At 46.4% G+C, this 72,089-nt stretch overlaps 2 protein-coding genes across 2 annotated transcripts; both read left to right on the top strand.

The window, feature by feature from the left end:
- Positions 1 to 23,372: 23,372 nt before the first annotated feature.
- Positions 23,373 to 26,863, top strand: LOC125506574 (replication factor C subunit 3-like). The gene is made up of 10 exons (XM_048671364.1): positions 23,373 to 24,197; positions 24,345 to 24,455; positions 24,540 to 24,735; positions 24,872 to 25,050; positions 25,144 to 25,280; positions 25,708 to 25,803; positions 25,907 to 25,976; positions 26,093 to 26,173; positions 26,285 to 26,423; positions 26,495 to 26,863. The coding sequence occupies exons 1-10, from the start codon at positions 23,580 to 23,582 to the stop codon at positions 26,554 to 26,556; spliced, it is 1,689 nt and encodes a 562-aa protein (XP_048527321.1). The 5' UTR covers positions 23,373 to 23,579; the 3' UTR covers positions 26,557 to 26,863.
- Positions 26,864 to 28,181: 1,318 nt separating this feature from the next.
- LOC125507674 lies at positions 28,182 to 48,050 on the top strand. Its single transcript, XM_048672174.1, has 2 exons — positions 28,182 to 29,178; positions 47,797 to 48,050. Exons 1-2 carry the CDS (start codon positions 28,182 to 28,184, stop codon positions 48,048 to 48,050), a joined length of 1,251 nt encoding a protein of 416 aa, XP_048528131.1.
- Positions 48,051 to 72,089: the final 24,039 nt, after the last annotated feature.

The raw sequence follows: 72,089 nt of genomic DNA, 5'->3' as shown, positions 1-72,089 counted from the left end.
TACCTCTACATCTACCTTCGGGATTAGTATTAGACCTAAATAATTGTTATTTGGTGCCAGCGTTGAACATGAACATTATATCTGGATCTTGTTTGATGCGAGATGGTTATTCATTTAAATCAGAGAATAATGGTTGTTCTATTTATATGAGTAATATCTTTTATGGTCATGCACCCTTGAAGAGTGGTCTATTCTTATTAAATCCCGATAGTAGTGACACACATATTCATAATGTTGAAACCAAAAGATGCAGAGTTGATAATGATAGTGCAACTTATTTGTGACACTGCCATTTAGGTCATATCGGTGTAAAGCGCATGAAGAAACTCCATACTGATGGGCTTTTGGAACCACTTGATTATGAATCACTTGGTACTTGCGAACCGTGCCTTATGGGCAAGATGACCAAAACACCGTTCTCCGGTACTATGGAGAGAGCAACAGATTTTTTGGAAATCATACATACAGATGTATGTGGTCCGATGAATGCTGAGGCTCGTGGCGGATATCGTTATTTTCTCACCTTCACAGATGACTTAAGCAGATATGGGTATATCTACTTAATGAAACATAAGTCTGAAACATTTGAAAAGTTCAAAGAATTTCAGAGTGAAGTTGAAAATCATCGTAACAAGAAAATAAAGTTTCTACGATCTGATCGTAATATTTGAGTTACGAGTTTGGTGTACATTTGAAATAATGCGGAATAGTTTTGCAACTCACGCCACCCGGAACACCACAACGTAATGGTGTGTCCGAACATCGTAATCGTACTTTACTAGATATGGTGCGATCTATGATGTCTCTTACTAATTTACCACTATCATTTTGGGGTTATGCTTTAGAGACGGCCGCATTCACGTTAAATAGGGCACCATCGAAATCCGTTGAGACGACGCCTTATGAATTGTGGTTTGGCAAGAAACCAAAGTTGTCGTTTCTGAAAGTTTGGGGCTGCGATGCTTATGTGAAAAAGCTTCAACCCGATAAGCTCGAACCCAAATCGGAGAAGTGTGTTTTCATAGGATATCCAAAGGAAAGTATTGGATACACCTTCTATCACAGATCCGAAGGCAAGACTTTTGTTGCTAAATTCGAAAACTTTCTAGAGAAGGAGTTTCTCTCGAAAGAAGTGAGTGGGAGGAAAGTAGAGATTGATGAGGTAACTATACCTGCTCCCTTATTGGAAAGTAGTACATCACAGAAACCGGTTTCTGTGACACCTACACTAATTAGTGAGGAAGCTAATGATGATGATCATGAAACTTCAGAACAAGTTACTACTGAACCTCGTAGATCAACCAGAGTAAGATCCGCACCAGAGTGGTACGGTAATCCTGTTCTGGAAGTCATGCTACTAGATCATGATGAACCTGCGAACTATGAAGAAGCGATGGTGACCCCAGATTTCGCAAAATGGCTTGAAGCCATGAAATCTGAGATGGGATCCATGTATGAGAACAAAGTGTGGACTTTGGTTGACTTGCCCAATGATCGGCAAGCAATTGAGAATAAATGGATCTTCAAGAAGAAGACTGACGCTGACGGTAATGTTACTGTCTACAAAGCTCGACTTGTCGCAAAAAGTTTTCGACAAGTTCAAGGGATTGACTACGATGAGACCTTCTCACCCGTAGCGATGCTTAAGTCTGTCCGAATCATGTTAGCAATTGCCGCATTTTATGATTATGAAATTTGGCAGATGGATGTCAAAACTGCATTCCTGAATGGATTTCTGGAAGAAGAGTTGTATATGATGCAGCCAGAAGTTGTTGTGTACCCTTATTGTTGTGCATAAAACGGACAAAAGTCTGTTTACGCCCGCACGCTGCGCCATCTGGTATATTCGTTTTGCCCCAAACAGACGCACCCGGGCAGGATGATGTCGCGCGCTGGAGTTGGCCTAACACAAGATGAAGGCCAGATGATGAAAGTGACGCATCACACACATCCGTTGACAATGCGAAGTTGGCCAACAGTGGAACGCGCCATGCGAGGAGCGAGCAAACGATCGACAAGGTGAGACTGTCCACGTCAACAAGTCGAGGTCGGACGTACGTCCATGCACGCAGCAACGACACAAGGAAGACGACGATCAATGGACACACGTACTTGTCGGCCCTGTGCATGTGCGGCACCACCCATGCAACATGCATGGAACACGGCGGCGACCAAGCCCGTCGTGAACGGAAGGATAAGAGCATCTTTAGTCATTGGCCTCCCAGGAGGCTTAAAAATCGCCGCCTGGGGGCGTGCCGGCGCTAAAATCGACGCTGGGGGCGATTGGGTTCCCAGGCGCCGCCCCCAGGCAACGATATCGGATCATTTTTGGTGCAAATGTGCCCGCTTTTCGGCCCACTTTCGACGAAAAATCAGCCTGATATCGGCGCAAACCGGCTCATATTCGCCGCGGTTCGACGCAAATTCAGAAAAAGTAATTTTTTCTCACATAGTTCATCACAGAAAACCAATAGAAATCAAATAGTTCAACAACAAATAATTCAATACAAATTATATAGTTCAACAAATAGAAACTCATATTTCATCACACGTCGAGCTAGGCGTTGCCTTTGAGCCTTCATAGGTGCTCCACCAGATCCTGCTGTAGTTGTTGATGCATCTGTGGGCCTCGGATCTCCTGACGCATATTGAGGAAGGCAGTCCAGGTTGCCGGTATGTGACTCTCCCGATTCAATTGTACACTAATCATACACGCAAATGTGTACGATCAAGATCAGGGACTCACGGAAAGATATCAAAACACAACTCTAGACACAAATTAAAATAACAAAAGCTTTATATTACAAGTCAGGGGCCTCGGGGACTCGAATACATCAGCTCGAATACAAACAAGTCAGCGGAAGTAATCATATCAGAGTACAGACATAAGTTAAACTAGTATGCCTTAAGAAGGCTAGCATAAAAGCAACATAGATCGAAAAGGCAAAGCCTCCTGCCTGGGAGCCTCCTAACTACTCCTGGTCATCGGCGTCCGTCACGTAGTAGTAGGCATCCTTAGTGTAGTAGCAGTCGTCGTCGAAGGTGGCGTCTGGATCCTAGGCTCCACCATCTGGTTGCAGCATCCGAAAAGAATGGAAAGAGCTGGAAAATGGGAAGCAAAGCAACCGTGAGTACTCATCCAAAGTACTCGCAAGCAAGGATCTACACTACATATGGATCGGTATCAATGAAATGGAGAGTATCTGTAGACTGGACTGCAGAATGCCAGAAGAGAAGAGGAAAGCCTAGCCTATCGAAGACTAGCATCTTCAGGCAGCTCCAAGCATCTTGCAGCAATCAGAAGAGTATAGAATAGCAGTTTATATTTAGAGGTAAATATACCACAAGTCACAGAACTTGCACACGACGGTCAGTTTAGTGCGTAAACTTGTAAAATACGTGTTTCTAGTCATCTAACTTGTCCTCTTGTTTATATACGGTGCTTTCTACCGTATCCTATCCGGCTGTATCATTACGGGTGCCAACGTGATGGGGCCTACAGTCAGTGGCTGAGGTGGTGGTAATCCACACCCACTGTTTTTTTTCTCAAATAGCACCCTTGCATTTTATTTATTTATATTTAGAGGTAAATATACCACAAGTCACAGAACTTGCACACGATGGTCAGTTTAGTGCGTAAACTTGTAAAATACGTGTTTCTAGTCATCTAACTTGTCCTCTTGTTTATATACGGTGCTTTCTACCGTATCCGGCTGTATCATTACGGGTGCCAACGTGATGGGGCCTACAGTCAGTGGCTGAGGGGGTGGTAATCCACACCCACTGTTTTTTTCTCAAATAGCACCCTTGCATTTTATTTATTTATATTTAGAGGTAAATATACCACAAGTCATAGAACTTGCACACGTGTCAGTTTAGTGCATAAACTTGTAAAATACGTGTTTCTGGTCATCTAACTTGTCTTGTTTATATACGGTGCTTTCTACAAAATTATCTTTATATAACTAGACCATGCGAATTAAAGTAAAATCAAAACGGAGACAAGGTAATCCCCGCTTCGAGCTTGAGGGCGCAGTCCAAAAGAAACCTATATGCATTCATTCTGAAGTATATTTTCTTTTATGTACATAATTCACATTCAGACAAAAATTTCGTTCATTTGTCCTAAAAAACTATGTACATTCATTTTGACCTATATTTTCGTATATCTAAATTTTCAAATTTTAAATTATTCAAACTCAAAAAAAATGATGTTGATTTGTCCAAAGAAATTTATGTACATTCATGCTGCACTATATTTTCTTTTATCTAGATTTTAAAATTAGAAATATTCTAATTGAAAAAAATAGTTGATTTGTCCCAAAAATTTACTTACATTCATTTTACACTATATTTCCTTTCATCTAGATTTTTAATATTTAATTATTCGAAATCGAACAAAAATTATTTGATTTGTCCATAAGAATTTACATACATTCATTTTGAACTATATTTTCTTTTACCTGGATTTTTCAGTTTACATGTATTCGAATTCAAACAAAAGTTGAGTTGATTTGTCTGAAAAACATACATACATTCATTCCGCACTATATTTCCTTTTATATAAATATAAAAAATTTAAATTATTCATATTCAAACAAAAGTTTTGTTGATTTGTCCAAAAGAATTTACATACATTCATTCTATATTGTATTTCCTTTTGATCTAGATTTTAAAATTTAAAATTATTGAAATTTGGAAAAAAAATTTGTTGGTTTGTCCAAAATAATTTACGCTCATTCATCCCGCACTATTTTTTTCAGGAATATATATTTAAAGTTAGGTACTATGTGCAAAAAATATTGTCTATGCAGAAAGAAAATTATACATAGTTTGCCAGCACTGGGATACATAAATTTCAAACTATATAATACATAGCACTCTTATCTCTATTTATCACTAATAAACTAAAATCAAATCTATCTTACATAGAAAACAAAGAAAGAACAATACAGAAGATAAATTTTGTTTATGTTGTCAAGTGTCACTGTGGACTGATGGTCGGCACTTATACACAAGGCGAGCTTTTAAGAAGGTCATATTTCAAACCGGGCCTTCTCCTTTTCAGCACACAATTTTGTCATTTTGATTTCTATTTTAATTAGTGCGGTACGTGTTCAATAAATAGCACTAACTGTATATTTGACACATCAAACGTTAGTTGGTCTAGTGGTTTTCTATGCGAGGCCAAGGGCAGCAGGTCATTGGTTCAAATCCTATCCCGTTCTCCATTACTTTTTCATTTTATTTGAGGATTTTTTGCATAAATTAATAGAATGTAAGGGTCCTTTCTGACAAAAAACCGGCCTCAGCCACTGACAGTGGCCCTGCCACGTTGGCGCGCGTATGCATATGACTGGGTATAATGGGAAGCGCCGTATATAAACGAGGCGACAAGTTAGATGACCAGAAATACGTATTTTACAAGTTTATGCACCAAATTGACCGTCGCATGTAAGTTCTATGACTTCTAGTGTATTTACCTCTTATATTTATCAAACATGTTGTAGAAAAGCCAAGATCATGGGCCACTACCTCCGGATCATTATCGATACCGGAAAACACGTTGAGCGGAGGGCACGACTGGTTTTTCTGTTATGCGAGCTGAGGAGTTGTTTACCCCCTTGCACTACTATTTCCCGACCGCTGCACATGTTCTTTATGTGACTTAATAATAGAGCGGTCATAGTTTGATGGCAGCGAAGCCGATGGTCGCATAAGGTTTTTCAGTAAGCGCTTCACTTTTGTCGGATCTATTTTCTCCTTTGGCTCGGGCCGTTTCGGTGCAAGCTAGTGTTCCACATCGGCATCCACGGCCTTCTTGAGTTCCTCATCAGTCAGTTCATATGGTAGCTTGGCAGGAGCCTCCTTGATGCTTTGTAGTACTAGCCGCCGGAGCGGCGGTTCTCTTCCGCTTATCCACCCGTGGTGGAGGCGGCGGAGTCTGCTGACACGACGGAGATGACTGAGGCGACTGAGTCTGCTAACGCGGCGAAGACGCCTGAGGCGGCGGAGGCGGTGGAGTCTGCTGACAGGCGGAGATAGAGTTGGATTGCTACTCTGAGGAGTCGATAGCCTTGGCGTCCAATGTGGAAGCACGATGTGTTCCTTTTCTCCATAGAATGGTACTTTTTTTGGCATCTCCCAGTTCGGTCTCCCCTTCACCTGTAGGGAAGTCAAACTCCAACTGCTCAAATCCCTATATAACTTCATCCACCTCGACAACAGCATAGCCATCTATATTGGAGAGCAATGGAAGTTCCATCACGTACAAGAGGTAAGGCAAAGCCGACCGCTGCCTTCACGAATATGTTCATGCATTTCACATGTAGCTCACAATTTTCCCTCTGCGCGATATCATCCACGGGGTAGCGAGGAGCCGTGATATCATCCATGGCCCGAACGAGCTCCGTGGAAGCCAGGCTGCTTTTCCGCTGAGATGGTGGGCCGGCAGTATCGAATGCAGGATCTTCGTGCCGCTGAGATGGGCCGGTAGCTTGCTGGCTGGTAAGTGACTCTATTTGCTTCTACTGCAACGCTAATTTTTCATCTATCCGTTGCAGCCGGTTTGCCTCTTGTTTCTTTTTTCTCCTCGGCTTCTATAAATGACACTGCAGTTGGGAAACCCAATCTTTCACGAAACGGAGCCTGATGAGCCTCGTGTCCGTCCACTGTGTTTAGCATTCCAGAGGGCGCGTGTCAACTCGTCGTTCTCTCTATCGGGATTGAACTTCCCGTTCTGCACATCCTTGATTGCAGCTTTAAGGGTTTTAAGGGTTGTTGCAAGTTGATCTTTTGTATAAATACACTTCCCTTTTCTGGGTCCAACTTTCCCCATTCCCGTAGAACCAAGTCTTTGCCTGTTCAGACATTTCATCAAGCACCACTTGTGCATAGGAAGGGAGAACAAACTAGCACACACCTCCCACCTTTTATGAGGAAAAGCAAAGAAAAGGACGGGCAGGGGCGAGGATATATATAGGTAAATTTTTAGTCCCGGTTGGGGTCTAAAACCTGGACTGAAGACAGACCTTTAGTCCTGCTTGGAGACACCAACCAGGACTAAAGGGTATCGTGCCTGCTGCAATCCCTTTAGTCCCGGTTGGTGTCTAGAAACCGGGACTAAAGGTCCTATCGAATCCGGATATGGCCGGCGTCCTAGCCGCTCGAACCAGGACTGATGCTCATATTAGTCCCGGTTCGTAACGCGACCGGGACTATTGCTCCGATTCGGCTAGAACGAAAGCCCTGTTTTCTACTAGTGTACCGCTCGCAAGATTCTGGACCTGGCGCAAGTTGATATAGATAGAAATCTCTTTAGTTTAGACAGTTAAACTGTACTCTAAAAAAATATAGTGATCCAAACGATCTGATATTTCTTTACATAGAGCGAGTGATATGGATAGACTCTTTCTACAAAAAACAATAAATAATATCAGTACCAAGTACTATGATTTAACCTCTAGTTCTCTTGCCGGCAGTAAAACTGAATCTATCCCTGACGAGAAAAACCTAGCTAGATCGATCAAACAACCGACTGCCACGACCCAGCAAAGTACAGGTCAATTGGCACCGTCGACCTTGGCGCTGGGTCTGGGCAGCGTCACGATAGTGTCCACGTCCGAAGCGGCGCACGTAGCTCCCAACGAGGCCGTGTCCCCGACGCACAGGCCCCTGCACGACACCATCGTCCCATGGTGGTTGCTCCAGTGGGTCCCCGGCATGGTGACCGCCACATCGAACACCGGCGTCCCTCGCCGGGCGTCCGCCGCGAGGCCGTCGAGGGCAAACCCGGGGATCTGCACCGCCGTCCCCCACGCCACGATGGCCTGCAGCTCCCTGGTCCCCCTTCGCTTGGTGCAGAACCTCTGGACGGGCCCAGCGGCGAGCGGGACGCCGGCGTAGCTCACCTCCACGACCGTGCCGGGCGCGGTGCAGTCGCCGATGAAGATGCTCCGCGAGGCGACGCGGAGGGTGAGGTTGAAGAGAGGGTTCAGATCGTGGCGGCCGAGGTCGGCGCCGTCGAGGCCGGTGGCGGCGTCGATGGCGGCGGAGTAGAGCGGCTGCTTATCTCCTAGGGCGACGCACAGGATCACGGTGAGCAGGCCGAGCACTACGAGCACGGCCACCGCCACCGCCACCAATACTAAGCTGTCCACCGCGCCCCACCGGCGATCATCGATCTCGCCCATCGCATGCAGCTTGCTACGTACCTAGCTAGGTCGTCGATCGAGAGGCTTCGATTGATTATTACTGTATATGGAGGAGGGTCGGCACAGCCAAAGGCATACGTAGTGCAATCAGCATCGAATTACCTATTCCCGTTTTGAATACAGCAATGCTACCTAAAGATTTATGCCTAATTTACATAACAACTTAGGTGTCCTTTTCTTGTTAGATAAGTTACGTAAGATTAAATAGGTTCTTACAATAAGCGTAGCATTTTTTTATTTTAAATAAGAGACGGCCGGCAAAGCATGCAGATAGATAAGCCATCACGATTCGTATGGAAAACAGATTTGTAAAGTTTCATCTAAGTCTTACTCCCTCCGTTTCTTTTTACTCTGTATATAAAATTTGGTCAAAGTCAAACTACACAAAGTTTGACCAAATTTATATAAAAAAATATGAACATCTATAATACTAAAACTATATAGTATGAAAATACGTTTCATGGTGCATCTGATAATATTGATTTCATATTTTGAATGTTTATAGTTCTTAATATAAAGTTAGTCAAACTCTATAAAGTTGGACTTTGACCAAACCGTATATGCAGACTAAAAAGAAACGGAGGGGCGTCATTTGATTTGATTTTACACGGAAGATCAAATATTCGCGCTAGGCTTTACCTACCAGCAGCGAAAGAATCCCTACCCTAGCCATCCATGGCGACTAAGGTTGAGCTACTTCACTGGAGTCTAGCGAGAAAAGTCCACATTACAACCCTGAACTAATCACATGGTTTAGAATTCAACCCCGAACTTCAAAACCGGTGGAAATACCACCTGAACTAACTACGCGATCTAAAAAACAACCCTCCTCGCGGTTTTGATCCAGTCAAGTGGTTTTGACCGAGTTGACCGCTGACTAGGCACTCCTTATATGTGGGACCCACCAGAGGAAACAACAATAAAAAACATCCCACCCTCTCTTTCTTCCTTCTCTATCTAGCCAGCAACAGCATAGAGGTGTCGCCGTTCAAGGGCCAGAGGGGGAACCAGCGACGGCGTCTGTAACATCCGATGCACGTGTCCCAGTAGCATCGCCGGCGCGCCTCATCCCCAACAGCGCCGCCGCGCCTCGTCCCCAAGAGCCCCACCGCCAGTGCAATTTCCCTGCTCGGCCACGAGCACCTAGGCCCCGTGCACGTCGGCCACAAGGACCTAGGGAGCCGTCGCTCCAGCTTCTCTATGCGACCGCATCACGAGGCCCACTGTCCCCTACGTCGACCCGGCCCCAGGCGGCATCGCTCCCCTGGTCGGGATAAGTGGCGGGGAAGAAGGGCAGAAGCTTGAGGACGGTAGGGGCGCCGAGCAGAGCAAGTACGACGAGGGACGGCCCGACTGCTCCTCTTGCCGCCGTTGGCGAGCTGCTGCTGCAACCTAAGGGGAAGAGAGGGAGAGAAGAGATGGAGGGAGGAAAGAAGGAACCTGCCGGCATTATGGTGGCACCACCGGTCTCCGGTCGCCGGCGGTGGAAGTGTTGGCCGCGGGGCGACGGCGGGGTGGACTCGGTCGAGGGTGAGGGTCTGAACGAAACAGAAAGAGATGAGGGATAAGGCTGGAATGTATGTGTGACATGGCATGCTGACTAGGCTGCCAAATTAGCTTTGACTAGGTCAAAACCGCTTGGCCAGCCTAAATCCGAGTCAAGAGTTGTTATTTGAACTTTGTGACAATTTGAGGGTTGAATCTGACCGGTTTCAAAGGTCAGGGTTGAAAATCAAACCATGTGGTTAGTTGAGGGTTGCAATGTGAACTTCTCTCGCGTTTAGCTGGCATTGAGTCCTTCCCACCCACCACTCCTACCCCTCGTCTCCGATCGCTTGGATGGACCCTTGGACTGACCAAGGGGACATCTAGCATGAGCACGTTGATCCAGTGGCGAATCTAGCCCAATCCCCCCCCCCCCCCCCCCCCCCCACACACACATTAAAAAATAGAATTTTTTTTACTGGTATACAGCTCAGCCTCGTATCAAAAGTTCTACCTTATTTGATCTAAACAACTGAGAGTTAGTGGCTTTTTCTTCACACCATTAACTTTGAGCCACCCTCCCCTTCATTTTCTTTCAAGGTTCGCCACTGGTCGTGCCTAGGCTGAGCGGCCGGAGAGACGACGCGGCAACATGATTAGGGTCTATGAGAAAAAGACCAACCGAATCTTGATATTGAATTTTGTGCATCCAAGTAGAACTGTAGCATTCTTGTAGTGATGCTGCGTCTCAGTTCTCATTTACTCCATCTTAAAGAAATATAAAGCTAGGATTTCTGCCTCTCGCCGACGCCGCCGCAGGTCTGCCTCGTCTTCGGTGGCCCTAGGGCCATGGAGGCGCGGTGGATCCTGCCAAGGGCCGACGGGAGGGCTTTGTTTTCAGTCATTTTTTTCCTGTCTTGTTAGGGTTTGTGTCCTACTCAGGAAAGCGAGACGGCGGCGGCTCCTTGAAAATGGAATAAAGGTCTCCCCACCTAGCCCCCGTTCCGGCGGTGCATCTAGCATCGTTGGTGGGCGTGTGGAGGTGTGTCTCCAGCGGATCTATCTTTAGTGGATTTGCTCGGATCTCGTCGTTGTTCGTCTACGTTCGTGTGGATTTTTTTGTCCAAAGGGACCCCCTGCCGAACGCTATTGACAAAAAAGACTACCTACGGATAAAATTGTCAAAAAAGACCCCCTCTCTAGTGGCGGCAGGCGCAGCAGGTGACACGTGTCACCTGCCGCCACACCACGAGGCGGCGGGCCCGGCCGCCACGGCAGAAGGCGGCCACGCGCGGTATAACGGATTCGGCACAGTGCGACGTAACGGGCGAGGCCAGGTGGGCCACGCCGCCACTGACTGAGGCGGCCGCTGCTGCCCATGCCGCGCACAGGCCGACAGCAGCATCTTCACGGAATGCGAGGCGCGGGCCCGGCCGCCACCGGGTGAGGCGGCAGCGCGCATGCGGCCCGACAGCCCCTGACGGCGCTGATTTCTATGACAGCGACCTGACGGCGCTAATTTCGACGGCCTGCTGCAGCGCGTGATTTTCGCAGATGCTTTGTAAATTGGAATCTGATTCCCGCAGTCTGCCTGCGTGATTTCCGCTTCTTGCCGACACCCGAGAGCGGTGTAGTTGCTGCGTGTGATGAGACACCGCGATGCTGGAATCCGAGGCTGCGGTGGGTGAGTGTACCTCGTTCTGCCGACAATACAATGCTCCTCCTCTTTATATACGCACAACCGCGGCTGCGCATACACTCTCTCGAATATCTCTCGTTGCCTTCACTGCCTCTTTGCTCTGTCTAAGTCTACAAGAATACACAGAAGGAAATACTTGGTAGCCACTTTCACTCGTGATTTTGGCCGATTTAGAGTTGGTTTTTGAAGATGGTGAAGTTGAAGAAAAGATAGATTAAGGTAAGATCTATCCATTTTTGTTGGTTTTGTTTGCATGCATGATGTTTTTGTTCTATTTGATTAGTTCCTAAGTGTGTACTCTATGTTGTTTTAGGCATTATTTCAGCACTTGGAGAAGTCATTTTGAGTTTCTGGAGTAGGATTTGCCGTGCTAAGTGAAGTACGAAGGGGGAGATCAAGGTATGAGCTTTGCAATACATGGATTTTTTTGTGATGCACGGTGGTAATTAGTTAGTCATTTAGCTCGTCATTAGCTATGTGATGTTAGTGCTTAGAGGTTAGGAAAAAATTCAAATGAAGGATACAACATTTAAACTATTTTTTTGATAAGAGTAGGTTGAAGATGTTGTATCAATGTTAGTTGTGTACATTTGTATTGACATGCGAGAAGCTCTTAATACGGTAATTAAGAAAAAAATTATATATTCATTGCATGTGGTATGCTATTTCATGTGGTATGTTTATTAATAGGTCTATGGTTAGGAAACCGTAGGTCTACTTTGTTATGTCACAATAATCTAAATTTTATATGTTAAGATTAGGTGGTAATGTACTTAATGATATATGTAATTAGGTAAAATAATCCATCTTAGTAGCAAACAAGGAGGAGATGACGTGATTGAAGAAATTGTGTTACCATCTTCGCTGTCCCTTTTGAGATGATGACCACATACATGCAAGTGCTATTTTCATACTTTTGATAGCAGAAAGAAAAATCCGTGTTTAATATTGATGTTCATGTGATAATAGGTTGACTCCGTTCATATATTACTGGTGACGGATATTTATTCGAACTATTTGGACGCTTAATTGCATTTGCAAGCACATCCATATTGGACCTAAGGTATAAAATGACGCCGTAATTTTGTTAATATTTTTTATATTGATGTACTGTCATGCCGCTGCAAATATTATTATTTGTAAATAAATGAATTTTATTGTATGATATGAAAAACATTATATCATGCCGGAAGAAATTAGATATTTTACTCATATGATATTAAAATGTTATTATCGTAATATTATGTTTAGTGGTTGTTTGGATAGCGAGTACTTACCTTCAGTTTTGTCATAACCTGCTGTAAGAAAATTATGTAGAAAACCATATTTACTAATAGTCGTTTCTCCAGAAGCTATGTTTTTGCATGTTACGAGAACTATTTTAGGATATTTTTGGGGTAGTTAGAGAAAAGCAAACAGAGTTTAAGTTTGTTACGCTCGTAGACAAGTTTGAGAAAAATAGATCTTTAAATACCCGTTAACCAAACAACCCCTTAAAGTCTAAGCAAATGATTCTAAAAACAAACTGAATAATTATAACGAAAATACGGTTATTATTTTAGTCGTAAGATATGTAAATGTTGTCATCGTTACTAAATGTTCAGTTACTAATTATTTGAAATGTAAACATGTATGTTGGTTAGGTACTATGGAAAATTTAGTAGTGTATTATGGGAACGTCTTACGCGACGGTCCATTCAGGGTGGATGTGTCCTTGTGCGAGTCGACTACAGTTGTGGTGAAAGACATGGTCAACGTGGGTTACGCAGCTGTTAGAAGGTGCATCCGAGCGGTGTTTGGCCCAGTGATGCAGGAAAAAAAAATGACAATGGAGGCCTTCGTCGTTGATGGAGGAAATGATGGGACAGTTGCCCGTTGGGGTTTGCGGCCTGTCACAGGTGATCGGTCGTGGGGGTCGTACATGAGGTTTGCAAGCAATCCCAATAACTCAATGTATGGTCAGCCGATGGTGTATGTGGAGTTCATTTCAGTCACTGATGTTGCCGGATGCAGTAGCAGGGGTGGTGAGGTCGAGTTGGCCATCACATCAGCCCCTAGCATCGGCCCATCGGAACCGACGGGCGGCCAGCCTGTGTATGACACAGGATATTGGTCGGCGGCTGTTGACATGAGCGAACACGTGGAGGGATTGTCCGAGGCGCTAGATGATGATGATCATTCTTCTGCGTCTTCGGAGTCAAGCGGAGAAGAAGATGTTCCTCCTCAGTGGGCGGTCGCGGCGGCACTGCAACCTGGGTTTTTACAGGATATGAGCATCACCAACGAATTTCACTCTGCTTCTGGCCTAGGAGCGGGAAGCCTGGAGGTTGGGCAAGTTTTCCCAGATAAGAAGTCTGCTTACCAGGCAATGGGTAGCTATGCAATCGGCATCCACCGCCAGCATAGAGTGAAGCAGTCTGATAAAAAAGAGTTGAAGGTCATATGCATCCACAGCGCGAAAGGTTGCCGCGGAAGAGTTCTCGCTAGACTGAAGCCTGGGGTATGTCAGTCATGGCATATCACAAAAATAGTGGAGCATACCTGTGAGCAAACTGGGACTCTTTCAGATCACTGCAATGTGACAGCAAAATTTGTGGCACAGACGATGGAAACAATTGTGCAGGGAAGTCTCAACATTAGTGTTAGGGCTCTGCAAAAAGATGCAGAGGATCTAATTGGATTCCCTGTTAGCTACAGCAAGGCTAGGCGTGCGAAGGAAAATATATTCAAGAACTTGTATGGTACCTATGAGGAGGCATATTCTTATGCCCCTAGAATGCTTCATCAAATAGCAAGTGCTAATAGGGGGACTCAAGTTTGGCGGAGAGAACGTCCAAACCCAATGAACCCGGGTGAGCTAATCCTGGACCGCTTATTCTGGGCATTCGCCCAGACTATACAAGCCTTCAGGCACTGCCGCCCGGTATTATCTGTTGATGGTACCTTTCTCACTGGAAAGTACAAGGGAACACTATTGGTGGCGATTGCAGCGGATGCAAATAATCAGCTTCTTCCTATTGCATATGCATTGGTCGAGAGCGAGAACAAAGATAGCTGGTTGTGGTTCCTGAGCTGCGTGAAGATTGGTGTCGTGAAAGAGCGTAAAGGTGTTTGCATCATTTTTTATCGCAACACTAGATTATTAAGCGCTCTTGAAATAATTAAGGCATCGGAAGAAGAGTGGGGCTGGCCTGATCTAGAGGGAAGGTGGTGCATGAGGCATTTGGCAGCAAACTTTTACTCCAAATTCAAAAACAAGGATTGGTTCAAGTTATTCAAGAGGATGTGCATGCAAAAAACTGAAGCCAAAATGAATGCGATATGGGCATGTATCAATGGTGAGATCGACCGCGCGGCCTTGCCGCAGAGAGAAGACCAGAGGGGTCGTAGGACGGCCATAAATTTGAGCCAGTGGATCACCGAGAATTGCCCTCATTTGGAGAAGTGGGCGCAGGCTCACGACACCGGGGCTCGGTATGGAATAATGACCAGCAACATGTCAGAGGTGTACAATGGTGTTCTTAAAGGGGTGCGAGCACTGCCTATCACAGCCTAATTGAAGAAACTTGGAATCGGACCCTGTCATACTTTGCAGACAGGGTCACCGTCGCCAAAGCACAAGTTGAATTGAACAAGCCATGGTCCGAGAAGATGCAAAGACATCTGGACGAGAAAGCAAAGAAGTCCCAAAGTCATGGCTGCAGGAAAGTGGACGCACTTAGGAATAAGTGGGAGGTCAATGTGCGAGCCAAGTACGTTAAGGGTCACCACAGAGGATCAAAAAAGCAAGCTGTCACCCTTGGCTCAACCTCCTGTGAGTGCACTTGTAACAAGCCCAAGCTTGAGGGCTACCCTTGCAGTCATGTGCTCCGGGCGGCTGCTGTTCAAAAAATCAGCGTCGAGCAATACATATCGCCGTACTTCAACATGTACAATCTGTACAACACTTGGAACGGTGAGTTCTGGGCTTGGGGCATTGATATGAACTACAAAATGTTGTGGCCAGATGGGCCGAAATGGGTTCCGAACACCGACTTGATGAGAACCGCAAAGGGACGACGTCATTCTAGGCGTCATCGCAATGACATGGACCATAGCCAGATGGGAGAACCAAGGCGATACCGCGTTTGCAGGTGTCTTGGACATTCACGCAAAGACTGCCCGTATCGAGCCAACAACAACGCATGATGTTGATATATATGTACTCGCCATGTCTATTTATATTTCTACCCGTTATGTGTACTTATATTAAATTTAAATTGATTCTCTTTGTATTATTGTACTCCTGATGTTAACTTCAGATAATTAATGTAAATCGTATCTCTTTGTATTTTTTAAGTTAATTTTGATTTGCATTTGTATTTCTGTCTTCCTCGTAATTTATATTTGTATGTTTGTGTGCAGGTTATGGGTGAAGTGCCAGTGCTTTTGCAGGGGCCCCATGACGCCGGCCACCGTTGCCATCTATTTTTGAAACCAAATAGTAAGCATGATTATCGGCCTTTCAGACTTCGAACCATAAAGAAAACATGGCCAATACACAATCAATTCCTTGCTCACCTTGACGCTTATGGACTACAAGGTTTTGCTAGGCTCACATCATGCAACGACCAAGTACGTTCGGACCCATCCCTTTTGACATCCCTCGTTGACCGGTGGAGACCTGAAACCCACACCTTTCACTTTCGTTTTGGGGAGCTTACACCTACACTAAAAGATGTTTCTATGATCACTGCTCTACCAATTAGAGGTGAGCCGGTAGTCTCTCCACGAGTGTCTCCATCTTGGGCATTAGATATAGCAGCCCGTCTTGGGATGGAAATGCCAGAATCACAACGTTCTGGTAACCCTCGGGGCATCCCACTCGTCTGGCTTCGTGATAACTTTCTTAATTTTTCTAACTTCGCCAATGAGGAGACGAGAAAAAGACATCTGTTTGCGTATTTGTTGTGGCTCCTCGGGAATCTATTTCCAAATTCACATGGGGACGTTGTTATCCCTGGTCTCATCTACATTGCAGAGAATATGGTAGATGAACCTTTACCCGAGCAGCCAAAATACAGCTTCGGTTCTGCCATGCTATCTCATACATACAGAGGCTTGTGTGATGCCACGCAAAAAACCTCTTTCGCATAAAAAGCTCCATTACTTTGTGTCGCCTATGAGTTTCTACAGTTGTGGTCCTGGGAATACCTCCCTGTAGGACGACCTCGTATAGTACAACCCATATACCCATACGACTTTAGTGAGGGTGCTTGCGCAACTATGGCCACCAGGTGGACAAAGGCACGGAAACGTTGGTCTCCAGATATTGCGAAAAATTGTTACCCTATGTACCACCAGCAGTTTGAGATACTTGATGAGGCAGAAGTCACATGGAACCCGTGGACTCAGGACCAGCTAAAAAAGGTCTTTGATGCTCGACACTTCACACCAGGCATGTTGACCGATAGTGCATTCTGGCTGACTCGCTGCAACTTATTGTTCCTGTGGTGTGTTGAGCCTTACAACCCAGAGCGTGTAATGAGATAGTTCGGTCTCTATCAAGAAATTCCACCACCTTTTCCCAGACGTATCGACGAGGAAACACATAAGTAAGATGTGACATCCCTAAATAGTTAGTGTCATTTTTAATTTACTAAACTCACACTTTGTTACATAATTTGCAGGCTAACCAATATGGGCAGGGGTTGGAGTTTATACGATTGGAGGGAAGAGAACATTGAATGGGTACACAAGTGGGAAAATGAAGCGCTAGCAGATATAGTGCATCAACTTAGGTATATTTTATGTACATTATTTTTTTACGATGATCATACGATGCGTGAAGATGCTTTGCTTTCATCACAACGGTTTATGTAATTATTTAATTTTGTAGACTGTACGATGGAAGTACAGATCAAGCGTACAAGCAGTGGTACTGCATGAACACACGTGCTAGCCTGGCCAGTCAGCCAGCTAATATACCAACACATCTCACACAAGAGGAGCAGGCGCGGAGACATGTTGAGCTGCATGCAGCTTACTATCGTGACCAGATGGTAATCACTTGTAACTTTTTTAGGTCCATCATTTCATAATCATTTGAACTAAATAACATTCAAATATTGTTCAGCTTGAAAATGTCAACGAAGTAGGGCAGATGGCTACGGATAGCATGCCGGCCCAGGGCCCATATCGCAAGACATTCCAGAAACTTTTGCAACAATTCGTGGCAAAGAAGTTCAGATACGATAGAGGCGACGACGTTGTCACTGGAGCATACATGCCGGTAGCGAGGTCAGCCAGACCGAGTGCGGCGCAGTCGTCCAGACCGAGCGAGGCGCGTACGAGCCATGAGCAATGGGGGGAGGGTCCGAGTACTAGAACGACATTGCCACGACATGACTCATCTCTGCCACTGCATCGCTCTTCTTCGATGCAGCTACGTCAGGGGCAGACATCTCAGGGGCATGGCACGGGCTTGGATTCGATGCCTGAGCAGTTTCTTTCCCCTAACCCATATGCGTACACAGGATATGATGCATACACCCAAGGTGAGGGATCTCAGCCGTATCTCTTCACGCGAGGGATCCCCATGCCCGAGGAGACTCATGTACCAGATTTAAACCAGCACCACGTACAATGGCCAGACAGTATAGGAGAGGGATATGCTCAGGTAGTCATGTTTACATTTCAATGCATTTACAATGATATCATATATTATCCTCTAACAGTTTGTTTAAAATGTTTCTATGTGCAGGACACACCTGATGTTAATTGGGGCGATGAGAACACCCAACGCGGCGTCAACACAGGCCTCCGGGGAGCATCACATGATCATGGCGTCAACACAGGCCTCCGGGGAACATCACATGATCTTGGCGACCCGGTTACATCATTAGTTACAGAGTTTTTCGGAGGGGACGTTATTGGCCCATCTTTTATTCCCGCGGAGTCACAACCATACGCCTAAAATTACGCTTCAGGTTCGCAACAAGGATTCGCGACTCCACCACCTACGCAGGACTCGCAGACACATGAAGCCGAATTGGAGTACGGCCGCGGTCTTCGTGTGACCCGGCCACCTAATCGCTTGTCGCCTTCCGGTCGTAAGGAAAGGCCAGGTGGTCGTCGTAAAGTAGGGTGATTCATCTATGCACGTGCGCGACCCATTGTACCGTTTAATTCAGATGTACTTGCATTATTAGTTTGTACTCTCTTATTGTAAGGCATTATGTTCTATCTTAATTTCATTTTATAGTTGTTGCACGATGTTCGATAATTAGTAGAGGGAAAGAAAATGCCACTACTTTATTCTAAAACTATATATTTTTTCCATCACGACAAGGTACAACTGAAAATAAGATACAACACGACAAGGTACAACTGAAAATAAGATACATCGTAGAATTTAAATAAAGCTACATTTAACTACTGAAATGAAGCTACATTAAACTGCAGAAATAAAGATACAAATGATTGCGAAATTTAAAATACTACCACAGGAATCTACTGAGTCCAACGTGGATATTTTCCTTTTCCATCGCCACCTTCTTCTGCTGCCTTGGCCTGACGAGCCCTTTCTTTCTTTCTCTGCCTCTTCGCCTCACGAGCCTCCTTTCGCTGTCGTTCCTGCTCCTCCATGCGACGAGCCTCTTCCCTGTTTTTCTTTCCTAAATCCTGAAAAAACCCGGTGTTGCTCCGCATAGTACTCTTTTAACTCTCTCTCTTGCTCTGCTTTCTCCTCAGCTTCCGCCTTCTCGCGTCGCTCTTCCGCATAGAAACTATTCCACGCACGGCGACTTCTTTCACGAATCTCAGTCACTGCCCAAGCCGGCATCTCCGTGTCAATCCAACGATAGTACATGCATAGAGGCGGAGGAGACTACAACGAAAAACCAGAATGTTATTAAAGAATCTATCAAAATACCAACAATATCTATTTGTGATGGTTAAAGCATACCGGAGGCTTGTCGTACTCTGAAATAGCTATGGGTGGATCTTCCTCATAATTGGCGCACATGAAAAACTTCATGCCCAACCAATCTGAAAAATCCGTAACCTCCTTCACCTTGCAAAGATCGCCACACCAACACCGCAGGACTGCCACCCCCGGAGGCAAACTTGCATTCTTCATTTTCCTCGGCCTAATGCTTTGATACGAGCAAGGCAAACTCATACCGACTGAAAAAATGTGTTACACACTTTGCGCACTGCCGATTTCGAGGATGGCTGGACGAGAGCCTCGGTGTCTCCTTTTATAAGCTCAGACGATAAATGATGGCGAGAAAACTAAGCGGGGATATTTACGATCCCTGTAGTGTCGGCACAACAGCTTCCCGTAGGATTCCCAGTGCCATCGCATCCGCTGAGGCAAAAGAAGCAAAGGCAGGATTGGTTCCCGGGCGAAAGAACCAAAAGCGTCCATATTCCCGCGCGTCGGAGTCACAGCCGTCACTGTCGCGCCTCGGAATCAGCGCCGTCTGCGCACTGCCGCGCGTGCAGCAGCATAGGACAGGCCGCCTCGGCAGGTGGCGGCGTGGCCCACCTGCTGGGCCCACGCGCAGCAGGCCTTGTCGGCCGGGTGGCGACAGCGGCAGCGGCGGCCGCCTCACCCGATGGCGGCCGGGACCACCTGGCGCAGCCCGTTCCGTCGCGGCACGCTGGCCTGTGCTGCCACCGTTCTGCCACGCGCGGCCGCCTCCTGCAGTGGCGGCGGGGCCAGCCGCCTCATGGCGTGGCGGCAGGTGACACGTGTCGCCTGCCGCCACTTGTGAGGGGGTCTGTTTTGTCAATTTCGTCCACAGGGGGTCTCTTTTGTCAATTCCAGTGGGCGGAGGGTCTCTTTTGACAAAATTCCGTTCGTGTGTCTTCGGGTTGAATCCTTCCAACCTACGTTATTCTTCGTCGGCGGCGGTTGCTGTTCTGGTGCGCTGGTCCTATGGGGCCTTAGCACGACGACTTCCCGACTGTCTACTACAACAAGTTGTGCCCGACTTCGGCGATGGAGGGGTGATGTGACGGCGGCGCGCCTTCGGCTCGCTTCAGTGCTTGTAATCTTCGCTAGGTGGTCTACGGATCTGGATCTAATTTTTATTTCTGGTGTTCATTGTACTGCCATGATTGAAAATTAATAGATTGAAAGTTTTTCCGAAAAAAATAAATAAATATAAAAGCGCTTAGATTACTACTAAATACTCTTTACAGACGAAGTACTTGTCATTCACTTCAATCTTCCGATCTTGCTATTGAGTTCCGCAAAGACTTGAGTGAAAAAACGTCTTTTTCTATGGACCTGATCCATAAAAAAGAGATGCTAATCCATCCTTCTTTTTTTTATGGACCTTGCTTGACTAAATGATCTATCAGTTTTGTAATTCTATTTTTGCTAAAGCACATTTAGATGTGTCATAATTATTGCACATCTAAGTTTCATGTCATTGATCTTACGCAAAAATTCGTGTGTATTTTTTTTGGTTTTTTTATATTTGATTGAGCCAGTTAGATGTGCAATAACTAAGTGACGTGCAAATTTCAAAGTGCAGCACGTTGGAGACATCGAGATGCATGCCGACCGCAGCGTCAGTCGCCAGCCATGGGAGTAGCAAAAGATTCGCTGAAGCGCAGCGGCGCATGAAGATGCGGGGCGTGCGAGGAGAAGAGGAGGTGGCCGTTCAGGTGCGTGAGATGTGAGGAGACGGTTTTGTGTGATAACCGGGATTTGTTAGGATGGTATACTAACCATAAATTAGCAACTGGAAATGACCAATTACCCTATAAAATTGACGACCACATTTGGTTATTTTTTTAGGGATAAAGACCTGATTTATTCATCAAAGTCTACCTGAAGTGGGATACATCTTTGGTCGTGGGGAACGCCAAACCAAACATGGCGTCCCAGACCTTTAGAAAGAGAAAACTTAGTTAAATAATGTGCTTCATAATTAATAGCACGACTTTCAAATCAAAAAGTACAGGAGAAGGTAGATGCTTTGATATTGATCTCGCTAATGGTTGCACCATAGACACCTTGTGCCCGCCTGTTGATGTCTAGGACGACCTGCTAGCAATCCGATGCCACAATGAACTGCTGAATGCCCAGATCTTCCGCAAGGGAAAGGGCTTCCCGGCATGCTATAGCTTCGAGTATAGGGGGCTCACAAACTCCTTTTACTACAAGAGCGAGCTTCCCAAGTAATTTCCCTCTTCATCCCTGCAAACGGCCACCGCAGAACCTCCTCTTCATGCACGCACACCTGCATCAACATGGATCTTATAATAACCCGACGGTGGCTTCTTTGGTCTCGGCTGGCCCGACTGGGGTACTGAAACGCTACTGTTCTGGTTTTGCTCTTTACTGCTGATGATAGCAAGATCTTTTAAATATCTCTGGCCATGGGATACCCGACTCGACCCGACCCGATCCGGCCCGGTCTTGCCTGTGGCACGGGCCTGGGCCTAAGTTTTGAGCCCGAAGGCCGGGCTGGCCGGGCCCGAGCCTGCCATATTTGTGATTTAGGGAAGAGGCCTGAGGCCCTGTGGGCTTTTTCACTGACAGACCGGGCCTAGGCCTGCCATATTTGGGCTTTAAGGAAGAGGCCTAGCCCAAGACCCAAGGCCCAACGGGTTTTTTCACTTTTTCACTGGCAGGCCAGGCTTGGGCCTGAATTCTAGGACCGACAGCCGGACCAGGCCCGGGCCTAGATTTTCTGCTTTGGGCTTTGTTAGACCTAGCCCAACGGATGGCCAGGTATACTCCCACATCACTCTCGAGGAGAGTACCGCTCTATTTATGGATGCCAATATCTGGAGAACATCCCTAGTACTAGCGAACATGGGTTTTTGTTTTTTTTTTTGATCGCACACACTATTTTAATAAATAAAACAATGCACAACTACACATACATGCAGAAGCTATCAGAAAGACCAAGACATGACAGATGTCCAGAAAACATTGCAGAACGAACCCCATATAAAAGATTATAAAATAAGTCCCTTGGGATCCTTGCAACAATCAAATCTCAAGTAGCAATCGACCCATCAACGCCACTGAGATGCACACTGGGAGAAAGTACAAAGCACCAACAAGCCAAAATCCTGACCAGCGCCATAGCCTTGTAGGCGTCGTGAGTAGAAAACTAGACCTACAGAATAGGCACTTGACGATATGGCGTGTTGGCCGAGGATGCTCCTCACGCTGACTGGGATTAAGATCTGATGCATCCTGCTGCTATTGCCGGGGGAAAACGCTAAATCCGCCGATGTGGGACCATCAACCTTGTACTAGCACACATCTGTCCCACTTGTCAGTGCCGCCATGAAAGGCGACAACCGCCAACCAAGGAAGCATAAGGCTTACCGCTCCAAACGAACGATAAGCAGATGAGGGCATCGGCTCAGCAGCGTCGCCGAGAAGAAGGTCACCGTGGTGAGGAAGAGACCGAGGCCACCTTATTCGACACAGCATCAATGTCACTAAATTGGTGCTACTAGACAAAGACGAAGCACTAAACCTATGAAACAATAGGAAGAGAAACAGGAGCCCACCCCCTCCACCAGCTGCGGGAGCAACGGACAGAGAGGGATAGAGATCACTGCTCCCGGCGTCCCAGGGCGGCAGAAAATGTCGCCTCTACGAAGCGGTTTGCTTTCGTGAGAGCAGTGAATATGGGTTAAAAAAACTGGGGCGCGTTTTATGTGAAAAGAAATCGGGGTGTGTTTTGTTGCCTCAACTTTTTTTATATGTAGTCCCGTTGACTACAAAGATATCTCAGGCGACTTCGTCAATCTTAAAATGATGTGCCGACTCAGCCTCTCATAGGTGTTCATAGGGGTGTGTGTATGTGCGTATATATGAGCGTATGTATCTGTATTTTGTTAAAGAAAAAAAAACGTCTTCCATGTTTTTTTTTGAATAGGGGGAGCTCATGGAGATGCTCTTTAGCTAAAAACAAATCAAGAAAAGACTCGCCGGTTAGCCAACCCACGGCGGCCGGCCGGCCAATCTCCCGACCCGACGGCGACCGTGATGCTTACACAGATTTTTTTTTAGCTTAAGCAAATGGAATGATTCCTCCGGCGCGGCATAATCCGGCCACCTTTCCTTCTCCTCCTCCTCGGTGAGGTCGCGCCGGCTGCCTCCCCATTCCCATCACCTCCCTCCCACCACCCCGCGCCAATGCCTCCCCGTCCCACGCGCCATGGCCACCGAGACCCCGACCGCCTCCCCCACCGCCCGCACCCTCTCCGCGGCCTTCGCCGACGACCGCCGACGCGAGGCCAGGCGCCGGGCCGTGCCCGCCGGGCTCGTCAAGCTCATGCTCCACCGCTGGGGCGCCGCCTGCCTCCCCAAGAGCAGGGCCGCCCTCAGCGGCGCCGCCACCCCGCCCCCGCCCCCGCAGACGCAGACCCGGCCGTCGTCCGCGTCGGCGCAGGCGTCGGCACGCCAGCGCCACGCGGACGCGGCGAATGTCGCTGCGAGGAGGCCTTTGAGGGAGAAAGGGGAAGCCGCCGCCGCCTTCGCGGTCGCCCGAGCGCCGACGCCGACGGGATCCCAAGACAAACCCGTGACGCCTACCGGCGACGGGAGCGGCTGGAGCGGCGATACGGCCACCACCGTTGGGAGAGGAGCAAACATCTGGGTGAGGGTCCCTCGCAAGCGGACGTCGTCGCCGCAGGTGGACTCTCCGCAGCAGCTGTCCGTGGAATCGACGGCGTCGGCGGCGGAGGACGAGTACGCGTGGGCGGACAGGTACCGGCCCAATGTGCTCGCGGAATTCATCTGCAACAAGGCCGTCGCCGACGAGCTCCACCGGCTGGTACACATCACAAATTCCTCTGTCACCTCTAGCATTACACCTATTGAGTATTGAAGCCAAGCATTGGAACAGAGTGATGAATCTTGTCTACAGAATTCGACGAAATGCTTAACTGGGACTAAATTTTGTGATGGTTCCTGCATCCAGGTGACCGAGCAAGAGTGCAACCATTTCATATTTGAAGGCGGACAGGCAGTCGGGAAGAGAAGCATGGTGCTGGCACTCCTAAGGGATGCTTTTGGTCCTGATAATCTCCAGGTATGAATTTATCCTAACCAAACCTCGGTGCTTCAAATTCAGAATGCTGTATGTATTTACCATTTCTGTTATTATTATTAACAGGTACAGGAACACTCAAAGAGGATCGAACTCAAGGGAGAAATTGCCAGACACGTCGATGTGAAAGTCAAGATTTCAGGTCATCATGTGGAGGTTAACCTGGCTGATTTACATGGCTATGAAAATCATGTCATAACTACTTTGCTGAATGAATCAATCCTGCCACCAGACTCGATCTGCGATCATACTAACTGCAAAGGTACTACATGCTCATACAGTTTGCCTCTCGTTTGATTGACACTTGTGTTAGCCAATACAGGAGTTTTTGACAGCTCTTCCTGTTCTTGGTTGATGTGAAACCCTATGTAAAAGTGTTACTGGTTTCTTATATGCAGTGATTGTGGTCCACGACGCTGACAGGCTTTCCTCCGATTTTCAACATTATATCGGTTGGTTTCTGGGAAGGTATGCAGGTTGCAACAAAATCATCTTCTGCTGCTCTGATTCTTCAAACCTTGAGGCTGTGAAACATCTATGCAAGGTAGTCACACTTCAGCCACCTTCATTTGAGGAGGTACATTCAACTTCGGTCTGTTTATTACCTTTATGGATGGTTATTTTCTCATTAGAGTGCTGGACAATTTGATGAAAGATTATCTTCTCTTAGATGATCAAGGTTCTGGAGTTCATTGCTATGAAAGAAGGCATAGATTTGCCTCGCGGAATTGCCAGTAGAATTGCAGTGAGCGCGAGTAACAATCTCCGACAGGCAATACGTTCTTTTGAAGCTACATGGAAAGCAAAGTAAGCACATGGATCCCTCCTCCTTCTCATATTCTAATGGTATTTCACCATAATTGCGGTCCATTTTCGATGCCATGAAATGCCAGCAGCCCAGCATAGCACTGATTAATGTACCTAATGGTATTCAAATGCTGCTGCCATGTTATGACTTATGACTAAAAATGATGCTGCACTACTGAAGAAATGGGTTCACACCATGATTTCAATCTCCTTCGTTTTATTAGTGTTTGCAAGGTCCAAGTGGTATGATATTAATCTTGAGTGATACTGAATTTACTACTGATCTTTAGAGGTGCTGAATTTATGGGACGGAGGGAGTAGTATCTGTTTATTTATTTTTTGACTATGGATGCTGCTTTGCTTGTGTCAAAGAATTACTGTAATTTTAGTTTTCCATACTGATAATCAGCTCCCTTAACAAATACAGCTATCCATTCTTAGAAGATCAACCTATTCTGACGGGATGGGAGGAAGAAATATATAATGTGGCCAAGAAAATCATGGAGGAGCCAAGTCCAAAGCAGTATGCTACCCTTCCACCGCGTTGTTCTGCAGTTCAGTATGCGTGAGCTTCTTTCTTCAACTTCACAATAAAAATAAAATTTACAGATTTGACTTGTACACAGGCTGTATCTCATTCGAGGGAAGATCAGAAAAATAATTGAGCATAACGTGTCACCTTATTTCATCTTCCGCGTAAGCTCTGCTCTACCTAATGCTCACATGTTTTATCTGATTTGAGGAGCCCGGTTAATGCTCGTATTAGTCATTGCTCATTACTGTTCCTTTTCCCTTTTCCTTTTGAGATGCAGCACCTGGTTACTGGACTGAAAAGGGACAGGGATAAAGATTTTCAGAATAGTGTTGATGAACTGGCATCGGGGTTCAACCATGTGAGCATGACTACAAGCATCTTCACTCACACTTGAGAGTGACATTTCATTTCCATTTCTCAACTAGATTACATTGATGTATGTGTTCTTTGCCTGCTTGCTTGTGGGCAGTGTGCAGGCCGCAAGTTTCAGAAAGAACAAGTCAATGAATACAGATCTCGTGACACAACTTTGGACATCAGTATAGAACATTTTGCCGTGGAAGGCCGTGACCAAGGGGAAGCCATCCAATACTTCATAAAGATTGAAGGTAGATGCTAATTGTTTTTTTGGTCTGGTTCACTTTTGAACTGTAGCCTAACCCTTATAAAATCCTGGCAGAATTCACCATGAGGTTCATGAGCTTCTACAGATCCTGGCAGAATTCACCGCGAGGTTCATGAGCTTCTACAAATGTTCCATAGAGAATAACTCGAGTGAAGGGTGTGTTCCATGAAGGGGGTGATCCACTCTCTCCATCGAAATCATCTCCAAGTACTGTCGCACTTCCGATAAATAAGCAGTGGCCTCTGCCTGCCTCTGAATCAGAGCATTTTATATGTTGCTTCGCCTTTGCATGTAAGATGAAGACATACCTGTGTTATCTGTGTTGTCTGTGCGAATGTATGATCACGCACAGAACTTAGCATGTGTGTGGAGTGGATTGTGATGGGCTCCAAATTGTAAAAATATCAACTTTGTATCTGATAGTATATCAATATTATCATATTAGTCTCATAGAGTACGTATATCATCTTCACATCACTTGTCTTGTGTAGTACTCCCTCTGTAAACTAATGTAAGAGTGTTTAGATCACTATTTTAGTGATCTAAACACTCTTATATTAGTTTACGGAGGGAGTACTTTGTATTCTATTTACTCACAAAGACGCATTCCAAAGCAAGATAGAGGTTGTACGTATTGTGTTTATTTCATCACACAAGAAACCACAATGATGTGAGGAACAGACGAACGTGGATTTTTTTTGATGAACAGTAAAATCAAAATAAATAGTAAATAAAATTTAAAATTTCTGTTTTTTGTAGATGTTCATATTACTGTGGCAAGTGTACTTGATAATTTTCATGCCATATGGGATAGCAGTGCTTCGTCGATGAAAAAAACAAAATTAAGTGTAACATTTGGAGTTCGACTTTCTTTTTTGCACAAGTCAAAATGCTCAAAATTTTCACCTGCAAATTTGCATGTACCATTTGGGTCTAACAATGAACACATATATTTTTTTCCAAATTTTTTTACATTTGTAAAATCCATTTTTAGCACGCAGGAGCATGTGCTCCCTAGATCCAAATTGAATATCCAGGAACAAAAAACTGATTTTATAGCCACATTTGGTTGCTTACTTTTCGTGATATTATGCCCCCCTAACATTTAACATGTGAATACCCTTCTGTTTCGATTTTTATCATGACTTTTTCGTGATATAAAGATCCATATCTCACTATTTTTTTTAGAAAATCTCTCATTGTTTTTCATTCTTCAGAAAATCTCTCACTATTACTCCCTTCTTTTCGGTTTATAAGGCTTATTTCAACTTTTTTGTTTTTCCAATTTAGAGGACTTATCTTCATCTCATTTTTAGTTTTCAATGCGCATTAAATCTTTGCATGCAAGAATTAAATAGGAACACACCAATGCATGTAATGTTTCTACTCATCTAGTGGCCAAGCATGCATGCACTGCAATCAATCCAAATTAATGCATGAGTTTAATTGAGATAGTTTTGAAAAGTACTCCCTCCGTTCCATAATGTAAGATGTTTTTTCACACTAGTGTTGTGTCAAAAAACGTCTTACATTATGGAACAGAGGAAGTACGAGATATATTCCTCCACTCAAAAAATGACTGGTTGATGAGATTTGAGATTTGAGCATTATAAACCGAAAAGAAGGGAGTATATATTACGTGTCTAATTCCAAAGCATGGGCCAGCATTAATAAACCTATAATAATGGCTCAAAGCATGAAGCCATGGATCCAGAATTTCCATCGACTCCACTTTCGAGCAATGGCCAGCGAACCGCCGCCGCCACCGCCGATCCCCTCCACGGCCACCACCACCCTCGCCACCGCCGCCGACGGAACCACCACTACCATATCCTCGCTCGGCCAAGACCAGCTTCTCGACATCTTCCTCCGCCTGCCCAACCTGCCGGACCTCGTCCGCGCCGCGCTCACCTGCCGCTCCTGGATCGGCGCCGTCCGCTCCTCCCCGTCCTTCCGCCGGCAATTCCGCGCCCTCCACCCGGCGCCACTCCTCGGGATCTTCCTCGGAGTCGACGACGGCACCGCCCCCTCCTTCGCTCCCCTGCGCCGATCGGATCCCGTCGTCACCGCCGCCCTCCACCACGGCGACTTCTTCCTCACCTCCCTCCCGCTGGACGACGCCTGGACCGTCACGGACTGCCGCGACGGTTACGTCCTCCTGTGGAACAAGTGCTGGGCCGTGGCTGCGGTGAACCCCATGACCTGGGCTGTCGACGTCATCTCTTTCCCGGACGACATGGCGGATGGGAGTCTCCGCGATTTCGGCTTCCTTGGTTTCCACCTGCTGACTTCCGACGAGAATCCCCGGTCGTTCCGTGTGGTCTGCCTCTGCGCCGACGTGTCTAGGGTTCGTGCCGCCGTTTTCTCGTCCGAGACCTCGGATTGGGCCGTCCACCCGTGGGTGGAGATCGGTGGTGACAACAGCCTCAAGTATGGTGCAGGCACGCTGGTGGATGGTTCAGTTTACTGGCCTTTCTATGGCGAAGGACGCATTATCAGGATCAACACAACCACCATGGATGTCTCCTCTGTGGATCTACCTTCGCAGGCAATTGATTACTGGCAAGACGACTTCGTGGTTGGGGATACCAAGGATGGAGAACTCTGCATGGTCTATGCATCTGATGATTTTCTCCTCCATGTTTGGATCCGTAGTGTGGACGGCGATGGAATTGTGACTTGGGCGCGGCAGAACATAATCTCTTTCAGTGCACAAATTGATCAGGTCACTCGGGGCTTGGAGCACTAGTAGAAAACAGGCCTTTAGTCCAGGCCGGGTCAGCCCATTAGTCCCGGTTCAGTCCAGAACCGGGACCAATATGGGCATTGGTCCCGGTTCGTGAGCCCAGGGGGCCGGCCGCGCCACGTGGGCCATTGGTCCCGGTTCATCTGGACCTTTTGGTCCCGGTTGGTGGGATGAACCGGAACCAATGGGCCTCGCTCCTGGCCCACCACCATTGGTCCCGGTTGGTGGCTTGAACCGGAACCAAAGGCTCCCCTTTAGTCTCGGCTCATGTCACCAATCGGGACCAATGAGGTGCCTATATATACCCCTCGCGAGCAGAGCATCCCAGTGCTCTGTTTTTCTCTGGCCGAGGGGGAGAGGGCTTGGTGGTGCTCTAGCTCACCTTCTATGCACACAAGGTGTTCGATGAAATGCCCGAGCCACACTACTTAAGCTTTTTCCTCTCCAAGCTCCATTTTCCATAATATTTGTCTAGGTTTAGCGGTCCGTCATGCCCCGTCCCCGTCTTCACCGCCGTCGATCACCCGCGCCGAGCTCATCGCCGACACCACCGTGGTGAGCCTCTTGTTCTTATCTTCTTTCTGAAAGGAAAAATGTTCTTACTTGTATGTTTACATAGATATTTGTATTATTTTCTTACTTTTATTATTGCATCTTATATAGTGCGATGATTTTGGTATCCGCCCCCGTCGGCCCTCGTCCTGTCTATAATTCGGATGTGGTATATATATTATCTTTATAACTATTGGTTCATTTATTGTTTATGAAAATTATGCCGACCAATGTGACATAGATTTTATTTATGTAGGATGTATGTGAATCGGAAATGCCAACCGACCCTATTGTCGAGAGGTTAAATTTAGTTGAAGAAGAAAACAATTTGTTGAAGGAAAAAATAAAAAAAATTGAGGAGGAGAAGATGATATTGGAGTTGCATGTTGCGGGTGTCGTCGATGATCACAAGATCAAGATGGATGCAATGCGCTTGAAGATTAGAAAGATTAGAAAATATGCCATTCATACCGAGGCTTGGTATCATTATGCCGTTGGATCAATTGTTACCTTGGTTGCGATTATGATCGCATTTGTTTTCGCATTGAAATGTTTTACATAGTTTCAATGTATGGGTTTAATTAATTAGATGCTCTGGAGAGCTATATGTTGTTAGATGAGAACTATGTATGCACTTTGGTTTTAATGTGATGATGAACTTCTATTTATTTGGACACTTAATTATATATAATGCACGCAGATGAACCGGCAATGGATGTACGGTGACAGACACACCTGCGAGTACATTAAGGGCGTGCATGAGTTTCTCGATGCGGCTGAGGCAAATAAGCAGAATGGTTTTATGTGTTGTCCATGCACTGAATGTGGGAATACGAGGTCTTACTCTAACCGGAAAATCCTTCACTCCCACCTGCTTTACAAAGGTTTCATGCCACACTATAATGTTTGGACGAGGCACGGAGAAATAGGGGTTATGATGGAAGACGGCGAAGAAGAAGAGTACGATGACAACTATGTGCCCCCTGAATACGGTGATGCTGCAACGGGGGGAGCTGGTGAAGATCAAGAGGAACCAGATGATGTGCCCAATGATGCTGCAACGGGTGAAGCTGCTGAAGATCAAGAGGAACCAGACGATGTGCCCGATGATGATGATCTTCGCCGGGTCATTGTCGATGCAAGGACGCAATGCGAAAGTCAAAAGGAGAAGCTGAAGTTCGATCGCATGTTAGAGGATCACAAAAAAGGGTTATACCCCAATTGCGAAGATGGCAACACAAAGCTCGGTACCGTACTGGAATTGCTGCAGTGGAAGGCAGAGAATGCTGTGGCTGACAAAGGATTTGAGAAGCTACTGAAAATATTGAAGAAGCTTCCAAAGGATAACGAATTGCCCGACAGTACATACGCAGCAAAGGTCGTATGCCCTCTAGGATTGGAGGTGGAGAAGATACATGCATGCCCTAATGACTGCATCCTCTACCGCGGTGCATACAAGGATCTGAACGCATGCCCGGTATGCGGTGCATTGCGGTATAAGATCAGACGAGATGACCCTGGTGATGTTGACGGCGAGCCCCCAGGAAGAGGGTTCCTGCGAAGGTGATGTGGTATGCTCCTATAATACCACGGTTGAAACGTCTGTTCAGAAACGAAGAGCATGCCAAGTTGATGCGATGGCACAGTGAGAACCGGAAGAAAGATGGGAAGTTGAGAGCACCCGCTGACGGGTCGTAGTGGAGAAAAACCGAGAGAAAGTACTGGGATGAGTTTGCAAAGGACCCAAGGAATGTATGGTTTGCTTTAAGCGCGGATGGCATTAATCCTTTCGGGGAGCAGAGCAGCAATCACAGCACCTGGCCCGTGACTCTATGTATGTATAACCTTCCTCCTTGGATGTGCATGAAGCGGAAGTTCATTATGATGCCAGTTCTCATCCAAGGCCCTAAGCAACCCGGCAACGAAATTGATGTGTACCTAAGGCCATTAGTTGAAGAACTTTTACAGCTGTGGAATGGAAACGGTGTACGTACGTGGGATGAGCACAGACAGGAGGAATTTAACCTTAAGGCGTTGCTGTTCGTGACCATGAACGATTGGCCCGCTCTTAGTAACCTTTCAGGACAGACAAACAAAGGATACCACGCATGCACGCATTGTTTAGATGACACTAAAAGTATATACCTGGACAAATGCAGGAAGAATGTGTACCTGGGCCATCGTCAATTTCTTCCGACCAACCATCAATGTCGAAAGAAAGGCAAGCATTTCAAAGGCGAGGCAGATCACCGGAAGAAGCCCTCCATGCGTACCGGTGATCATGTACTTGCTATGGTCAATGATTTACACTACGTAATCTTTGGAAAGGGTCCCGGTGGACTAGCTGTTCCAAATAACGCTGAGGGACACACACCCATGTGGAAGAAGAAATCTATATTTTGGGACCTAACCTACTGGAAAGACCTAGAGGTCCGCTCTTCAATCGGCGTGATGCACGTGACGAAGAACCTTTGCGTGAACCTGCTAGTCTTCTTGGGCGTGTATGGGAAGACAAAAGATACACCTGAGGCACGGGAGGACCTGCAACGTTTGCATGAAAAGACGGCATGCCTCCGAAGCAGTATAAAGGTCCTGCCAGCTACGCTCTTACGAAAGAAGAGAAAGAAATCTTCTTTGAATGCCTGCTCAGTATGAAGGTCACGACTGGCTTCTCGTCAAATATAAAGGGAATAATAAATGTGACAGAGAAAAAGTTTCAGAACCTAAAGTCTCATGACTGCCACGTGATTATGACGCAATTGCTTCCGGTTGCATTGAGGGGGCTTCTACCGGAAAACGTCTGATTAGCCATTGTGAAGCTATGTGCATTCCTCAATGCAATCTCTCAGAAGGTGATCGATCCAGAAATCGTACCAAGGCTAAGGAGTGATGTGGCGCAATGTCTTGTCAGTTTCGAGCTGGTGTTCCCACCATCCTTCTTCAATATCATGACGCACGTCCTAGTTCATCTAGTCGACGAGATTGTCATCCTGGGGCCCATATTTCTACACAATATGTTCCCCTTTGAGAGGTTCATGGGAGTCCTAAAGAAATATGTCCGTAACCGCGCTAGGCCAGAAGGAAGCATCTCCATGGGCCATCAAACAGAGGATGTTATCGGGTTTTGTGTTGACTTCATTCCTGGCCTTAAGAAGATAGGTCTCCCTAAATCGCGGTATGAGGGGAGACTGACTGGAAAAGGCACTCTTGGAAGAGACTCAATAATATGCAGGGACGGATATTCTTGGTCTCAAGCACACTACACAGTTCTACAGAACTCTACCTTGGTGACCCCGTATGTCGATGAACACAAGAACAGTCTGCGCTCCAAACACCCGGAGCAGTGCGACGACTGGATTACATGTGAACACATCAGGACTTTCAGCAGTTGGTTGGAAACACGTCTCAGAGGTGACAACACTGTTTGTGATGAGTTGTACTTGTTGTGTTGGAAATATGCCCTAGAGGCAATAATAAAAGCATTATTATTATATTTCCTTGTTCATGATAATTGTCTTTATTCATGCTATAATTGTGTTATCCAGAAATCGTAATACATGTGTGAATAATAGACACCAACATGTCCCTAGTAAGCCTCTAGTTGACTAGCTCGTTGATCAACAGATAGTCATGGTTTCCTGACTATGGACATTGGATGTCATTGATAATGAGATCACATCATTAGGAGAATGATGTGATGGACAAGACCCAATCCTAAACATAGCACAAGGTCGTATAGTTTGTTTGCTAGAGTTTTCCAATGTCAAGTATCCTTTCCTTAGACCATGAGATCGTGTAACTCCCGAATACCGTAGGAGTGCTTTGGGTGTACCAAACGTCACAACGTAACTGGGTGACTATAAAGGTATACTACGGGTATCTCCGAAAGTGTCTGCTGGGTTGACACGGATCAAGACTGGGATTTGTCACTCCGTATGACGGAGAGGTATCACTGGGCCCACTCGGTAATGCATCATCATAATGAGCTCAAAGTGACCAAGTGTCTGGTCACGGGATCATGCATTACGGTACGAGTAAAGTGACTTGCCGGTAACGAGATTGAACGAGGTATTGGGATACCGACGATCGGATCTCGGGCAAGTAACATACCGATTGACAAAGGGAATTGTATACGGGGTTGCTTGAATCCTCGACATCGTGGTTCATCCGATGAGATCATCGAGAAGCATGTGGGAGCCAACATGGTTATCCAGATCCCGCTGTTGGTTATTGGCCGGAGAGCGATCTCGGTCATGTCTACATGTCTCCCGAACCCGTAGGGTCTACACACTTAAGGTTCGGTGACGCTAGGGTTGTAGGGATATGTATATGCAGTAACCCGAATGTTGTTTGGAGTCCCGGATGAGATCCCGGACGTCACGAGGATTTCCGGAATGGTCCGGAGGTAAAGAATTGTATATAGGAAGTGCTATTTCGGGCATCGGGACAAGTTTCGGGGTCACCTGTATTGTACCGAGACCACCGGAAGGGTCCCGGGGGTCCACCGGGTGGGGCCACCTATCCCGGAGGGCCCCATGGGCTGAAGTGGGAAGGGATCCAGCCCAAAATGGGCTGGGGCGCCACTTCCCCCTAGGGCCCATGCGCCTAGGGTGGGGGAAACCCTAAAGGAAGAGTCCTAGGAGGGGAAGGCACCTCCTAGGTGCCTTGGGGAGGAGGGATTCCTCCCCTTGGCCGCACCCCCTAGGAGATTAGATCTCCTAGGGCCGGCGCCCCCCCTTTGGCCCTCCTATATAGTGGGGGATGGAGGACTTCTTACCTTGGCCTTTGGTGCCTCCCTCTCCCTCTCCAACACCTTCTCTTCCTCCATAGTGCTTGGCGAAGCCCTGCCGGAGTACTGCAGCTCCATCACCACCACGCCGTCGTGCTGCTGCTGGAGCCATCTCCCTCAACCTCTCCTTCCCCCTTGCTGGATCAAGAAGAAGGAGACGTTACGCTGACCGTACGTGTGTTGAACGCGGAGGTGCCGTCCGTTCGGCGCTAGGATCTCCGGTGATTTGGATCACGTCGAGTACGCCTTCCTCATCCCCGTTCTTTGAACGCTTCCGCGCGTGATCTACAAAGGTATGTAGATGCAATCCGATCACTCGTTGCTAGATGAACTCCTAGATGGATCTTGGTGAAACCGTAGGAAAATTTTTGTTTTCTGCAACGTTCCCGCGTAGTTCTCTTGCACGAGTAGAACACAATTTGTTGTGGGCGTTGATGTTGTCAACTTTCTTGCCGCTACTAGTCTTATCTTGCTTCAACGGTATTGTGGGATGAAGCGGCCCGGACCAACCTTACACGTACGCTTACGTGAGACCGGTTCCACCGACTAACATGCACAAGTTGCATAAGGTGGCTGGCGGGTGTCTGTCTCTCCTACTTTAGTTGGAGCGGATTCGATGAAAAGGGTCCTTATGAAGGGTAAATAGAAGTTGACAAATCACGTTGTGGCTTTCACGTAGGTAAGAAAACGTTCTTGCTAGAACCCTACTTCAGCCACGTAAAACTTGCAACAACAATTAGAGGACGTCTAACTTATTTTTGCAGCAAGTGCTTTGTGATATGATATGGCCAAAGTTGTGATGAATGATGAATGATCTATATGTGATGTATGAGATGTTCATGCTATTGTAATAGGAATCACGACTTGCATGTCGATGAGTATGACAACCGGCAGGAGCCATAGGAGTTGTCTATATTTTTTGTATGACCTGCGTGTCATTGAGAAACGCCATGTAAATTACTTTACTTTATTGCTAAACGCGTTAGCCATAGTAGTAGAAGTAATAGTTGGCGAGCAACTTCATGGAGACACGATGATGGAGATCATGATGATGGAGATCATGGTGTCATGCCGGTGACAAGATGATCATGGAGCCCCAAGATGGAGATCAAAGGAGCTATGTGATATTGGCCATATCATGTCACTATTATTATTTGATTGCATGTGATGTTTATCATGTTTTTGCATCTTGTTTACTTAGAACGACGGTAGTAAATAAGATGATCCCTCATAATAATTTCAAGAAAGTGTTCCCCCTAACTGTGCACCGTTGCGACAGTTCGTTGTTTCGAAGCACCACGTGATGACCGGGTGTGATAGATTCTAACATTCACATACAACGGGTGTAAGACAGATTTACACATGCAAAACACTTAGGTTGACTTGACGAGCCTAGCATGTACAGACATGGCCTCGGAACACAGAAGACCGAAAGGTCGAGCATGAGTCGTATAGAAGATACGATCAACATGAAGATGTTCACCGACGTTGACTAGTCCGTCTCACGTGATGATCGGACACGGCCTAGTTAACTCGGATCATGTTATACTTAGATGACTGGAGGGATGTCTATCTAAGTGGGAGTTCATTGAATAATTTGATTAGATGAACTTAATTATCATGAACTTAGTCTAAAATTTTACAATATGTCTTGTAGATCAAATGGCCAACGTAGTCCTCAACTTCAACGCGTTCCTAGAGAAAACCAAGCTGAAAGACGATGGCAGCAACTACACGGACTAGGTCCGGAACCTGAGGATCATCCTCATAGCTGCCAAGAAAGATTATGTCCTACAAGCACCGCTAGGTGACGCACCTATTCTCCCTGCAGAACAAGACGTTATGAACGCTTGGCAGGCACGTACCGATGACTACTCCCTCGTTCAGTGCGGCATGCTTTACAGCTTAGAGCCGGGGCTCCAAAAGCGTTTTGAGAGACACGGAGCATATGAGATGTTCGAAGAGCTGAAAATGGTTTTCCAAGCTCATGCCCGGGTCGAGAGATATGAAGTCTCCGACAAATTCTTCAGCTGTAAGATGGAGGAAAATAGTTCTGTCAGTGAGCACATACTCACAATGTCTGGGTTACATAACCGCTTGACTCAGCTGGGAGTTAATCTCCCGGATGACGCGGTCATTGACAGAATCCTCCAGTCGCTTCCACCGAGCTACAAGAGCTTTGTGATGAACTTCAATATGCAGGGGATGGAAAAGACCATTCCTGAAGTATTTGCAATGCTGAAATCAGCAGAGGTAGAAGTCAAAAAGGAACATCAAGTGTTGATGGTGAATAAAACCACTAAGTTCAAGAAAGGCAAGGGTAAGAAAACCTTCAAGAAAGACGGCAAGGGAGTTGCGCGCCCGGCAAGCAAGCTGCCGGGAAGAAGCCAAAGAATGGACCCAAGCCCGAGACTCAGTGCTTTTATTGCAAGGAAAGTGGTCACTGGAAGCGGAACTGCCCCAAATACTTAGCGGACAAGAAGGCCGGCAAAACAAAAGGTATATGTGATATACATGTAATTGATGTGTACCTTACCAGTACTCGTAGTAGCTCCTGGGTATTTGATACCGGTGCAGTTGCTCACATTTGTAACTCAAAGCAGGAGCTGCGGAATAAGCGGAGACTGGCGAAGGACGAGGTGACGATGCGCGTCGGGAATGGTTCCAAGGTCGATGTGATCGCCGTCGGCACGCTACCTCTACATTTACCTACGGGATTAGTTTTGAACCTCAATAATTGTTATTTAGTGCCAAGTTTGAGCATGAACATTGTATCAGGATCTCGTTTAATACGAGATGGCTACTCATTTAAATCCGAGAATAATGGTTGTTCTATTTATATGAGAGATATGTTTTATGGTCATGCTCCGATGGTAAATGGTTTATTCTTAATGAATCTCGAGCGTAATGCTACACATATTCATAGTGTGAGTACCAAAAGATGTAAGATTGATAATGATAGTCCCACATACTTGTGGCACTGCCGCCTTGGTCACATAGGTGTCAAACGCATGAAGAAGCTCCATGCTGATGGACTTTTAGAGTCTCTTGATTACGAATCATTTGACACGTGCGAACCATGCCTCATGGGTAAAATGACCAAGACTCCGTTCTCAGGAACAATGGAGCGAGCAACCAACTTATTGGAAATCATACATACTGATGTGTGCGGTCCAATGAGTGTTGAGGCTCGAGGTGGCTATCGTTATGTTCTCACCCTCACTGATGACTTAAGTAGATATGGGTATGTCTACTTAATGAAACACAAGTCTGAGACCTTTGAAAGGTTCAAGGAATTTCAGATTGAGGTTGAGAATCAACGTGACAGAAAAATCAAGTTCCTACGATCAGATCGTGGAGGAGAATACTTGAGTCACGAGTTTGGCACACACTTAAGAAAATGTGGAATAGTTTCACAGCTCACGCCGCCTGGAACACCTCAGCGTAATGGTGTGTCCGAACGTCGTAATCGCACTCTATTAGATATGGTGCGATCTATGATGTCTCTTGCCGATTTACCACTATCTTTTTGGGGCTATGCTTTAGAGACTGCCGCATTCACTTTAAATAGGGCTCCGTCGAAATCCGTTGAGACGACACCGTTTGAATTATGGTTTGGGAAGAAACCTAAGCTGTCGTTTCTAAAAGTTTGGGGATGCGATGCTTATGTCAAGAAACTTCAACCTGAAAAGCTCGAACCCAAATCGGAAAAATGCGTCTTCATAGGATACCCTAAAGAAACTATTGGGTATACCTTCTACCTCAGATCCGAAGGCAAGATCTTTGTTGCCAAGAATGGGTGCTTTCTAGAGAAAGAGTTTCTCTCGAAAGAAGTAAGTGGGAGGAAAGTATAACTTGATGAAGTATTACCTCTTGAATCGAAAAATGGCGCAACTCAAGAAAATGTTCCTGAGGTGCCTGCACCGACTAGAGAGGAAGTTAATGATAATGATCAAGATACTTCTGATCAAGCTCCTACTGAAATTCTTAGGTCCACAAGGACACGTTCCGCACCAGAGTGGTACGGCAACCTTGTCTTGGAAATCATGTTGTTGGACAACGGTGAACCTTCGAACTATGAAGAAGCGATGGCGGGCCCGGATTCCGACAAATGGCTAGAAGCCATGAAATCCGAGATAGGATCCATGTATGAAAACGAAGTATGGACTTTGACTGACTTGCCCGTTGAGCGGCGAGCCATAGAAAATAAATGGATCTTTAAGAAGAAGACAGACGCGGATGGTAATGTGACCATCTATAAAGCTCGGCTTGTCGCTAAGGGTTATCGACAAGTTCAAGGGGTTGACTACGATGAGACTTTCTCACCGGTAGCGAAGCTGAAGTCCGTCCGAATCATGTTAGCGATTGCCGCATTCTATGATTATGAAATATGGCAAATGGACGTCAAAACGGCATTCCTTAATGGTTTCCTTAAGGAAGAATTGTATCTGATGTAGCCGGAAGGTTTTGTCGATCCTAAGAATGCTGACAAGGTGTGCAAGCTCCAACGCTCGATTTATGGGCTGGTGCAAGCATCTCGGAGTTGGAACATTCGCTTTGATGAGATGATCAAAGCGTTTGGGTTTAAGCAGACTTATGGAGAAGCCTGCGTTTACAAGAAAGTGAGTGGGAGCTCTGTAGCATTTCTCATATTATATGTAGATGACATACTTTTGATGGGAAATGATATAGAGCTTTTGGACAGCATCAAGGCCTACTTGAATAAGAGTTTTTCAATGAAGGACCTTGGAGAAGCTGCTTATATATTAGGCATCAAGATCTATAGAGACAGATCAAGACGCCTCATAGGTCTTTCGCAAAGCACATACCTTGATAAGATATTGAAGAAGTTCAATATGGATCAGTCTAAGAAGGGGTTCTTGCCTGTGTTGCAAGGTGTGAAATTGAGCTCAGCTCAATGTCCGACCACGGCAGAAGATATAGAAGAGATGAGTGTCATCCCCTATGCCTCAGCCATAGGTTCTATTATGTATGCCATGCTGTGTACCAGACCTGATGTAAACCTTGCCGTAAGTTTGGTAGGAAGGTACCAAAGTAATCCCGGCAAGGAACACTGGACATCGGTCAAGAATATCCTGAAGTACCTGAAAAGGACTAAGGAAATGTTTCTCGTCTATGGAGGTGACGAAGAGCTCGTCATAAAGGGTTACGTCGACGCTAGCTTCGACACAAATCTGGATGACTCTAAGTCACAAACCGGATACGTGTATATTTTGAATGGTGGGGCAGTAAGCTGGTGCAGTTGCAAGCAGAGCGTCGTGGCGGGATCTACATGTGAAGCGGAGTACATGGCAGCCTCGGGAAGCAATTTGGGTGAAGGAGTTCATCACCGACCTAGGAGTCATACCCAATGCGTCGGGGCCGATCAAGCTCTTCTGTGACAACACTGGAGCTATTGCTCTTGCCAAGGAGCCCAGGTTTCACAATAAGACAAGGCACATCAAGCATCGCTTCAACTCCATTCGTGAAAATGTTCAAGATGGAGACATAGATATTTGTAAAGTGCACACGGACCTGAATGTAGCAGATCCGTTGACTAAACCTCTCCCTAGAGCAAAACATGATCAACACCAGAATTCCATGGGTGTTCGATTCATCACAATGTAACTAGATTATTGACTCTAGTGCAAGTGGGAGACTGTTGGAAATATGCCCTAGAGGCAATAATAAAAGCATTATTATTATATTTCCTTGTTCATGATAATTGTCTTTATTCATGCTATAATTGTGTTATCCGGAAATCGTAATACATGTGTGAATAATAGACACCAACATGTCCCTAGTAAGCCTCTAGTTGACTAGCTCGTTGATCAACAGATAGTCATGGTTTCCTGACTATGGACATTGGATGTCATTGATAACGAGATCACATCATTAGGAGAATGATGTGATGGACAAGACCCAATCCTAAACATAGCACAAGGTCGTATAGTTCGTTTGCTAGAGTTTTCCAATGTCAAGTATCCTTTCCTTACACCATGAGATCGTGTAACTCCTGGATACCATAGGAGTGCTTTGGGTGTACCAAACGTCACAACGTAACTGGGTGACTATAAAGGTATACTACGGGTATCTCCGAAAGTGTCTGTTGGGTTGACACGGATCAAGACTGGGATTTGTCACTCCGTATGACGGAGAGGTATCACTGGGCCCACTCGGTAATGCATCATCATAATGAGCTCAAAGTGACCAAGTGTCTGGTCACGGGATCATGCATTATGGTACGAGTAAAGTGACTTGCCGGTAACGAGATTGAACGAGGTATTGGGATACCGACGATCGGATCTCGGGCAAGTAACATACCGATTGACAAAGGGAATTGTATACGGGGTTGCTTGAATCCTCGACATCGTGGTTCATCCGATGAGATCATCGAGGAGCATGTGGGAGCCAACATGGTTATCCAGATCCCGCTGTTGGTTATTGGCCGGAGAGCGATCTCGGTCATGTCTACATGTCTCCCGAACCCGTAGGGTCTACACACTTAAGGTTCGGTGACGCTAGGGTTGTAGGGATATGTATATGCAGTAACCCGAATGTTGTTCGGAGTCCCGGATGAGATCCCGGACGTCACAAGGAGTTCCGGAATGGTCCGGAGGTAAAGAATTATATATAGGAAGTGCTATTTCGGGCATCGGGACAAGTTTCGGGGTCACCAGTATTGTACCAGGACCACCGGAAGGGTCCCGGGGGTCCACCGGGTGGGGCCACCTATCCCGGAGGGCCCCATGGGCTGAAGTGGGAAGGGATCCAGCCCAAAGTGGGCTGGGGCGCCACTTCCCCCTAGGGCCCATGCGCCTAGGGTGGGGGAAACCCTAAAGGTTGAGTCCTAGGAGGGGAAGGCACCTCCTAGGTGCCTTGGGGAGGAGGGATTCCTCCCCTTGGCCGCACCCCCTAGGAGATTAGATCTCCTAGGGCCGGCGCCCCCCCCTTTGGCCCTCCTATATATAGTGGGGGATGGAGGACTTCTTACCTTGGCCTTTGGTGCCTCCCTCTCCCTCTCCAACACGTCCTCCTCCTCCATAGTGCTTGGCGAAGCCCTGCCGGAGTACTGCAGCTCCATCACCACCACGCCGTCGTGCTGCTGCTGGAGCCATCTCCCTCAACCTCTCCTTCCCCCTTGCTGGATCAAGAAGAAGGAGACGTTACGCTGACCGTACGTGTGTTGAACGCGGAGGTGCCGTCCGTTCGGCGCTAGGATCTCCGGTGATTTGGATCATGTCGAGTACGCCTTCCTCATCCCCATTCTTTGAACACTTCCGCGCGTGATCTACAAAGTTATGTAGATGCAATCCGATCACTCGTTGCTAGATGAACTCCTAGATGGATCTTGGTGAAACCGTAGGAAAATTTTTGTTTTCTGCAACGTTCCGCAACATGTTGTCCAGGGGACCATCTTTGACTGTATTGACTTACAAAGGATAAGAGATAAATGGAAATACATTTTACACGATCGCCCAAGATCAAAAGAGCACCAACCAAAACAGCGATGTCCGCTTTGATGCAGCAACCGAGAGCGGAAAGGACACATATTATGGTTACATAGTGGACATATGGGAACTTGACTACGGACCTGATTTTAAGGTCCCTTTGTTTAAGTGCAAATGGGTCAATCTGTCAGGCGGCGGGGTACAGGTAGACCCACAGTACGGAATGACAACAGTGGATCTGAAAAATCTTGGGTACACTGACGAACCGTTCGTCCTAGCCAATGATGTGGCACAGGTTATCTATGTGAAGGACATGTCTACCAAACCGAGAAAAAGAAAAGATAAGGAAGCGAATACATCATACGATGAGCCAAAGTGCCACATAGTTAATTCAGGAAAAAGGGACATCCTGGGAGTGGACGGCAAGACAGACATGTCTGAAGATTATGAAAAGTTTTATGAAATTCCTCCCTTCAATGTCAAGGCTGACCCAAGCATCCTGATAAACAATGAAGATTATCCATGGTTACGGCGCAATAAGCAAATGACACAAGCGAAGAAAAAGTGAAGACTTTCTCCCGCAACTATTATGATGATACCATGCCAACTTTGTAACACACGAACATGCTACCATTGTCCGTTTTGTACATGCACATGCTATGTGGGTGAAATTATGATACCATGCCAACTTTCAACTTTTTCAGAGTTCATTTGAAATGCTTTCATTTCTTATGGTTTGGCCCTCGTAATACCATGACCATTAGTCCCTGGCCCATGCCAACTTTCAACTTTCTAAAACTAATGGCACTAACAGAAAGTTTATAATTTTGCTCCTCGCCCCTGGCCCATGACCATTAGTCCCGGTTTGTGCCACAAACCGGGACTAAAGGGTTGGTCCTCGTTGCGGGCAGAGTTTAGTCCCACCTCGCCAACCGAAGGGGGCTCACACCGGTTTATAAGCCCTTCCCTCTCTGCCTTGTTGAGCTCCTCTCAAAGTGAAAATAGATGCCCTAATAGAGAAAAGTTTAACCTAAATTCATAGTGAATTTCTCTGAAATTCATAGAAATTTACTAGGAATTTAGGTTGAATTTTCTCTATAAGCGCATCTATTCTCATTTTTTAGTAAGTTAATCACAAACTTGTGATTCAAACAATTTTCAAAGAATTCAAAATTTAACTATTCAAATTTGAAAACTAATGGCACTAACAGAAAGTTTATAATTTTTCTAAAACTAATGGCACTAACAGAAAGTTTATAATTTTGCTAACCTAAAAGCAAACAGAATTAAAAACTAAAGCAAAAAAAAAGAAAATAAATAATGCAAAAAACAAATCAAAAAAACAGGAAAAAACTAATTTTATAGTAAAGTTAATCACAAAATAAAATGGCACTAACAGAAAGTTTATAATTTTTCTAAAACTAAAAGCAAAAAGAATAAAAAAATAAAGCAAAAAACAAAAAAAATAATGCAGAAAACAAAACAAAAAAATTAGAAAAAAATAGCAACAATAAGTATTTTGTTGTAAGTAGAAACAAAATAAAATAAATAAAGCAACAAAGAAAACAAAAAAAAGTGTTTTCAAATTTGAAAACTAATGGCATTAACAAAACGTTTATAATTTTTTTAAAACTAAAAGCATACAGAATTAAAAAATAAAGCAAAAAACAAAAGAAAATAAAATAAATAAAGCAACAAAAAAACAAAAAAATGCCACTTACTGGGCCCCCACGACCTGAATACGACTAGAAACCCATCAAAGGGCCAGGATTCAGTCCCGCAGGAGGCCCAGTAGGCCCACAGGCATAGCAGTGACAATTAGGCTCGTAAGCCTGCAATGGAGAGAAGCTCGACAGGGGTGCGGCAGTGGGGCTTATAAACCACTACGTACCCCTCTCAACTAGCGAGGTGGGACTAAACTTTCGACGCAGCAGCCGTACAAGGCCTTTGGTCCCGGTTGGTGGCCACCAACCGGAGACCAAAGGCTGCCGCTGGTCCCGACCCTTTGCAGCTGCTGAAAAGAGGCCTTTGGTCTCAGTTGGTGGCATCAACCGGGACTAAAGGGGGGCATTGGTCACGGTTTATGCCACGAACCGTGACCAATGCCTTTGCTATATAAGCCAGCACTTAGGAAAATTTCACATTTCCCTTGCAGTTGCCCCCCGATGATGCTGAGCACATCGACGCTGCCAGGCTGCCCCAACGCCACCCGCCGCCCCAGTCGTCGCAGTCGCCCGTGCCCCGAGTCGCTGTCGCCCGCGCCCTCGCCGGCCGTCGCTCATGCCCTCGCCGGCCGTCGCCCGCGCCCTCGCCCGACATCGTCGCCCACGCCCTCGCCCGACGCCGTCACCCGCGCCCTCGGCCGACACCGTCGCCGCGCGCTGCCGTCCCCTGCCCCGACACGCGCCGCCCCTGCCCCGTCACCGTCGCCGTGCCGCCGTCCCCTACCCCGAACGTCGCCGCCTCTGTGAGCACCGCACGTCTGCCGCCGCCACCGCCGCCGTCCATTTTTTTATTATACATGCTATTTTTTTACATGTTTTTAGATTTTCATATATATGTGTATGTATGTATTTTTAGATATACGTATTTTTTGATGTATGTTCATATATGTATATATGTAGTTTTTACATGTTTTTTGTATGTATGTATGTATTTTTTCAATTGTATTGATGTTTTAAAAATACATATATGCAAAAGTTAGATTTTTAATTAGAAATTTTTTATCTATATATGTTCTCTGATTTAGTACATTTTAGGTTAGTTTCATTTTAAAAAAAGTTTTATATATTTAGGAAGAAGGAATAGAAGGAAGAAAATGTTTTATATATGAGGGTCGAGAGGGGGTCGTCGAACATGAGAGGAAGAAAAAGATGAAAAAAGAAGAGGAAGAAGAAAAAAAAGAGGAGAAGAAAGAATAGAGGAGATCTTCTCCTCTATTCTTTCTTCTCTTCTTTTTTCTTCTTCTTCCAATATGTATTAGTTTTTTTATTTAGGTTGTTAATTAGTAGATATTAATTTGTTCATATATGTATGGATGCATGTGATATGTATGTATGTATGTATCGGGTATGTCATTATTGATATACCCACTACCCGATAACTTCGACATGAGGGGGTCGAGAGGGGGTCTAGGGTCGCCGAGGGGTCGAGGGTCGTCGAACATGAGAGGAAGATTCTTCTCCTCTATTCTTTCTTCTCCTCTTTTTCTTCTTCTTCCTCCTCTTTATTTTATCGGGAACGAGGGTCGTCGAGGGTCGCCGAGCGGTAGAGGAGAAACCCTAAATAGAAAGTATCGTCGGTGTGAGATACATGTACCGTCGGTGTCGGATACTACATCCACGTCCCACAAGTGGCGCGGGCTTCGACGCCCACGTCACTTGTGGGACGTGGATGTAGTGTCCGACACCGACGGCCACATGTATCTCACACCCACGATACTTGCTATTAAGGGTTTCCTCTACCGTTCGGCGACCCTGACCCTCGACGACCCTCGTTTCCGATAAAATAAAGAGGAAGAAGAAGAAAAAAAGAGAAGAAGAGAAGAAGAAGAAAAAAAAGAGGAGAAGAAGAAAAAAAACTTCTTTGAAGGGGTGAAAGCAAAGAGACATCCACCTCCAGAGGAGAAGGTAGATCCGGTGAAAGCGAAGCGCACTCTGGCTGCCCTGACAAAACCACCCAAGTCTCCGCCGAAAGGAAACTATGAGCGCATTATTGGAAAGGAATTTGCCGAAGCGGAGCAGTCGGGAAGTACTGTCAGTGATCAAAGGCTGAAAGAACGACGAGCTGGGAAACAAATTGCCCAGCTCGGTGAATAAGCGAAGCAATCGTGCCCCCTGCTCAAGGTGCCTAGCGACAACGTCGCTAATGATCCGAGGATGGTGCCCGGTTATAGCAATCTTGCCGATGACCTGCCCGACGATGTAAATTTTGAACCCATGGAGGTGCAGATACAAAGATACGAGTACGTGAAGCCTCTCATCAAAGATGAAAGATCTCTATCAACGATGATGTGAAGATTGCATGATTGGTACTTGAAAATCTGCAGAGACTCTGGGGGGAGGAGTACTTTGTATGGGAAAGTTAAAAAGGAGCATGACCTCGTTGGAATTGAACTGTTGCCTGTTCCATTTGAGGAGTTCTTTCAGTTTTTCAATCAATTGGCCCTCGATAAAACAACGGTCACCTGCTACTGTCTGTAAGTAGTACTACTTCTGTCATTAAGTCTCTCTATATAGCTCAGCTCTTTCATTGCATGTATTTATAATCATCCTCACTATATTATGCAGATTGAAGATCGCCGAATTGAAGAAAAGACAAGTCGGTGATATTGGGTTCATTAACACATATCTCATAGATGCAACTCAGGTTAAATTTCATGCCGCAGATACCGAGGCCAACTTGCTACGATCGTTGGTAATAAATGAAAACAAAGATATAATACTCTTTCCTTACAACTTCAAGTGAGTGTTACTGTCTTGTGCGTATTCGGTTTCCCTTATATATATTAGTCAAGGTTATAGTAATGTAATTGATGAGTTATGCATGTGTGTGCAGTTACCACTATATTTTCCTAGAGATTAAGCTTGAGCAGGGACTAGTAACTGTCTTAGACTCAAAACGAAAAGATCCCTAGGACTATGCGGACATGACTCAAATGCTCGAGAAGTAAGTTAAATCGATCATTATCCACCATATCAGCAACTTTGTTCATTTCCTGATATATCAAGTAATTGTTTTCTTTGTCTGGCAGCGTTTGGAAAAAATTCTCCAAAAAAGCTCCAGGACTCCCGAAGAAGCTGCAATTTAGACACCCGAAAGTAAGTACTATAGTAGCATGTTCCGCGCATCTCCTATTGATTTGGCATTCTTGCTTATCAGTTTGATTGACCTCTATTTCTTGTAAAGTGGTTGTGGCAGGAAAAAGGGAATGATTTCTGTGGATACTACGTTTGCGAGTCCATCCGCCACACGACCTGTGAGCGGGGCTACACTGACGAACAATATGAAGTACGTAAATAACAACATTCACAATTTTATTTTATTACCATCATTTGTGTTGAGTTTCATTCATTCATATATATATGTATTGATCCCCTTCTTCAAATTAGATGTTTCAGAAGTGGGATGAACTCCTAGCACCAGCTCGCATGTGAGCAATTCAAGAGGAATTGGCGGCATTCTTTCTTGACCACGTGATTGCTGAAGACGGAGAATACTATGTGGACCATGAGTCCGTATGATTATATTTGTAAGAGATAATTATTGTATATATGTAGCCGGTAGTGTCGGATAGATAGATATACGAGAACTTTTTGTTCGACCAATCTCTCGGAGAAGGAGAGGTGGTCGACATCACTTCTCTCTGTATGCATATATGTTCATGACGATCTTCTGTTTCCTTCGTTTGCTTACTAGCTAGCTAGCGTGTCTAATCCTCTCTATACGTATGTATAGTACGTAGCGTCGACCAAGCACGGATATAAGAGGGGACACTTCTCTCTATTAATTATAGCTAGCTAACACAATATATGAAACACCTAAATTAATCCCCAAAACCCCCAACCCCCTTTTCAAAAAAAAACAAAAACCCCAGCCACAGAAATGCTGACGCGTGGATGCCTATTGGTCCCGGTTGGTGCCACCAACCGGGACCAAAGGGTCTCCTGCCTGGGCTCCGCGCACAGGCCACGTGGAAGCCCATCAGTCCTGGTTCTGGATTGAACTGGGAGTAAAGGGGCAGGGCATTAGTACCGACCCTTTAGTCCCGGTTCAGGAACCGGGACAAAAGACCCTTACGAACCGGGACAACAGGACCTTTTTCTACCAGTGGAGGGCCAAGTCAGAGTTGTGCAAATGAGGTCCGGATGTGTCTACTTGTCCATGACACGCATAACCCTTGCTGGCACACAGCGCACCTGGTTCTTCTACCTTTCATTGGAGACCATGGAGATCGAGTTACTAATCCATGGCACATTTGATGACTGTGCCTTTCCGTATCATATGGCCTGGCCTCCTTGTTTGATTGCTTATGATGGGTGCAAAACACATGAAGTTGAAGCTTCTCCCTAAAGTCTGCACTTGTTTGCCATACGAGGAAATGAATGAATGGGATTACTTTGCTGATGATGCAGCATAATATCTACTTAGTTGGCATTGAAAACTGGAAGATCGTGCCTTTCTATCTTAATAAATAATGGTTATGCTCATAGATACCTTTAGATGCTTGATAACCATTGGTACAATTCTGGAGCTAATGAATTTATGGAAGATTGGATTTTCATCTGCTGCAAACTTTCTATGGAATACTGCTATGCTGTGTTTGCTGCCAGGCCTCATCGATTAATTTGTTTCTACCGTTTATAATCATAATAAACTCTGAATGAAATCAACTTTCAGATATGCATCTGTGATTCTAACAAGAATCCCTTGATACACATCTTGTTCTTATTGCCGCACAATCTCTTCATCTTTTAGGCTGCAGATTCTCTTGTCTATCAACCTTTGTTGTTCTTTGTCGCGCGCACACAGCTAATAATATAAATCAGCTTTAAGTGATTTTTCAGTATGCTCCTGACCTAACTTTAATGGTGGCGTGGTTACTTGCTACTTGTTATACTTGTGTTTCAGTTCGAAACGTTAGGCAGTTGGTCCCTTGCTTGACTGGATGACGAAGTTTTTTTTAAAGTAGTTGTAGTTTGTGCATTCTTTCTGCATCTGCTGTAGCTTGGCGGTATTGTTTTCCTCTGTATTACCTGCAATTTATGTTTAATTTTTAAAAAATTGTCGCACAAGATCATCTTGTTGCAAGAAAGCTGATTTTGAAAATGTCAGGTGTCAACTATACTCTGTTTCTTCGGGATACTTTTTACTAACACAGTTTCTTCGGAGTAGAAGACCACCTTATTGCAAAAAAGTTGTGTTTCCTGTTATTTTTTTAGAAGATTGGATTTTCATCTTGTTATGGCCGGTTTAGCTAGACCCACCGGGCAATCTTAGCCCACAAGTTATCTTAGGTTAATTCTTCTGCAAGTTATCTAGCTTATAAATATAGGCTGTAAGACTCTTTTTGGAATTAAGCAATAAGAAGATTATCTCTATTGCCCGGCTCCCAGAGGAGCCGGAACCCTAGCCGCCCCCTGCCTCTTGCACTGCCGTCGCCATCCTCCTCTTCCGCGACGGCGCCCAGCCGCCGGCGCGGCCGCTCATCGCCACACCCAGCCCCCTCCTTCCCCTACTGCCTACGGCCAAGACCGGGCAGAACCCTAACTCCTAACACCTTGGTATCAGGTATCCGGGTTTCGACCATGTCTTCACCGCCTCCAAACCCGCCACCACCGCAGCCGCCGCTGCCCAACGCCTCCCCCACCGCCGCTGCCACCAATTCCACCAATGCCGCCGCTGCGTCGCCGGGCACCACGGCCTCCCTATCGGCGCCAATCTCCCCCGCACCCGACACCACGCCGGGCCAGCGCCAGCCACAAACCCCCCTCCAGCAACCACCGCCGTCGCCTCCCCCAGCGCCGCCGCAGTTCACACCGGAGGCCATGGCCGGCGTGCTCAACGACCTGGTCGTCGCGGTCCAGGGCATCCGCCTCTACTTGGCGGGCCCGTACGGGCCGCCTCCACCGCTTCATCCTGCCGCGTCCGCGGGCCAGCAGGCGCTGCCATGGTACTCAGTACCGGCGGCCACCACCGGCGGCTACCCGGCGCTTTCCCCACCGGCGGCTTTGACGCTGCCTTGGCCGCAGTGGCCGACGCCGTTCGCGGCGCCAACCGCGCCGCCCGCCACCACCTAGGGACCGCAGTGGCCGACCTGGGCCCCGCCGCCCGCGCCGTCCCTCACCGCGCCATCCCTCCCGGCGGCAACGGTGCAGGTTCCACCACCGCCCCCTCCCAACCCTAGCCTGGGCCGGTCCTCGCCGAGCGGCCTTCCGATCCAGGAGGTCTGTTTCCCTTCGTCACCGTCGCCACTTCCTGGCTGGCTCCACGGGCCGCCGTCAGCCTCCATGGAGGCCCGGCCGCCGTCAGGGTTCCAGTTGCAGCCCGAGGCGTCGGGAGCCACAGGGGACTACGCCGGCCCTTCCACCCTGGACCGAGCTCCGTCATCAGCCCTCCGTACCGCTGAGGCAGTGGGCTAGGGCGCGCCACACCAGCAGCCGCCCCGGTTCGCAAAGATCGACTTCGCCACGTACGACGGTTCGGACGACCCGCTTTAACTGGCTCAACCAGTGTGACCAGTTCTTCTGTGGACAGCGCACGCCCGCGTCGGAGCGCACTTGGCTGGCTTCCTACCATCTCCGCGGGGCCGCCCAGACATGGTACTACGCCCTCGAGCAGGACGAGGGCGGCATGCCACCGTGGGATCGCTTCCGCGAGCTATATCTTCTTCGATTCGGACCACCGGTACGCGGGAGCCGCTTGGCCGAGTTGGGCCGCCTACCGTTCGCCTCCACGGTGCAGGATTTCGCCGACCGCTTCCAGGCACTAGCATGCCACGCGCCTGGTGTGACGGCCTTACAGTGGGCGGAGCTCTTCGTCGGCGGCCTTCCCGACCACATCCGCGTGGACGTTGAGATGAAGGGGCCACAAGACCTTCAGACGGCCATGTACTACGCCCCGCGCGTTCGAGCGCCGCGCGGTGGCCATCCAGCAGGAATCACCGTCCCGGACCGCCGGGTTGCTACCCGGGCCGGATTCCGCGCAGGGTCGGCCACTGCGACACCCCTCGTCGCGACGGCGGCGCGGCAGTTCCGCCAGCTCACATCAGCCGAACTGCTCGAGCGTCGTCGCCAAGGGTTATGCTTCAACTGCGAAGAGCCCTACACGCCCGGCCATGCCTGCTCGCGACTCTTCTACCTAGAGGTTGCAGACTACATTCCGGAGGACACCGTCGCCGCCGACCTGGCCGCCCCAGCTGTCGAGAAGGTGTTTGACGCTGGTTGATCGCCTCCAGGAGTTCCGCAAGCGCTTCCCCACCTTACAGCTCGAGGACGAGCTGTTTGTGCAGGCGGGGAGAAGTGTTATGGCCGGTTTAGCTAGGCCCACCGGGCAATCTTAGCCCACAAGTTATCTTAGGTTAATTCTTCTGCAAGTTATCTAGGTTATAAATATAGGCTGTAAGACTCTTTTTGGAATTAAGCAATAAGAAGATTATCTCTATTGCCCGGCTCCCAGAGGAGCCGGAACCCTAGCCGCCCCCTGCCTCTTGCGCTGCCGCCGCCATCCTCCTCTTCCGCGACGGCTCCCAGCCACTGGCGCGGCCGCTCATCGCCACGCCCAACCCCCTCCTTCCCCTACTGCCTACGGCCAAGACCGGGTAGAACCCTAGCTCCTAACACATCTGCTGCAAACTTTCTATGGAATACTGCTATGTTTTGTTTCCTGCGAGGCCTCATCGATTAGTTTGTTTCTACCGCTTATGTCTGTGTTCTTTCATTTATTGAGAGAAAAACACGGGACAGCAAGTTCTGGAAACTTGGAAAGTAAATAAACTCTGAATGAAATCAACTTTAAGATAATGCATCTGTGATTCTAACAAGAATCCCTTGATACACTTCTTGTTCTTTCTAACCGCACAATCTCTTCATCTTTTAGGCTGCAGATTATCTTGTTTTTCAACCTTTGTTTTCTTTGTTGCACGCACAAGTAATAATATAAATCAGCTTTTAAGTGCTTAATTATTTTTTTCTTATGCTCCCAACCTAACTTTAATGTTGGCATGGTTACTTGATACTTGTTGTACTTGTATTTCAGTGAAATGGCAGCGGCGGCGGCGCCGCCGGCGAAATGGCAGTCGACCCATGCCTCGTCCTCCTCCACCACCGTCTCCTCCCTCAGCAAAGATGACCTTCTCGAGATCTTCCTCCGCCTCTTCGACCTCCCGTCCCTCATCCACGCCGCGCTCACCTGCCGCTTCTGGCTCCTCCCCGTCCTTCCGCCGCCTCTTTCGCGCCCTCCACCCGGCGCCACTCCTCGGGCTATTCCTCGACCCGGACGGCACCGAGATGTCCACGTTCATCCCCGCGCGCCGCTCCGACCCCGCCGTCCGCCGCGGCGACTTCTTCCTCACCTCCCTCCCACACAAGGACTAGTCTTCCCCGGGGTGGCAGGTCACCGACTGCCGCGAAGGCCGCGTCCTCCTCTGGAACCTGCTCGACTGGACGCAGGTCGCCGTCCTCAACCCTTTGACCTCCGCCCTCGACTTCCTCCCGATGCCGCTTGATGACATGTTTGCTGGGAGCGGTGACGAGTACAGCTTCCTCGGTTTCCACCTGCTGTGCTCCGGCGAGAACCCCTCCTCCTCCTTCGGCGTCATCTGCGTCTGCTGGGATGTCTCCAGGGTTTGTGCCGCCGCCTTCTCATCGGAGACCTGGGAATGGGCCGTCCACCCATGGGTCCACATCAGTGCAGAACTGCAGACAGGAGGCTAAGGTTCAGGATCAGGAGTGGCATGCTGGTGGGCTTTTCCGTTTACTGGCCTTACTGTTAGAATAGAGTTTGTAGAGATAGCTGTTTAAACTCTATTTTGTTCCTATCTCTTCTTCTGTTCTGTTCTTCCTCTCCAAGTTATATCTCCCTCTCTCGATGTATTCTGGAAGTATCCTAGCGATATTCCAAACCTTGTAAGCCACGACAATCCTTCCATAAATATACATGCGGCCCGAGCAAAGGGTTCAACGCTTCCTATCAAATCTTACATGGTCATCAGAGCCCTTCCTCTCGTACGTCTAGCTTTCCTGAAAGATCGATCTAGTTGATCGAGAGAGAAACCTGAAACCTAACCAGAGAGAGGCATCGAGAGAAATCATGTCAGGCACCAACGCCAGCACTGCTGCTTCCACCATCACCGCCACCAATACCACCCTGATCGGTTCCACCATGAGTACCCTGTCCACCCAATCCACACCATCCACCTATGCATCTTCCTCCTCCCACATCAGCGTCTCCTCTCTCAGGTCTCCTCCATCTGAGAAGCTCACGAGGACGAACTTCCTCCTCTGGAAGGCCATCGTGCTACCACAAATAAAGGGAGCACAGATGGAGCACTTCCTGGACGCCGCAAGCCCGACGCCCCCTCCTACCATCACCATCACCAAAGATGGGAAAGAGGAGCAAGTCTTCAACTACGCTCGGTCGATCTGGTTCGCCCAACAGCAACAGGTACAAGGATACCTTATGGGGTCTCTGTCACGTGAGATTCTTGCGCAGGTCGCTACTCTTCAGACGCCGGCCGAGGTATGGAGTGCCATCCACGCCTCCTTCGCTGCCCAGACGCAAGCACAGATCGTCAACACCCGCATCGCCCTTGCCAATCTGCACAAAGGGAACATGGGCATGCCGGAATATCTGGCGAAGATCAAGGCCTTCGCCGATGAGATCGCCTGCACCGGTGATCCCCTCTCTGAAGGAGAGCTAACCTCCTATGTGCTCAAAGGGCTAGACATCGAGTATAACCTGGTGATCTCAGCCCTGGCTGCACGTATCGAGCCGGTGACCGTCCAGGAGCTTTACAACCAGTTGCTAAGCTTTGAAGCTCGCATGAATCTGCTACAAGGTAAAAATCATCGCCAGTCATCAGTTAACTCTGTCACACATGGTCGTGGCACTGGAGGCCGAGGCCGTGGTCACCGCGGTCACCAGGGGCGCGGGCGCGGCAACGGCAACAACAGCGGGCGTGGGCGCGCCAACAACTCTGGACCACGCCCCTCCGGCGCCTCCTACTCCAACACCAGGCCGCGTTGCCAGCTCTGCAAAAAGTCAGGGCATGAGGTGAAAGACTGTTGGCACCGCTACGATGAAGATTACGTGCCCGAAGAGCGCCACGTAGCTGCAGCCATCAGGGAGCAAGAAGAAGCTGGAGACACCATCTGGTATGCTAATTCTGGAGCCACAGATCATGTCACCAGTGAGTTGGACAAGCTTGCAAATTGAGAAAGATACTATGGCAATGATCAGATAAACACCGCCGCAAGTGGAGGAGGTATGGACATATGTCACATTGGTCAATCCTCTATTAATTTCCCTAATGTTAAGTGTGATCTTCTTCTAAAGGATGTCCTTCATGTTCTGTTGGACATATGCCCTAGAGGCAATAATAAATTGGTTATTATTATATTTCCTTGTTCATGATAATCGTTTATTATCCATGCTATAATTGTATTGATAGGAAACTCAGATACATGTGTGGATACATAGACAACACCATGTTCCTAGTAAGCCTCTAGTTGACTAGCTCGTTGATCAATAGATGGTTACGGTTTCCTAACCATGGACATTGGATGTCGTTGACAACGGGATCACATCATTAGGAGAATGATGTGATGGACAAGACCCAATCCTAAGCATAGCACTGGATCGTGTAGTTCGTATGCTAAAGCTTTTCTAATGTCAAGTATCATTTCCTTAGACCATGAGATTGTGCAACTCCCGGATACCGTAGGAATGCTTTGGGTGTATCAAACGTCACAACGTAACTGGGTGACTATAAAGGTGCATTACAGGTATCTCCGAAAGTAATCTGTTGGGTTGGCACGAATCGAGACTGGGATTTGTCACTCCGTGTAAACGGAGAGGTATCTCTGGGCCCACTCGGTAGGACATCATCATATGCGCAATGTGACCAAGGAGTTGATCACGGGAATGTGTTACGGAACGAGTAAAGAGACTTGCCGGTAACGAGATTGAACAAGGTATGGGATACCGACGATCGAATCTCGGGCAAGTACAATACCGCTAGACAAAGGGAATTGTATACGGGATTGATTAAGTCCTTGACATCGTGGTTCATCCGATGAGATCATCGTGGAACATGTGGGAGCCAACATGGGTATCCAGATCCCGCTGTTGGTTATTGACCGGAGAACGTCTCGGTCATGTCTGCATGTCTCCCGAACCCGTAGGGTCTACACACTTAAGGTTCGATGACGCTAGGGTTATAAAGGAAGTTGTATGTGGTTACCGAATGTTGTTCGGAGTCCCGGATGAGATCCCGGACGTCACGAGGAGTTCCGGAATGGTCCGGAGGTAAAGATTTATATATGGGAAGTCCTGTTTTGGTCACCGGAAGAGTTTCGGGGTTTATCGGTAACGTACCGGGACCACCGGGAGGGTCCCGGGGGTCCACCAAGTGGGGCCACCTGCCCCGGGGGGGCACATGGGCTGTAGGGAGTGTTCCTTGGCCTACATGGGCCAAGGGCACCAGCCTAACTAAGGCCCATGCGCCTAAGAGAGAGAGAGGGGGCAAACCCTAATGGGATATGGGCCTTAGGGCCCATATTGGTGCGCCTTCCTCTCCCATCTCCTCTTGGCCGCCCCCTTGCCTCCCCATCTAGGGCTGCCGCCCCCCTAGGGGTGGGAACCCTAGAGGGGGCGCAGCCCCTCCCCTTCCCTATATATATTGAGGCATTGGGCAGCCCAGAATACACGCGATTCGATCTCTCGTTGGTGCAGCCCTGCATCTCTCTCTCCCTCCTCTTCTGTGGTTCTTGGCGAAGCCTTGCAGGATTGCCGCGCTCCTCCATCACCACCACGCCGTTGTGCTGCTGTTGGATGGAGTCTTCCTCAACCTCTCCCTCTCTCCTTGCTGGATCAAGGCGTGGGAGACGTCACCGGGCTGCACGTGTGTTGAACGCGGAGGTGCCGTGCGTTCGGCACTTGGTCATCGTTGATTTGAATCACGACGAGTACGACTTCATCAACCCCGTTCTCTTGAACGCTTCCGCTTAGCGATCTACAAGGGTATGTAGATGCACTCTCCTTCTCCTCGTTGCTGGTTTCTCCATAGATAGATCTTGGTGATACGTAGGAAAATTTTGAATTTCTGCTACATTCCCCAACAGTGGTATCAGAGCTAGGTCTATTGCGTAGATTCTATGCACGAGTAGAACAGAAAGTAGTTGTGGGCATTGATTTTGTTCAATATGCTTACCGTTACTAGTCTTATCTTGATTCGGCGGCATCGTGGGATGAAGCGGCCCGGACCAACCTTACACGTACTCTTACGTGAGACCGGTTCCACCGACAAACATGCACTAGTTGCATAAGGTGGCTGGCGGGTGTCTGTCTCTCCCACTTTAGTCGGATCGGATTCGATGAACAGGGTCCTTATGAAGGGTAAATAGCAATTGGCATATCACGTTGTGGTCTTTGCGTAGGTAAGAAACGTTCTTGCTAGAAACCCATAGCAGCCACGTAAAACATGCAAACAACAATTAGAGGACGTCTAACTTGTTTTTGCAGGGTATGCTATGTGATGTGATATGGCCAAAAGGATGTGATGAATGATATATGTGATGTATGAGATTGATCATGTTCTTGTAATAGGAATCACCACTTGCATGTCGATGAGTATGACAACCGGCAGGAGCCATAGGAGTTGTCTTAATTTATTCATGACCTGCGTCTCAACATAAACGTCATGTAATTACTTTACTTTATTGCTAACCGTTAGCTGTAGTAGTAGAAGTAATAGATGACGTGACAACTTCAAGAAGACACGATGATGGAGATCATGATGATGGAGATCATGGTGTCATGCCGGTGACAAGATGATCATGGAGCCCCAAGATGGAGATCAAAGGAGCTATATGATATTGGCCATATCATGTCACTATTTGATTGCATGTGATGTTTATCATGTTTATACATCTTATTTGCTTAGAACGACGGTAGTAAATAAGATGATCCCTCATTAAAATTTCAAGAAGTGTTCTCCCCTAACTGTGCACCGTTGCCACAATTCGTCGTTTCTAAGCACGCCGTGATGATCGGGTGTGATGGATCCTTACGTTCACATACAACGGGTGTTGACGAGCCTAGCATGTACAGACATGGCCTCGGAACACATGCAAACACTTAGGTTGACTTGACGAGCCTAGCATGTACAGACATGGCCTCGGAACATAGAAGACCGAAAGGTCGAGCATGAGTCATATGGTAGATACGATCAACATGAAGATGTTCACGACGTTGACTAGTCCGTCTCACGTGATGATCGGACACGGCCTAGTTGACTCGGATCATGTAATCACTTAGATGAATAGAGGGATGTCTATCTAAGTGGGAGTTCATAAGATGAACTTAATTATCCTGAACATAGTCAAAAGATCTTTGCAAATTATGTCGTAGCTCGTGTTATGGTTCTACTGTTTAGATATGTTCCTAGAGAAAAATTAGTTGAAAGTTGATAGTAGCAATTATGCGGACTAGGTCCGTAAACTGAGGATTGTCCTCATTGCTTCATAGAAGGCTTATGTCCTTAATGCACCGCTTAGTGTGCTGAACCTCGAACGTTGTTTGTGGATGTTGCGAACATCTGACATACACATTTTGATAACTACATGATAGTTCTGTTAAACGGTTTAGAATTGAGGCACCAAAGATGTTTTGAAACGTCGCGAAACATATGAGATGTTTTGAGGGCTGAAATTGGAATTTCAGGCTCATGCCCACGTCAAGAGGTATAAGACCTCCGACGATTTTCTTAGCCTGCAAACTAAGGGAGAAAAGCTCAATTGTTGAGCTTGTGCTCAGATTGTCCGAGTACAACAATCATTTGAATCAAGTGGGAGTTGATCTTCCAGATAAGATAGTGATGTTTCTCCGAAGTCATTACCACCAAGCTGCTAGAGCTTCGTGATGAACTATAATGTATCAGGGACATATATGATGATCCTTGAGATATTCGCGATGTTTGACACCACGAAAGTAGAAATCAAGAAGGAGCATCAATTGTTGATGGTTAGGGAAACCACTAGTTTCAAGAAGGGCAAGGGCAAGAAGGGATACTTCATGACACGGCAATTCAGCTGCTGCTCTAGTGAAGAAACCCAAGGTTGAACCCAAACCCGAGACTAAGTGCTTCTGTAATAAGGGGAACAACCACTGGAGCAGAATTACCCTAGATACTTGGTAGATGAGAAGGCTGGCAAGGTCGATAGAAGTATATTGGATATACATTGTGTTGAATGTGTACTTTACTAGTACTCCTAGTAGCACCAGGGTATTAGATACCGGTTCAGGTGCTAAGTGTTAGTAACTCGAAATAAAAGCTACGGAATAAACGGAGACTAGCTAAAGGTGAGCTGACGATATGTGTTGGAAGTGTTTCCAATGTTGATATGATCAAGCATCGCATGCTCCCTCTACCATCGAGTATTGGTGTTTGCGTTGAGCATAGACATGATTGGATTATGTCTATCGCAATACGGTTATTCATTTAAGGAGAATAATGGTTACTCTGTTTATTTGAATAATACCTTCAATGGTCTTACACCTAAAATGAATGGTTTATTGGATCTCGATCGTAGTGATACACATGTTCATGCCAAAAGATAGTAATGATAGTACCACCTACTTGTGGCACTGCCACGTAAGTCATATCGGTATAAAACGCATGAAGAAGCTCCATGTTGATGGATCTTTGGACTCACTCATTTTTGAAAAGTTTGAGACATGCGAACCATGTCTATTGGTGTGTATGCATGAAGAAACTCCATGCAAATGGACCGTTTGGACTCACTTGATTTTGAATCACTTGAGGCATGCAAATCATACCACATGGGCAAGATGACTGAAAGCCTCGGTTTCAGTAAAATGGAACTAGAAAGCAAATTGTTGGAAGTAATACATTTTGATGTGTGCAGTCCAATGAGTGCTGAGGCATGTAGTGGATATCGTTATGTTCTTACTTCACAGATGATTTGAGTAGATGTTGAGTATATTTACTTGATGAATCACGAGTCTGAATTATTGAAAGGTTCAAGTAATTTCAGGGTGAAGTTGAAAGATCGTCGTGACAAGAGGATAAAATATCTATGATATGATCATAGAGATGAATATCTGAATTACGAGTTTGGCACAGAATTAAGACATTGTGGAAATTGTTTCACAACTGATACAGTCTGGAACACCATAGTGTGATGGTGTGTCCGAACATCATAACTGCTCCCTATTGGATATGATGCATACCATGATGTCTCTTATCAAATTACCACAATAGTTTATGGGTTAAGCATTAGAGACAACCACATTCACTTTAAAAGGGGCACCACGTAATTCCGATGAGATGACACCGTATGAACTATGGTTTAGAGAAACCTAAGCTGTCATTTCTTAAAAAAGGTTTGGGGCTGCGATGCTTATGTGAAAAAGTTTCAGGCTGATAAGCTCGAACCCAAAGCGGATAAATGCATCTCCATAGGACAACTCAAAAACAGTTGGGTATACCTCCTGTCTCAGATCCGAAAGCAATAAGGGATTGTTTCTAGAATCGGGTCCTTTCTCGAGGAAAAGTTTCTCTCGAAAGAATTGAGTGGGAGGATGGTGGAGACTTGATGAGGTTATTGAACCGTCACTACAACTAGTGTATAGCAGGGCACAAAGAGTTGTTCCTGTGGCACCTACACCAATTGAAGTGGAAGCTTATGATATTGATCATGAGACTTCAGATCAAGTCACTCCCAAACCTCGTGGGATGACAAGGATGCGTACTACTTCAGAGTGGTATGTAATCCTGTCTTGGAAGTCATGTTGCTAGACAACAATGAACCTACGAGCTATGGAGAAGCAATGGTGGGCCTGGATTCCGATAAATGGCTTGAGGCCATATAATCCGAGAGAGGATCCATGTATGAAAACAAAGTGTAGACTTTGGAAGAACTACTTGATGGTCGTGAGGCTGTTGAGTACAGATGGATTTAAAAGGAAGACGGACAATGATGGTATATGTCACCATTAAGAAAGCTCGACTTGTCGTTAAGAAGTTTCCCGACAAGTTCAAGGAGTTGACTACGGTGAGACTTTCTCACTCGTAGCGATGCTAAGAGTCTGTTGGAATTATATTAGCGATTACTGCATTAATTATGAAATCTTGCAGATAGGATGTCAAAACATTGTTTCCTCGACGATTTTCTTGAGGAAAGGTTGTATGTGATACACCCGGAAGGTTTTGTCAATCCTGAAAGATGCTAATAAGTATGCAAAGCTCCAGCCATCCTTCTAAGGACTGGAGTAAGCATCTCGGAGTTGGAATGTATGCTTTGATGATGATCAAAGATTTTGGGTGTATACAAAGTTTATGAGAAACTTGTATTTCCAAAGAAGTGAGTGGGAGCACTATAGAATTTCTGATGAATACACATTGTTGATCAGAAATGATGTAGAATTTCTGGAAAGCATATAGGGTTATTGGCAAAGTGTTTTTCAATGGAAAGCCTGGATTAAGCTATTTGAACATTGAGCATCAAGATCTATAAGGATAGATAAAAACGCTTAATGGTACTTTCAAATGAGCACATACCTTGACATGATCTTGAAGGTGTTCAAGATGGATCAGTCAAAGAAGGAGTTCTTGCCTGAGTTGTAAGGTATGAAGTTAAGACTTAAAGCTCGACCACGGCAGAATAGAAAGGACGAAGGTCGTCCCCTATGCTTAAGACGTAGGCTCTACAGTATGCTATGCTGTGTACCGCACCTGAAGTGTGCCTTGCCATGAGTCAGTCAAGGGGTACAAGAGTGATCATGAATGGATCACAGGACAGCGGTCAAAGTTATCCTTAGTAACTAGTGGACTAAGGAAGTTTCTCGGTTATGGAGGTGGTAAAAAGAGTTCGTCGTAAAGGGTTACGTCAATGCAAGCTTAATACCTATCCGGATAGCTCTGAGTAGACATACCGGATGCATATAATGGAGCAACAATTTAGAATAGCTCCAAGTAGAACAGTTATTTGGAATAGCTCCAAATAGAGCGTGGTAGCTACATCTAGGAGATGACATAGAGATTTGTAAAGCACACACGGATCTGAAAGGTTCGGACCCGTTGACTAAAACCTCTCTCACAAGCAACATGATCAAACCTAAAACTCATTGAGTGTTAATCACATAGTGATGTGAACTAGACTACTGACTCTAGTAAACTCTTAGGTGTTAGTCACATGGCGATGTGACCTGTGAGTGTTAATCACATGGCGATTATTGACTCTAGTGCAAGTGGGAGACTGTTGGAAATATGCCCTAGAGGCAATAATAAATTGGTTATTATTATATTTCCTTGTTCATGATAATCATTTATTATCCATGCTATAATTGTATTGATAGGAAACTCAGATACATGTGTGGATACATAGACAACACCATGTTCCTAGTAAGCCTCTAGTTGACTAGCTCGTTGATCAATAGATGGTTACGGTTTCCTAACCATGGACATTGGATGTCGTTGATAACGGGATCGCATCATTAGGAGAATGATGTGATGGACAAGACCCAATCCTAAGCATAGCACTGGATCGTGTAGTTCGTATGCTAAAGCTTTTCTAATGTCAAGTATCATTTCCTTAGACCATGAGATTGTGCAACTCCTAGATACCGTAGGAATGCTTTGGGTGTATCAAACGTCACAACGTAACTGGGTGACTATAAAGGTGCATTACAGGTATCTCCGAAAGTATCTGTTGGGTTGGCACGAATCGAGACTGGGATTTGTCACTCCGTGTAAACGGAGAGGTATCTCTGGGCCCACTCGGTAGGACATCATCATATGCACAATGTGACCAAGGAGTTGATCACGGGATGATGTGTTACGGAACGAGTAAAGAGACTTACCGGTAACGAGATTGAACAAGGTATCGGGATACCGACGATCGAATCTCGGGCAAGTACAATACCGCTAGACAAAGGGAATTGAATACGGGATTGATTAAGTCCTTGACATCGTGGTTCATCCGATGAGATCATCGTGGAACATGTGGGAGCCATCATGGGTATCCAGATCCCGCTGTTGGTTATTGACCGGAGAACGTCTCGGTCATGTCTGCATGTCTCCCGAACCCGTAGGGTCTACACACTTAAGGTTTGATGACGCTAGGGTTATAAAGGAAGCTTGTATGTGGTTACCGAATGTTATTCGGAGTCCCGGATGAGATCCCGGACGTCACGAGGAGTTCCGGAATGGTTCGTCGGAGGTAAAGATTTATATATGGGAAGTCCTGTTTTGGTCACCGGAAGAGTTTCGGGGTTTATCGGTAACGTACCGGGACCACCGGGAGGGTCCCGGGGGTCCACCAAGTGGGGCCACCAGCCCCGGGGGCCACATGGGCTGTAGGGAGTGTTCCTTGGCCTACATGGGCCAAGGGCACCAGCCCCACTAAGGCCCATGCGCCTAAGAGAGAGAGAGAGGGGGCAAACCCTAATGGGATATGGGCCTTAGGGCCCATATTGGTGCGCCTCCCTCTCCCATCCCCTCTTGGCCGCCCCCTTGCTCCCCATCTAGGGCTGCCGCCCCCCTAGGGGTGGGAACCCTAGAGGGGGCGCAGCCCCTCCCCTTCCCCTATATATATGAGGCCAGGGCTGCCCATAACACAGCGATTCGATCTCTCGTTGGTGCAGCCCTGCATCCCTCTCCTCCTCCTCTTCTGTGGTGCTTGGCGAAGCCCTGCAGGATTGCCAGCTCCTCCATCACCACCACGCCGTTGTGCTGCTGCTGGATGGAGTCTTCCTCAACCTCTCCCTCTCTCCTTGCTGGATCAAGGCATGGGAGACGTCACCGGGCTGTACGTGTGTTGAACGCGGAGGTGTTGTCCGTTCAGCACTAGGATCATCGGTGATTTGGATCACGACGAGTACGACTCCATCAACCCCGTTCTCTTGAACGCTTCCGCTTAGCGATCTACAAGGGTATGTAGATGCACTCTCCTTCCCTCGTTGCTAGATTACTCCATAGATTGATCTTGGTGTTGCGTAGAAAATTTTGAATTTCTGCTACCTACGTTCCCCAACATGTTCCACAAGCCAACAAAAACCTTGCTTCCATGTCTTGTTTGTCCGCTGATAATAACATCTTCTTTGAAACTCATCCCAAGTATTTTTTTTCATTAAGGATCGGGCAACGAGGGAGCTCCTCCATCATGGTAGATGCGTCGGTGGTCTATATCCTATCACATCAAGAGCTTTTAGCCGCAAGTGTCATCGCCAAGTCTACTCCGTCGTCAAGCCATCCTTAGAGAGGCAGCATCAAAGATTAGGTCATCCTTCATTCAAAATAGTTGATCAAGTAGTGAATAAAGGCAATCTTCAATTGTCTAGTCGTGAGAATAAAGAGTCTGTTTGTGATGCTTGTCAATGTGCCAAGAGTCACCAACTCCCCTATCCTAGATCAAATAGTGTGTCTCATGCTCCGTTGGAACTGATATTCAGTGATGTATGGGGTCATGCCCGAGATTCCTTTGGAAGAAAGAAATATTATGTTAGTTTCATTGATGATTATAGCAAGTTTACATGGATATACTTACTTAAGTTCAAATCCGAAGTTTTCTCTATCTTCCAAGAATTCCAAAAACTTGTTGAGCGTCAATTTAACAAGAAAATCATTACAGTCCAGAGTGACTGGGGAGGTGAGTATGAGAAACTCAACTCCTTCTTTCGAAGCATAGGCATTGAGCATCATGTTTCGTGTCCCCATGCACACCAACAGAACGGTTCTGCCGAACGCAAACACTGTCACATCGTTGAAGTTGGTCTTTCCCTTCTTGCTCATGCATCTATGCCTCTGAAATATTGGTATGAAGCTTTCATTGCCGCCACTTATCTTATCAATCGCTTGCCTAGTAAGGTCATTGGAAACACAACTCCCTTAGAACGATTGTTTCGTCAAAAACCAGATTATAATTCCCTCAAAGTTTTTGGATGTCCATGCTATCCGAATCTTCGTCCATATAATTGCCACAAACTAGAGTTTCGGTCCACTCAATGTGTCTTCCTTGGCTATAGCAATCTTCATAAGGGCTACAAGTGTCTAGAAGTTTCAACTGGACGCATCTACATCTCTCGGGATGTGATTTTTGATGAAACTATTTTCCCTTTTGCCAAACTTCATCCAAATGCGGGAGCCCTTCTTTGAGCTGAAATCTCTCTTCTCTCGGATCCTTTGCCACGTACTGATCACGTGGGAGAATTAATAGAACATGATCATGTGTCTAGTCCAGAAGAAAATTCAGAAACTAATGAAAAAATGCAGCTTTTTTATATGATTTGATGTGTGCAGAAGAGGATGAAAACCACGCGCGATCCGATGCAGATTTGGTGCAGAACTGTGGTTCCAGAGAAGGCACACGATCCCAGGATGATAGCCGCGCGCGATCCCAGCTGACAGCCCTGTCGCTCGGTGCGTAGCGGCGTTCCCCGCGTCTCCTGAGGCGCCAAGTGGTGGGACCAGTCCACCTGCTGAGTCTGTGGCCGACTGAGGTCCAGGTGTGGACCCAGACGGCACGGGGCGCAGCCCGTCCGCACGCGTTGCATGGGAGCCGGCGCGCTCTGGGGCCGACAGCCCGACCAGGGTGGACCCCGCCAATAGTGCCATGCAGAGCTCTCCTGCTGAGGCGTCTGGTACGAGGCGGATCTCGCTGGATCCCGCGCCCACCATGGATCTGGAGCCCTGCAGTGCGGCAGTCCAGGCTGATTTGGCTGGATCTTCTGCGGCCGGTTCTGGTGATGTAGAAACTGCAACAACTACTACACATGTGTCACTGGAAATTCCTCAGCGCCATACCAGGTCAAAATATGGATTATTCAAGCCTAAGGAATATAAGGACGGTACAATAAGGTATGATCCTCGCAAGTATGCTTTCCTCGCTAGTTCAGGTGAACCTACTCATTTAGCCGAAGCTCTTGCTCACAAAGAATGGAAAGGGGCTATGGATAATGACTACCAAGTGATACGTCTCCAACGTATCTATAATTTTTGATTGCTCCATGCTATATTATCTACTGTTTTGGACATTATTGGGCTTTCTTTTCCACTTTTATATTATTTTTGGGACTAACCTATTAACCGGAGGCCCAGGCCAGAATTGCTGTTTTTTTTTGCTTGTTTTAGGGTTTCGAAGAAAAGGAATATCAAACGGAGTCCAAACGGAATGAAACCTTCGGGAACGTGAATTTCTCAACGAACAAGACCCAGGAGACTTGGACCCTATGTCAAGACACAAGGTAGGGGGCGCGCCTCCTCCCCCGGCGCGCCCTCCACCCTCGTGGGACCCCTGTTGCTCCACCGACGTACTCCTTCCTCCTATATATACCTACGTACCCCCAAACGATCAGATATGGAGCCAAACCCCTAATTCCACCGCCGCAACTTTCTGTATCCACGAGATCCCATCTTGGGGCCTGTTCCGGAGCTCCGCCGAAGGGGGCATCGATCACGGAGGGCTTCTACATCAACACCATAGCCCCTCTGATGAAGTGTGAGTAGTTTACTTCAGACCTACGGGTCCATAGTTATTATCTAGATGGCTTATGTCAGTGTCAAAACCGGCGGATCTCGGGTAGGGGGCCCCGAACTGTGCGTCTAGGCGGATGGTAACAGGAGGCAGGGGACACGATGTTTACCCAGGTTCGGGCCCTCTTGATGGAGGTAAAACCCTACATCCTGCTTGATTGTTCTTGATAATATGAGTAGTACAAGAGTTGATCTACCACGAGATCAAATAGGCTAAACCCTAGAAGCTAGCCTATGGTATGATTGTTGTTGTTAGTCCTACGGACTAAACCCTCCGGTTTATATAGACACCGGAGAGGGCTAGGGTTACACATAGTCGGTTACAAGGAAGGAGATCTACATATATGTATTGCCAAGCTTGCCTTCCACGCCAAGGACAGTCCCATCCAGACACGGGACGAAGTCTCCAATCTTATATCTTCATAGTCCAACAGTCCAGCCAAAGGATACAATCCGGCTATCCGGATACCCCCTAATCCAGGACTCCCTCAGCTTCTTCTCTCTTTTTGGATCTCAATACAATGTTCTCCCGCTCTCTTGTGGAGAACTATTTGATGTAATATTCTTTTTGCGGTGTGTTTGTTGAGACCGATGAATTGTGGGTTTATGATCAAGTCTATCTATGAACAATATTTGAATCTTTTCTGAATTCTTTTATGTATGATTGGTTATCTTTGCAAGTCTCTTCGAATTATCAGTTTGGTTTGGCCTACTAGATTGATCTTTCTTGCAATGGGAGAAGTGCTTAGCTTTGGGTTCAATCTTGCGGTGTCCTTTCCCAGTGACAGTAGGGGCAGCAAGGCACGTATTTTATTGCTGCCATTGAGGATAACAAGATGGGGCTTTCATCATATTGCATGAGTTTATCCCTCTACATCATGTCATCTTGCTTAAGGCGTTACACTGTTTTTAACTTAATACTCTAGATTCATGCTGGATAGCGTTCGATGAGTGGAGTAATAGTAGTAGATGCAGGCAGGAGTCGGTGTACTTGTCACGGACGTGATGCCTATATACATGAACATACCTAGATATTCTCATAACTATGCTCAATTCTGTCAATTGCTCAACAGTAATTTGTTCACCCACCGTAGAATACTTATGCTCTCGAGAGAAGCCACTAGTGAAACCTATGGCCCCCGGGTCTATCTTTATCATATTAATCTCCTACTACTTAGTTATTTCCTTCGCTTTTTTACTTTGCATCTTTATCACAAAAATACCAAAAATATTATCTTATCATATCTATCAGATCTCACTCTCGTAAGTGGCCGTGTAGGGACTGACAACCCCTATTCGCGTTGGTTGCGAGGATTTATTTGTTTTGTGCAGGTACGAGGGACTCGCGCGTAGCCTCCTACTAGATTGATACCTTGGTTCTCAAAAACTGAGGGAAATACTTACGCTACTTTGCTGCATCATCCCTTCCTCTTCGGGGAAAACCAACGCAGTGCTCAAGAGGTAGCACCAAGCACTCATGAAAAGTAAAACGTGGCATCTTATACCACCAACAAAGGGAAAGAATTTGATTGATTGCAAGTGGGTTTATAAGATTAAAAGAAAGTCTGATGGAAGTATAGATAGATACAAGGCTAGATTGGTTGCAAAAGGGTTTAAACAAAGATTTGGAATTGATTATGAGGATACCTTTAGCCATGTTGTTAAGGCAGCTACTATTCGCCTTGCATTATCTATTGCTATTTCCAGAGGGTGGAGCTTACGTCAGCTAGACGTCTAGAACGTGTTTCTTCATGGTGTTCTTGAGGAAGAAGTGTTCATGCGGCAACCACCAGGGTATGAAAACAAAAGCACACCTCATTTTGTCTGTAAGTTAGACAAAGCTTTGTATGACTTAAAACATGCCCCAAGAGCCTAGTATTCCAGGTTGAGCACTCAGTTACAACAACTTGGATATATTCCAAGCAAGGCAGATACCTCATTATTCTTCTATCACAAAGGCAACATCTCTATGTTTGTTCTTGTTTATGTTGATGATATAATTGTTGCTAGTTCCAGCCCAGAAGCCACTACCTGTCTTCTCCATGACCTTAATGTGGAGTTTGCACTCATAGATTTGGGTGATCTTCATTATTTTCTTGGTATAGAAGTAAAACAGCTCAAGGATGGAATACTTCTTACACAAGAGAAATACACCACAAATATTCTGAGAAGGGTAGGAATGGAACATTGCAAACCAGTAAGTACACCACTTTCCACTATGGAGAAACTTACAATTGAAGGAGGTGAATTACTTGGACCAAGTGATGCAACAAACTATAGGAGTGTTGTTGGCGCTCTACAATATTTAACGTTGACTAGGCCAGATATTTCATATTCTGTCAACAAAGTGTGTCAGTTTTTGCATGCACCATGTATGGTTCATTGGACTGCAGTAAAGAGAATTCTGAGGTATCTAAAGTTTACAATGGGACTTGGAATCAAGATTGTTAAGTCATCATCCATGCTAGTTAGTGAAGGAAATATGCCCTAGAGGTAATAATAAAGTTATTATTTATTTCCTTATATCATAATAAATGTTTATTATTAATGCTAAAATTGTATTAACCGGAAACATGATACATGTGTGAATACATAGACAAACAGAGTGTCACTAGTATGCCTCTACTTGACTAGCTCATTGATCGAAGATGGTTATGTTTCCTAACCATAGACAAAGAGTTGTCATTTGATTAATGAGATCACATCATTAGGAGAATGATGTGATTGACTTGACCCATTCCGATAGCTTAGCACTCGATCGTTTAGTATGTTGCTATTGCTTTCTTCATTACTTATACATATTCCTATGACTATGAGATTATGCAACTCCCGTTTACCGGAGGAACACTTTGTGTGCTACCAAACATCACAACGTAACTGGGTGATTATAAAGGTGCTCTACAGGTGTCTCCGAAGGTACTTGTTGGGTTGGCGTATTTCGAGATTAGGATTTGTCACTCCGATTGTCGGAGAGGTATCTCTAGGCCCTCTCGGTAATGCACATCACTTAAGCCTTGCAAGCATTGCAACTAATGAGTTAGTTGCAGGATGATGTATTACGTAATGAGTAAAGAGACTTGCCGGTAACGAGATTGAACTAGGTATTGAGATACCGACGATCGAATCTCGGGCAAGTAACATACCGATGACAAAGGTAACAACATATGTTGTTATGCGGTCTGACCGATAAAGATCTTCATAGAATATGTGGTAGCCAATATGAGCATCCAGGTTCTGGTATTGGTTATTGACCGGAGACGTGTCTCGGTCATGTCTACATAGTTCTTGAACCCGTAGGGTCCGCACGCTTCACGTTTCGATGACAGTTATATTATGAGTTTATATGTTTTGATGTACCGAAGGTTCTTCGGAGTCCCGGATGTGATCACGGACATGACGAGGAGTCTCGAAATGGTCGAGATATGAAGATTGATAAATTGGAAGCCTATGTTTGGATATCGGAAGTGTTCCGCGTGAAATCGGTATTTTACCGGAGTACCGGGAGGTTACCGGAACCCCCCGGGAGCTTAATGGGCCATAGTGTACCTTGTGGAGAAGAGGAGAGGTGGCCAGGGCAGGGCCGCGCGCCCCTCCCCCCTAGTCCGAATAGGACAAGGAGAGGGGGGCGGCGCCCCCCCCCCTTCCTTCCTCTCTCCCTCCTCTTTCCCCCTCCTCTCCTAGTCCAACAAGGAAAAGGGAGGGAGTCCTACTCCCGGTAGGAGTAGGGATCCTCCTGGCGCGCCCCCTCTAGGCCGGCCGCACCTCCCCCCTTGCTCCTTTATATACGAGGGGAGGGGGCACCCTAGAGACACAACAATTGATCGTTTGATCTTTTTAGCCATGTGCGGTGCCCCCCTCCACCATAGTCCACCTCGATAATACTGTAGTGGTGCTTAGGCGAAGCCCTGCGTCGGTAGAACATCATCATCGTCACCACGCCATCATGCTGAAGAAACTCTCCCTCAACACTCGGCTGGATTGGAGTTAGAGGGACGTTGTCGGGCTGAACGTCTGCTGAACTCGGAGGTGTCGTGCGTTCGGTGCTTGATAGGTCGGATCGTGAAGACGTACGACTACATCCACCGCGTTGTGCTAACGCTACCGCTTTCAGTCTACGAGGGTACGTGGACATCACTCTCCCCTCTCGTTGCTATGCATCACCATGATCTTGCGTGTGCGTAGGAAATTTTTTGAAATTACTACATTCCCCAACAGTGGCATCCGAGCCAGGTTTTATGCGTAGATGTCATATGCACGAGTAGAACACAAGTGAGTTGTGGGCGATATAAGTCATACTTCTTACCAGCATGTTATACTTTGGTTCGGCGGTATTTTTGGATGAATCGGCCCGGACCGACATTACGCGTACGCTTACGCGAGACTAATTCTACCGACGTGCTTTGCACACAGGTGGCTCGCGGGTGTCAGTTTCTCCAAATTTAGTTGAACCGAGTGTGGCTACGCCCGGTCCTTGCGAAGGTTAAAACAACACCAACTTGACAAACTATCGTTGTGGTTTTGATGCGTAGGTAAGAACGGTTCTTGCTAAACCCGTAGCAGCCACGTAAAATTTGCAACAACAAAGTAGAGGACATCTAACTTGTTTTTGCAGGGCATGTTGTGATGTGATATGGTCAAGACATGATGCTAAATTTTATTGTATGAGATGATCATATTTTGTAACCGAGTTATCGGTAACTGGCAGGAGCCATATGGTTGTCGTTTTATCGTATGCAATGCAATCGCCCTGTAATACTTTACTTTATCACTAAGCGGTAGCGATAGTCGTAGAAGCATAAGATTGGCGAGAAGACAACGATGCTACGATGGAGATCAAGGTGTCGCGCCGGTGACGATGGTGATCATGACGGTGCTTCGGAGACGGAGATCACAAGCACAAGATGATGATGGCCATATCATATCACTTATATTGATTGCATGTGATGTTTATCTATTATGCATCTTATCTTGCTTTGATTGACGGTAGCATTATAAGATGATCCCTCACTAAACTTATCAAAGTATAAGTGTTCTCCCTGAGTATGCACTATTGCGAAAGTTCTTCGTGCTGAGACACCACATGATGATCGGGTGTGATAGGCTCTACGTTCAAATACAATGGGTGCAAAACAGTTGCACACGCAGAGTACTCAGGTTAAACTTGACGAGCATAGCATATAACAGATATGGCCTTAGAACACGGAGACCGAAAGGTCGAGCGTGAATCATATAGTAGATATGATCAACATAGTGATGTTCACCATTGAAACTACTCCATCTCACGTGATGATCGGACATGGTTTAGTTGATCTGGATCACGTGATCACTTAGAGGATTAGAGGGATGTCTATCTAAGTGGGAGTTCTTAAGTAATATGATTACTTGAACTTAAATTTATCATGAACTTAGTACCTGATAGTATCTTGCTTGTCTATGTTGATTGTAGATAGATGGCCCGTGCTGTTGTTCCGTTGAATTTTAATGCGTTCCTTGAGAAAGCAAAGTTGAAAGATGATGGTAGCAATTACACGGACTGGGTCCGTAACTTGAGGATTATCCTCATTGCTGCACAGAAGAGTTACGTCCTGGAAGCACCGCTAGGTGTACCACCTGCTCCAGCAACTGCAGACATTGTGAATGCCTGGCAGTCACGTGTTGATGACTACTCGATAGTTCAGTGTGCCATGGTTTACGGCTTAGAACCGGGACTTCAACGACGTTTTGAACGTCATGGAGCATATGAGATGTTCCAGGAGTTGAAGTTAATATTTCAAAAGAATGCCTGGATTGAGAGATATGAAGTCTCCAATAAGTTCTATAGTTGCAAGATGGAGGAGAATAGTTCTGTCAGTGAGCATATACTCAAGATGTCTGGGTACTGCAATCACTTGATTCAACTGGGAGTTAATCTTCCGGATGATAGCGTCATTGATAGAATTCTTCAATCACTGCCACCAAGCTACAAGAGCTTCGTGATGAACTATAATATGCAAGGGATGGATAAGACAATTCCCGAGCTCTTCGCAATGCTAAAGGCAGCGGAGGTAGAAATCAAGAAGGAGCATCAAGTGTTGATGGTCAATAAGACCACCAGTTTCAAGAAAAAGGGCAAAGGGAAGAAGAAGGGGAACTTCAAGAAGAACAGCAAGCAAGTTGCTGCTCAGGAGAAGAAACCCAAATGTGGACCTAAGCCTGAGACTGATTGCTTCTACTGCAAGCAGACTGGTCACTGGAAGCGGAACTGCCCCAAGTATTTGGTGGATAAGAAGGATGGCAAGGGGAACAAAGGTATATGTGATATACATGTTATTTATGTGTACCTTACTAATGCTCGCAGTAGCACCTGGGTATTTGATACTGGTTCTGTTGCTAATATTTGCAACTTGAAACAGGGGCTACGAATTAAGAGAAGATTGGCTATGGACGAGGTAACGATGCGCGTGGGAAATGGTTCTGAAGTCGATGTGATTGCGGTCGGCACGCTACCTCTACATCTACCTTCGGGATTAGTATTAGACCTAAATAATTATTATTTGGTGCCAGTGTTGAGCATGAACATCATATCTGGATCTTGTTTGATGCGAGATGGTTATTCATTTAAATCAGAGAATAATGGTTGTTCTATTTATATGAGTAATATCTTTTATGGTCATGCACCCTTAAAGAGTGGTCTATTTTTGTTGAATCTTGATAGTAGTGATACACATATTCATAATATTGAAGCCAAAAGATGCAGAGTTGATAATGATAGTGCAACTTATTTGTGGCACTGCCGTTTAGGTCATATCGGTGTAAAGTGCATGAAGAAACTCCATACTGATGGACTTTTGGAACCACTT

The sequence above is a fragment of the Triticum urartu genome, chromosome 5 (assembly GCF_003073215.2).
Source record: "Triticum urartu cultivar G1812 chromosome 5, Tu2.1, whole genome shotgun sequence".
Lineage (NCBI taxonomy): Eukaryota > Viridiplantae > Streptophyta > Magnoliopsida > Poales > Poaceae > Triticum > Triticum urartu.
The sequence above is the reverse complement of the archived record's forward strand: the minus strand, read 5'-3'. Positions and strand labels throughout refer to the sequence as shown.

What these genes read in the sequence shown, in the direction of transcription:
- LOC125506574 (XM_048671364.1), top strand. Translation starts at nt 23,580, where the DNA reads ATGGCCACCGAGACCCCGACCGCCTCCCCCACCGCCCGCACCCTCTCC. An exon ending in TTGGTCCTGATAATCTCCAG is followed by an intron (nt 24,456 to 24,539) that starts GTATGAATTTAT and finishes TATTATTAACAG; the next exon opens with GTACAGGAACACTCAAAGAG. An exon ending in AGCCACCTTCATTTGAGGAG is followed by an intron (nt 25,051 to 25,143) that starts GTACATTCAACT and finishes ATCTTCTCTTAG; the next exon opens with ATGATCAAGGTTCTGGAGTT.
- LOC125507674 (XM_048672174.1), top strand. Translation starts at nt 28,182, where the DNA reads ATGGCCAGCGAACCGCCGCCGCCACCGCCGATCCCCTCCACGGCCACC. An exon ending in TGATCAGGTCACTCGGGGCT is followed by an intron (nt 29,179 to 47,796) that starts TGGAGCACTAGT and finishes GACAACAGGACC; the next exon opens with TTTTTCTACCAGTGGAGGGC.